Source organism: Narcine bancroftii, chromosome 1 (assembly GCF_036971445.1).
Source record: "Narcine bancroftii isolate sNarBan1 chromosome 1, sNarBan1.hap1, whole genome shotgun sequence".
In the NCBI taxonomy this organism is placed as follows: Eukaryota; Metazoa; Chordata; class Chondrichthyes; order Torpediniformes; family Narcinidae; genus Narcine; species Narcine bancroftii.
In genome coordinates this window covers 181,511,963-181,583,893 of record NC_091469.1, presented here as the reverse complement: position 1 = coordinate 181,583,893, position 71,931 = coordinate 181,511,963, and positions in this window count along the sequence as shown.

Sequence of the window (71,931 nt, the reverse complement as noted above, 5' to 3'; positions counted from 1 at the left end):
GCAGGGAATCAGATGCGGGGCATCAGAGGCGGGGAATAAGAGGCAGGGAATCACAGGCAGGAAATCAGACGTGGGGAATCAGATGCGGGGAATCAGATATGGGGAAACAGAGGTGGGGAATCAGAGGCGGGGAAACAGAGGCGGGGAATCATATGGAGAATCAGAGGTGGGGAATCAGAGGCCGGGAATCAGAGGCCGGGAATTAGAGGTGGGGAATAAGAGGCAGGGAATCAGATGTGCAGAATCAGAGTTGGGGAATCAGAGGCGGGGAATCAGATATGGGGTAACAGAGGCGGGGAATCAGAGGCAGGGAAATGGAGGCGGGGAATCAGATATGGGGAATCAGAGGAGGGGAATCAGAGGTTGGGAATCAGAGGCAGGGAATAGAGGTGGGGATTCAGAGGCAGGGAATCAGATGCGGGGAATCAGAGGCGGGGAATCAGCGGCGGGGAATCAGATATGGGGAATCAGAGGCGGGGAATCAGAGCTGGGGAATGCGAGGCAGGGAATCAGATATGGGGAAACAGAGGCGGGGAATAAGAGGTGGGGAAACAGAGGCGGGGAATCAGATATGGGGAATCAGAGGTGGGGAATCAGAGGTTGGGAATCAGAGGCAGGGAATCAAAGGCGGGGTATCAGAATTGGGGAATCAGAGATAGGGAATCGGAGATGGGGAATCAGAGGCGGGGAATCAGACGCGGGGAATCAGAGGTGGTGAATCAGAGCTGGGGAATCAGAGGCGGGGAATCAGTGTTGGGGAATCAGATGTGGGGAATCAGATATGAGGAAACAGAGGCAGGCAATCAGAGGCGGGGAAACAGAGGCGGGGAATCAGATATGGGGAATCAGAGGTGGGGAATCAGAGGTGGGGAATCAGAGGCGATGAATCAGAGATGGCGAATCAGAGGCGGGGAATAAGACATGGGGAACCTGAGGCTGGGAATCAGACGCGGGGAATCAGAGGTGGGGAATCAGAGCTGGAAAATCAGAGGCGGGGAATCAGAGTTGGGGAATCAGAGGCGGGGAATCAGATATGGGGAAACAGAGGCGGGGAATCAGAGGCAGGGAAACGGAGGCGGGGAATCAGATATGGGGAATCAGAGGAGGGGAATCAGAGGTTGGGAATCAGAGGCAGGGAATCAGAGGTGGGGATTCAGAGGCAGGGAATCAGATGCGGGGAATCTGATGCGGTGATTCAGAGCTGGGGAATCAGTGCGGGGAATCAGAGTTGGGGAATCAGAGGCGGGGAATTAGATATGGGGAAACAGAGGCGGGGAATCAGAGGCGGGGAAACAGAGGCGGGGAATCAGATATGGGGAATCAGAGGTGGGGAATCAGAGGCAGGGAATCAGATGTGCGGAATCAGAGATGGGGAATCAGGGGCAGGGAATCAGAATCAGAAGCGGGGAATCAGTGGCCGGGAATCATAGGCCGGGAATCAGATGCCGGGAATAAGAGGCCGGGAATCAGAGGTGGGGAATCAGAGTCCGGGAATCAGATATGGGGAATCAGAGGTGGGGAATCAGAGGTTGGGAATCAGAGGCAGGGAATCAGAGGCTGGGAATCAAACACGGGGAATCAGAGGAGGGGAATCAGAGCTGGGGAATCAGAGGTGGGGAATCAGAGTTGGGGAATCAGAGGCGGGGAATCAGATATGGGGAAACAGAGGCGGGGAATCAGAGGCGGGGAAACAGAGGCGGGGAATCAGATATGGGGAATCAGAGGTGGGGAATCAGAGGTTGGGAATCAGAGGCACGAAATCAGAGGCAGGGAATCAGAGGCGGGGAATCAGAGGCAGGGAATCAGATGGGCGGAATCAGAGATGGGGAATCAGAGGCGGGGAATCAGAGGCGGGGAATCAGAGGCCGGGAATCAGAGGCCGGGAATCAGAGGCCGGGAATCAGAGGCCGGGAATCAGAGGCCGGGAATCAGAGGCCGGGAATCAGAGGTGGGGAATAAGAGGCAGGGAATCAGATGTGCAGAATCAGAGATGGGGAATCAGAGGCAGGGAATCAGAGGCCGGGAATGTGTGGTCGGGAATCAGAGGCCGGGAATCAGAGGCCGGGAATCAGACGTGGGGAATAAGAGGCCGGGAATCAGAGGTGGGGAATCAGATGCGGGGAATCAGAGGTAGTGAATCAGAGCTGGGGAATCAGAGGCGGGGAATCAGTGTTTGGGAATCAGAGGCGGGGAATCAGATATGAGGAAACAGAGGCAGGGAATCAGAGGCGGGGAAACAGAGGCGGGTAATCAGATATGGGGAATCAGAGGTGGGGAATCAGAGGCGGGGAAACATAGGTGGGGAATAAGATATGGGGAATCAGAGGTGGGGAATCAGAGGCGATGAATCAGAGATGGCGAATCAGAGGCGGGGAATCAGAGGCAGGAATTCGGACATGGGGAATCAGAGGCTGGGAATCAGACGCGGGGAATCAGAGGCGGGGAATCAGAGCTGGGAATCAGAGGCGGGGAATCAGAGTTGGGGAATCAGAGGCGGGGAATCAGATATGGGGAATCAGAGGCGGGCAATCAGAGGCAGAGAAACGGAGGCGGGGAATCAGATATGGGGAATCAGAGGAGGGGAATCAGAGGTTGGGAATCAGAGGCAGGGAATCAGAGGTGGGGATTCAGAGGCAGGGAATCAGATATGGGGAAACAGAGGCGGGGAATAAGAGGCAGGGAATCACAGGCAGGGAATCAGATATGGGGAATCAGAGGTGGGGAATCAAAGGCGGTGAATCAGAGATGGGGAAGCAGAGGCGGGGAATCAGAGGCAGGTAATCAAACACGTGGAATCAGAGGTGGGGAATCAGACCTGGGGAATCAGAGGCGGGGAATCAGAGTTGGGGAATCAGAGGCGGGGAATCAGATATGGGGAAACAGAGGCCGGGAATCAGAGGCGGGGAAACAGAGGCGGGGAATCAGATATGGAGAATCAGAGGTGGGGAATCAGAGGACGGGAATCAGAGGCCGGGAATTAGAGGTGGGGAATAAGAGGCATGGAATCAGATGTGCAGAATCAGAGTTGGGGAATCAGAGGCGGGGAATCAGATATGGGGTAACAGAGGCGGGGAATCAGAGGCAGGGAAATGGAGGCGGGGAATCAGATATGGGGAATCAGAGGAGGGGAATCAGAGGTTGGGAATCAGAGGCAGGGAATCAGAGGTGGGGATTCAGAGGCAGGGAATCAGATGCGGGGAATCAGAGGCGGGGAATAAGAGGAAGGGAATCACAGGCAGGGAATCAGACGTGGGGAATCAGAGGCGGGGAATCATAGCTGGCGAATCACAGGCGGGGAATCAGAGTTGGCGAATCAGAGGCGGGGATTCAGATATGGGGAATCAGAGGCGGGGAATCAGAGATGGGGAAACAGAGGCAGTGAATCAGACATGGGGAATGAGAGGCGGGGGATCAGAGGTGGTGAATCAGAGATGGGGAATCGGAGGCGGGGAATCAGAGGCAGGGATTCAGTCGCGGGGAATAAGAGGCGGGGAATCAGAGCTGGGGAATCAGAGGCGGGCTATCAGAGTTGGGGAATCAGCGGCGGGGAATCAGATATGGGGAATCAGAGGCGGGGAATCAGAGCTGGGGAATGAGTGGCCGGGAATCAGATATGGGGAAACAGAGGCGGGGAATAAGAAGCGGAGAAACAGAGGCGGGGAATCAGATATGGGGAATCAGAGGTGGGGAATCAGAGGTTGGGAATCAGAGGCAGGGAATCAAAGGCGGGGAATCAGAATTGGGGAATCAGAGATAGGGAATCAGAGGCCGGGAATTAGAGGTGGGGAATAAGAGGCAGGGAATCAGATGTGCAGAATCAGAGTTGGGGAATCAGAGGCGGGGAATCAGATATGGGGTAACAGAGGCGGGGAATCAGAGGCAGGGAAATGGAGGCGGGGAATCAGATATGGGGAATCAGAGGAGGGGAATCAGAGGTTGGGAATCAGAGGCAGGGAATCAGAGGTGGCGATTCAGAGGCAGGGAATCAGATGCGGGGAATCAGAGGTGGGGAATAAGAGGAAGGGAATCACAGGCAGGGAATCAGACGTGGGGAATCAGAGGCGGGGAATCATAGCTGGCGAATCACAGGCGGGGAATCAGAGTTGGCGAATCAGAGGCGGGGAATCAGATATGGGGAATCAGAGGCGGGGAATCAGAGATGGGGAAACAGAGGCGGTGAATCAGACATGGGGAATGAGAGGCGGGGGATCAGAGGTGGTGAATCAGAGATGGGGAATCAGAGGCGGGGAATCAGAGGCAGGGATTCAGACGCGGGGAATAAGAGGCGGGGTATCAGAGCTGCGGTATCAGAGGCGGGCTATCAGAGTTGGGGAATCAGCGGCGGGGAATCAGATATGGGGAATCAGAGGCGGGGAATCAGAGCTGGGGAATGAGTGGAAGGGAATCAGATATGGGGAAACAGAGGCGGGGAATAAGAGGCGGGGAAACAGAGGCGGGGAATCAGATATGGAGAATCAGGGGTAGGGTATCAGAGGCCGGGAATCAGAGGCCGGGAATTAGAGGTGGGGAATAAGAGGCAGGGAATCAGATGTGCAGAAACAGAGTTGGGGAATCAGAGGCGGGGAATCAGATATTGGGTAACAGAGGCGGGGAATCAGAGGCAGGGAAATGGAGGTGGGGAATCAGATATGGGGAATCAGAGGAGGGGAATCAGAGGTTGGGAATCAGAGGCAGGGAATCAAGGTGGGGATTCAGAGGCAGGGAATCAGATGCGGGGCATCAGAGGCGGGGAATAAGAGGCAGGGAATCACAGGCAGGAAATCAGACGTGGGGAATCAGATGCGGGGAATCAGATATGGGGAAACAGAGGTGGGGAATCAGAGGCGGGGAAACAGAGGCGGGGAATCATATGGAGAATCAGAGGTGGGGAATCAGAGGCCGGGAATCAGAGGCCGGGAATTAGAGGTGGGGAATAAGAGGCAGGGAATCAGATGTGCAGAATCAGAGTTGGGGAATCAGAGGCGGGGAATCAGATATGGGGTAACAGAGGCGGGGAATCAGAGGCAGGGAAATGGAGGCGGGGAATCAGATATGGGGAATCAGAGGAGGGGAATCAGAGGTTGGGAATCAGAGGCAGGGAATAGAGGTGGGGATTCAGAGGCAGGGAATCAGATGCGGGGAATCAGAGGCGGGGAATCAGCGGCGGGGAATCAGATATGGGGAATCAGAGGCGGGGAATCAGAGCTGGGGAATGCGAGGCAGGGAATCAGATATGGGGAAACAGAGGCGGGGAATAAGAGGTGGGGAAACAGAGGCGGGGAATCAGATATGGGGAATCAGAGGTGGGGAATCAGAGGTTGGGAATCAGAGGCAGGGAATCAAAGGCGGGGTATCAGAATTGGGGAATCAGAGATAGGGAATCGGAGATGGGGAATCAGAGGCGGGGAATCAGACGCGGGGAATCAGAGGTGGTGAATCAGAGCTGGGGAATCAGAGGCGGGGAATCAGTGTTGGGGAATCAGATGTGGGGAATCAGATATGAGGAAACAGAGGCAGGCAATCAGAGGCGGGGAAACAGAGGCGGGGAATCAGATATGGGGAATCAGAGGTGGGGAATCAGAGGTGGGGAATCAGAGGCGATGAATCAGAGATGGCGAATCAGAGGCGGGGAATAAGACATGGGGAACCTGAGGCTGGGAATCAGACGCGGGGAATCAGAGGTGGGGAATCAGAGCTGGAAAATCAGAGGCGGGGAATCAGAGTTGGGGAATCAGAGGCGGGGAATCAGATATGGGGAAACAGAGGCGGGGAATCAGAGGCAGGGAAACGGAGGCGGGGAATCAGATATGGGGAATCAGAGGAGGGGAATCAGAGGTTGGGAATCAGAGGCAGGGAATCAGAGGTGGGGATTCAGAGGCAGGGAATCAGATGCGGGGAATCTGATGCGGTGATTCAGAGCTGGGGAATCAGTGCGGGGAATCAGAGTTGGGGAATCAGAGGCGGGGAATTAGATATGGGGAAACAGAGGCGGGGAATCAGAGGCGGGGAAACAGAGGCGGGGAATCAGATATGGGGAATCAGAGGTGGGGAATCAGAGGCAGGGAATCAGATGTGCGGAATCAGAGATGGGGAATCAGGGGCAGGGAATCAGAATCAGAAGCGGGGAATCAGTGGCCGGGAATCATAGGCCGGGAATCAGATGCCGGGAATAAGAGGCCGGGAATCAGAGGTGGGGAATCAGAGTCCGGGAATCAGATATGGGGAATCAGAGGTGGGGAATCAGAGGTTGGGAATCAGAGGCAGGGAATCAGAGGCTGGGTATCAAACACGGGGAATCAGAGGAGGGGAATCAGAGCTGGGGAATCAGAGGTGGGGAATCAGAGTTGGGGAATCAGAGGCGGGGAATCAGATATGGGGAAACAGAGGCGGGGAATCAGAGGCGGGGAAACAGAGGCGGGGAATCAGATATGGGGAATCAGAGGTGGGGAATCAGAGGTTGGGAATCAGAGGCACGAAATCAGAGGCAGGGAATCAGAGGCGGGGAATCAGAGGCAGGGAATCAGATGGGCGGAATCAGAGATGGGGAATCAGAGGCGGGGAATCAGAGGCGGGGAATCAGAGGCCGGGAATCAGAGGCCGGGAATCAGAGGCCGGGAATCAGAGGCCGGGAATCAGAGGCCGGGAATCAGAGGCCGGGAATCAGAGGTGGGGAATAAGAGGCAGGGAATCAGATGTGCAGAATCAGAGATGGGGAATCAGAGGCAGGGAATCAGAGGCCGGGAATGTGTGGTCGGGAATCAGAGGCCGGGAATCAGAGGCCGGGAATCAGACGTGGGGAATAAGAGGCCGGGAATCAGAGGTGGGGAATCAGATGCGGGGAATCAGAGGTAGTGAATCAGAGCTGGGGAATCAGAGGCGGGGAATCAGTGTTTGGGAATCAGAGGCGGGGAATCAGATATGAGGAATCAGAGGTGGGGAATCAGAGGCGGGGAAACATAGGTGGGGAATAAGATATGGGGAATCAGAGGTGGGGAATCAGAGGCGATGAATCAGAGATGGCGAATCAGAGGCGGGGAATCAGAGGCAGGAATTCGGACATGGGGAATCAGAGGCTGGGAATCAGACGCGGGGAATCAGAGGCGGGGAATCAGAGCTGGGAATCAGAGGCGGGGAATCAGAGTTGGGGAATCAGAGGCGGGGAATCAGATATGGGGAATCAGAGGCGGGCAATCAGAGGCAGAGAAACGGAGGCGGGGAATCAGATATGGGGAATCAGAGGAGGGGAATCAGAGGTTGGGAATCAGAGGCAGGGAATCAGAGGTGGGGATTCAGAGGCAGGGAATCAGATATGGGGAAACAGAGGCGGGGAATAAGAGGCAGGGAATCACAGGCAGGGAATCAGATATGGGGAATCAGAGGTGGGGAATCAAAGGCGGTGAATCAGAGATGGGGAAGCAGAGGCGGGGAATCAGAGGCAGGTAATCAAACACGTGGAATCAGAGGTGGGGAATCAGACCTGGGGAATCAGAGGCGGGGAATCAGAGTTGGGGAATCAGAGGCGGGGAATCAGATATGGGGAAACAGAGGCCGGGAATCAGAGGCGGGGAAACAGAGGCGGGGAATCAGATATGGAGAATCAGAGGTGGGGAATCAGAGGACGGGAATCAGAGGCCGGGAATTAGAGGTGGGGAATAAGAGGCAGGGAATCAGATGTGCAGAATCAGAGTTGGGGAATCAGAGGCGGGGAATCAGATATGGGGTAACAGAGGCGGGGAATCAGAGGCAGGGAAATGGAGGCGGGGAATCAGATATGGGGAATCAGAGGAGGGGAATCAGAGGTTGGGAATCAGAGGCAGGGAATCAGAGGTGGGGATTCAGAGGCAGGGAATCAGATGCGGGGAATCAGAGGCGGGGAATAAGAGGAAGGGAATCACAGGCAGGGAATCAGACGTGGGGAATCAGAGGCGGGGAATCATAGCTGGCGAATCACAGGCGGGGAATCAGAGTTGGCGAATCAGAGGCGGGGATTCAGATATGGGGAATCAGAGGCGGGGAATCAGAGATGGGGAAACAGAGGCAGTGAATCAGACATGGGGAATGAGAGGCGGGGGATCAGAGGTGGTGAATCAGAGATGGGGAATCGGAGGCGGGGAATCAGAGGCAGGGATTCAGACGCGGGGAATAAGAGGCGGGGAATCAGAGCTGGGGAATCAGAGGCGGGCTATCAGAGTTGGGGAATCAGCGGCGGGGAATCAGATATGGGGAATCAGAGGCGGGGAATCAGAGCTGGGGAATGAGTGGCCGGGAATCAGATATGGGGAAACAGAGGCGGGGAATAAGAAGCGGAGAAACAGAGGCGGGGAATCAGATATGGGGAATCAGAGGTGGGGAATCAGAGGTTGGGAATCAGAGGCAGGGAATCAAAGGCGGGGAATCAGAATTGGGGAATCAGAGATAGGGAATCAGAGGCCGGGAATTAGAGGTGGGGAATAAGAGGCAGGGAATCAGATGTGCAGAATCAGAGTTGGGGAATCAGAGGCGGGGAATCAGATATGGGGTAACAGAGGCGGGGAATCAGAGGCAGGGAAATGGAGGCGGGGAATCAGATATGGGGAATCAGAGGAGGGGAATCAGAGGTTGGGAATCAGAGGCAGGGAATCAGAGGTGGCGATTCAGAGGCAGGGAATCAGATGCGGGGAATCAGAGGCGGGGAATAAGAGGAAGGGAATCACAGGCAGGGAATCAGACGTGGGGAATCAGAGGCGGGGAATCATAGCTGGCGAATCACAGGCGGGGAATCAGAGTTGGCGAATCAGAGGCGGGGAATCAGATATGGGGAATCAGAGGCGGGGAATCAGAGATGGGGAAACAGAGGCGGTGAATCAGACATGGGGAATGAGAGGCGGGGGATCAGAGGTGGTGAATCAGAGATGGGGAATCAGAGGCGGGGAATCAGAGGCAGGGATTCAGACGCGGGGAATAAGAGGCGGGGTATCAGAGCTGGGGTATCAGAGGCGGGCTATCAGAGTTGGGGAATCAGCGGCGGGGAATCAGATATGGGGAATCAGAGGCGGGGAATCAGAGCTGGGGAATGAGTGGCAGGGAATCAGATATGGGGAAACAGAGGCGGGGAATAAGAGGCGGGGAAACAGAGGCGGGGAATCAGATATGGGGAATCAGAGGTGGGGAATCAGAGGTTGGGAATCAGAGGCAGGGAATCAAAGGCGGGGAATCAGAATTGGGGAATCAGAGATAGGGAATCAGAGATGGGGAATCAGAGGCGGGGAATCAGACGCGGGGAATCAGAGGTGGTGAATCAGAGCTGGGGAATCAGAGGCGGGGAATCAGTGTTGGGGAATCAGAGGCGGGGAATCAGATATGAGGAAACAGAGGCAGGGAATCAGAGGCGGGGAAACAGAGGCGGGGAATCTGATATGGGGAATCAGAGGTTGGGGAATCAGAGGTTGGGAATCAGAGGCATGGAATCAGAGGCGGGGCATCAGAGGCGGGGAAACATAGGTGGGGAATCAGATATGGGGAATCAGAGGTGGGGAATCAGAGGCGATGAATCAGAGATGGCGAATCAGAGGCGGGGAATCAGAGGCGGGAAATAAGACATGGGGAATCAGAGGCTGGGAATCAGACGCGGGGAATCAGAGGCGGGGAATCAGAGCTGGGGAATCAGAGGCGGGGAATCAGAGTTGGGGAATCAGAGGCGGGGAATCAGATATGGGGAAACAGAGGCGGGGAATCAGACGCAGGGAAACGGAGGCGGGGAATCAGATATGGGGAATCAGAGGAGGGGAATCAGAGGTTGGGAATCAGAGGCAGGGAATCAGAGGTGGGGATTCAGAGGCAGGGAATCAGATGCGGGGAATCTGAGGCGGGGATTCAGAGCTGGGGAATCAGTGCGGGGAATCAGAGTTGGGGAATCAGAGGCGGGGAATTAGATATGGGGAAACAGAGGCGGGGAATCAGAGGCGGGGAAACAGAGGCGGGGAATCAGATATGGGGAATCAGAAGTGGGGAATCAGAGGCAGGGAATCAGATGTGCGAAATCAGAGATGGGGAATCAGAGGCAGGGAATCAGAATCAGAAGCTGGGAATCAGAGGCCGGGAATCAGAGGCCGGGAATCAGATGCCGGGAATCAGATGCCGGGAAAAAGAGGCCGGGCATCAGAGGTGGGGAATCAGAGTCCGGGAATCAGATATGGGGAATCAGAGGCGGGGAATGAGATATGGGGAATCAGAGGCGGGGAATCAGATGCGGGGAAACAGAGGCGGGGAATCACATATGGGGAATCAGAGGTGGCGAATCAAAGGCGGGGAATCAGATATGGGGAAACAGAGGCGGGGAATCAGAGGCGGGGAAACAGAGGCGGGGAATCAGATATGGGGAATCAGAGGTGGGGAATCAGAGGTTGGGAATCAGAGGCAGGGAATCAGAGGCAGGGAATCAAACACGGGGAATCAGAGGCGGGGAATCAGAGCTGGGGATCAGAGGTGGGGAATCAGAGTTGGGGAATCAGAGGCGGGGAATCAGATATGGGGAAACAGAGGCGGAGAATCAGAGGCGGGGAAACAGAGGCGGGGATTCAGATATGGGGAATCAGAGGTGGGGAATCAGAGGTTGGGAATCAGAGGCAGGGAATCAGAGGCAGGGAATCAGAGGCGGGGAATCAGAGGCAGGGAATCAGATGTGCGGAATCAGAGATGGGGAATCAGAGGTAGGGAATCAGAGGCTGGGAATCAGAGCCGGGGTATCAGAGGCCGGGAATCAGAGGCCGGGAATGAGAGGTCGGGAATCAGAGGCCGGGAATCAGAGGCCGGGAATCAGAGGTGGGGAATAAGAGGCCGGGAATCAGAAGCGGGGAATCAGACGTGGGGAATCAGAGGTGGTGAATGAGAGCTGGGGAATCAGAGGCGGGGAATCAGTGTTGGGGAATCAGAGGCGGGGAATCAGATATGAGGAAACAGAGGCAGGGAATCAGAGGCGGGGAAACAGAGGCGGGGAATCAGATATGGGGAATCAGAGGTGGGGAATCAGAGGTGGGGAATCAGAGGCGGGGAATCAGAGGCAGGGAATCGGATGTGCAGAATCAGAGATAGGGAATCAGAGGTGGGGAATCAGAGTCTGGGAATCAGAGATGGGGAATCAGAGGCGGGGAATCAGAGGCGGGGAAACATAGGTGGGAATAAGATATGGGGAATCAGAGGTGGGGAATCAGAGAGGATGAATCAGAGATGGCGAATCAGAGGCGGGGAATCAGAGGCGGGGAATCAGATATGGGGAATCAGAGGTGGGGAATCAGAGGTTGGGAATCAGAGGCATGGAATCAGAGGCGGGGCATCAGAGGCGGTGAAACATAGGTGGGAATCAGATATGGGGAATCAGAGGTGGGGAATCAGAGGCGATGAATCAGAGATGGCGAATCAGAGGCGGGGAATCAGAGGCGGGGAATAAGACATGGGGAATCAGAGGCTGGGAATCAGACGCGGGGAATCAGAGGCGGGGAATCAGAGCTGGGGAATCAGAGGCGGGGAATCAGAGCTGGGGAATCAGAGGCGGGGAATCAGATATGGGGAAACAGAGGCGGGGAATCAGAGGCAGGGAAACGGAGGCGGGGAATCAGATATGGGGAATCAGAGGAGGGGAATCAGAGGTTGGGAATCAGAGGCGGGGCATCAGAGGCGGGGAATCAGAGGCAGGGAATCGGATGTGCGGAATCAGAGATAGGGAATCAGAGGTGGGGAATCAGAGTCCGGGAATCAGAGATGGGGAATCGGAGGCGGGGAATAAGAGGCGGGGAAATATAGGTGGGGAATAAGATATGGGGAATCAGAGGTGGGGAATCAGAGGCGATGAATCAGAGATGGCGAATCAGAGGCGGGGAATCAGAGGCAGGAAATCAGACATGGGGAATCAGAGGCTGGGAATCAGACGCGGGGAAACAGAGGCGGTGAATCAGAGCTGGGGAATCAGAGGCGGGGAATCAGAGTTGGGGAATCAGAGGCGCGGAATCAGATATGGGGAAACAGAGGCGGTTAATCAGAGGCAGGGAAACGGAGGCGAGGAATCAGATATGGGGAATCAGAGGAGGGGAATCAGAGGTTGGGAATCAGAGGCAGGGAATCAGAGGTGCGGATTCAGAGGCAGGGAATCAGATGCGGGGAATCATAGGCGGGGAATGAGATATGGGGAATCAGAGGCGGGGAATCAGAGGCGGGGAAACAGAGGAGGGGAATCACATATGGGGAATCAGAGGTGGCGAATCAAAGGCGGTGAATCAGATATGGGGAAACAGAGGCGGGGAATCAGAGGCGGGGAAACAGAGGCGGGGAATCAGATATGGAGAATCAGAGGTGGGGAATCAGAGTCTGGGAATCAGAGGCCGGGAATTAGAGGTGGGGAATAAGAGGCAGGGAATCAGATGTGCAGAATCAGAGTTGGGGAATCAGAGGCGGGGAATCAGATATTGGGTAACAGAGGCGGGGAATCAGAGGCAGGGAAATGGAGGTCGGGAATCAGATATGGGGAATCAGAGGAGGGGAATAAGAGGTTGGGAATCAGAGGCAGGGAATCAGAGGTGGGGATTCAGAGGCAGGGAGTCAGATGCGGGGAATCAGAGGCGGGGAATAAGAGGCAGGGAATCACAGGCAGGGAATCAGACGTGGGGAATCAGATGCGGGGAATCATAGCTGGCGAATCACAGGCGGCGAATCAGAGTTGGGGAATCAGAGGCGGGGAATCAGATATGGGGAATCAGAGGCGGGGAATCAGAGGTGGGGAAACAGAGGCGGTGAATCAGACATGGGGAATCAGAGGCGGGGGATGAGAGGTGGTGAATCAGAGATGGGGAATCAGAGGCGGGGAATCAGAGGCAGGGATTCAGACGCGGGGAATCAGAGGCGGGGAATCAGAGCTGGGGAATCAGAGGCGGGCTATCTGAGTTGGGGAATCAGCGGCGGTGAATCAGATATGGGGAATCAGAGGCGGGGAATCAGAGCTGGGGAATGAGAGGCCGGGAATCAGATATGGGGAAATAGAGGCGGGGAATAAGAGGCGGGGAAACAGAGGCGGGGAATCAGATATGGGATATCAGAGGTGGGGAATCAGAGGTTGGGAATCAGAGGCAGGGAATCAAAGGCGGGGAATCAGACGCGGGGAATCAGAGGTGGTGAATCAGACCTGGGGAATCAGAGGCGGGGAATCAGTGTTGGGGAATCAGAGGCGGGGAATCAGATATGAGGAAACAGAGGCAGGGAATCAGAGGCGGGGAAAGAGAGGCGGGGAATCAGATATGGGGAATCAGAGGTGGGGAATCAGAGGTTGGGAATCAGAGGCATGGAATCAGAGCTGGGGCATCAGAGGCGGGGAAACATAGGTGGGGAATCAGATATGGGGAATCAGAGGTGGGGAATCAGAGGCGATGAATCAGAGATGGCGAATCAGAGGCGGGGAATAAGACATGGGGAATCAGAGGCTGGGAATCAGACGCGGGGAATCAGAGGCGGGAAATCAGAGCTGGGGAATCAGAGGCGGGGAATCAGAGTTGGGGAATCAGAGGCGGGGAATCAGATATGGGGAAACAGAGGCGGGGAATCAGAGGCAGGGAAACGGAGGCGGGGAATCACAGGCGGCGAATCAGAGGAGGGGAATCAGAGTTTGGGAATCAGAGGCAGGGAATCAGAGGTGGGGATTCAGAGGCAGGGAATCAGATGCGGGGAATCTGAGGCGGGGATTCAGAGCTGGGGAATCAGTGCGGGGAATCAGATTTGGGGAATCAGATGCGAGGAATTAGATATGGGGAAACAGAGGCGGGGAATCAGAGGCGGGGAAACAGAGGCGGGGAATCAGATATGGGGAATCAGAAGTGGGGAATCAGAGGCAGGGAATCAGATGTGCGGAATCAGAGATGGGGAATCAGAGGCAGGGAATCAGAATCAGAAGCGGGGAATCAGAGGCCGGGAATCAGAGGCCGGGAATCAGATGCCGGGAATAAGAGGCCGGGAATCAGAGGTGGGGAATCAGAGTCCGGGAATCAGATATGGGGAATCAGAGGCCGGGAATTAGAGGTGGGGAATAAGAGGCAGGGAATCAGATGTGCAGAATCAGAGTTGGGGAATCAGAGGCGGGGAATCAGATATTGGGTAACAGAGGCGGGGAATCAGAGGCAGGGAAATGGAGGTGGGGAATCAGATATGGGGAATCAGAGGAGGGGAATCAGAGGTTGGGAATCAGAGGCAGGGAATCAGAGGTGGGGATTCAGAGGCAGGGAATCAGATGCGGGGAATCAGAGGCGGGGAATCAGAGGCGGGGAATAAGAGGCAGGGAATCACAGGCAGGGAATCAGACGTGGGGAATCAGATGCGGGGAATCATAGCTGGCGAATCACAGGCGGGGAATCAGAGTTGGGGAATCAGAGGCGGGGAATCAGAGGCAGGGAAATGGAGGCGGGGAATCAGATATGGGGAATCAGAGGAGGGGAATCAGAGGTTGGGAATCAGAGGCAGGGAATAGAGGTGGGGATTCAGAGGCAGGGAATCAGATGCGGGGAATCAGAGGCGGGGAATAAGAGGCAGGGAATCACAGGCAGGGAATTAGACGTGGGGAATCAGAGGCGGGGAATCATAGCTGGCGAATCACAGGCGGGGAATCAGAGTTGGGGAATCAGAGGCGGGGAATCAGATATGTGGAATCAGAGGCGGGGAATCAGAGGTGGGGAAACAGAGGCGGTGAATCTGACATGGGGAATCAGAGGCGGGGGATCAGAGGTGGTGAATCAGAGATGGGGAATCAGAGGCGGGGAATCAGAGGCAGGGATTCAGACGCGGGGAATCAGAGGCGGGGAATCAGAGCTGGGGAATCAGAGTTGGGGAATCAGCGGCGGGGAATCAGATATGGGGAATCAGAGGCGGGGAATCAGAGCTGGGGAATGAGAGGCCGGGAATCAGATATTGGGAAACAGAGGCGGGGAATAAGAGGCGGGGAAACAGAGGCGGGGAATCAGATATGGGGAATCAGAGGTGGGGAATCAGAGGTTGGGAATCAGAGGCAGGGAATCAAAGGCGGGGTATCAGAATTGGGGAATCGGAGATAGGGAATCAGAGGTGGGGAATCAGAGGCGGGGAAACAGAGGAGGGGAATCACATATGGGGAATCAGAGGTGGCGAATCAAAGGCGGTGAATCAGATATGGGGAAACAGAGGCGGGGAATCAGAGGCGGGGAAACAGAGGCGGGGAATCAGATATGGAGAATCAGAGGTGGGGAATCAGAGGCCGGGAATCAGAGGCCGGGAATTAGAGGTGGGGAATAAGAGGCAGGGAATCAGATGTGCAGAATCAGAGTTGGGGAATCAGAGGCGGGGAATCAGATATTGGGTAACAGAGGCGGGGAATCAGAGGCAGGGAAATGGAGGTGGGGAATCAGATATGGGGAATCAGAGGAGGGGAATAAGAGGTTGGGAATCAGAGGCAGGGAATCAGAGGTGGGGATTCAGAGGCAGGGAGTCAGATGCGGGGAATCAGAGGCGGGGAATAAGAGGCAGGGAATCACAGGCAGGGAATCAGACGTGGGGAATCAGATGCGGGGAATCATAGCTGGCGAATCACAGGCGGCGAATCAGAGTTGGGGAATCAGAGGCGGGGAATCAGATATGGGGAATCAGAGGCGGGGAATCAGAGGTGGGGAAACAGAGGCGGTGAATCAGACATGGGGAATCAGAGGCGGGGGATGAGAGGTGGTGAATCAGAGATGGGGAATCAGAGGCGGGGAATCAGAGGCAGGGATTCAGACGCGGGGAATCAGAGGCGGGGAATCAGAGCTGGGGAATCAGAGGCGGGCTATCTGAGTTGGGGAATCAGCGGCGGGGAATCAGATATGGGGAATCAGAGGCGGGGAATCAGAGCTGGGGAATGAGAGGCCGGGAATCAGATATGGGGAAACAGAGGCGGGGAATAAGAGGCGGGGAAACAGAGGCGGGGAATCAGATATGGGATATCAGAGGTGGGGAATCAGAGGTTGGGAATCAGAGGCAGGGAATCAAAGGCGGGGAATCAGAATTGGGGAATCAGAGATAGGGAATCAGAGATGGGGAATCAGAGGCGGGGAATCAGACGCGGGGAATCAGAGGTGGTGAATCAGACCTGGGGAATCAGAGGCGGGGAATCAGTGTTGGGGAATCAGAGGCGGGGAATCAGATATGAGGAAACAGAGGCAGGGAATCAGAGGCGGGGAAAGAGAGGCGGGGAATCAGATATGGGGAATCAGAGGTGGGGAATCAGAGGTTGGGAATCAGAGGCATGGAATCAGAGGTGGGGCATCAGAGGCGGGGAAACATAGGTGGGGAATCAGATATGGGGAATCAGAGGTGGGGAATCAGAGGCGATGAATCAGAGATGGCGAATCAGAGGCGGGGAATAAGACATGGGAAATCAGAGGCTGGGAATCAGACGCGGGGAATCAGAAGCGGGAAATCAGAGCTGGGGAATCAGAGGCGGGGAAACAGAGTTGGGGAATCAGAGGCGGGGAATCAGATATGCGGAAACAGAGGCGGGGAATCAGAGGCAGGGAAACGGAGGCGGGGAATCAGATATGGGGAATCAGAGGAGGGGAATAAGACATGGGGAATCAGAGGCTGGGAATCAGACGCGGGGAATCAGAAGCGGGAAATCAGAGCTGGGGAATCAGAGGCGGGGAATCAGAGTTGGGGAATCAGAGGCGGGGAATCAGATATGGGGAAACAGAGGCGGGGAATAAGAGGCGGGGAAACAGAGGCGGGGATTCAGATATGGGGAATCAGAGGTGGGGAATCAGAGGTTGGGAATCAGAGGCAGGGAATCAGAGGCAGGGAATCAGAGGCGGGGAATCAGAGGCAGGGAATCAGATGTGCGGAATCAGAGATGGGGAATCAGAGGTAGGGAATCAGAGGCTGGGAATCAGAGCCGGGGTATCAGAGGCCGGGAATCAGAGGCCGGGAATGAGAGGTCGGGAATCAGATGCCGGGAATAAGAGGCCGGGAATCAGAGGTGGGGAATCAGAGTCCGGGAATCAGATATGGGGAATCAGAGGCCGGGAATTAGAGGTGGGGAATAAGAGGCAGGGAATCAGATGTGCAGAATCAGAGTTGGGGAATCAGAGGCGGGGAATCAGATATTGGGTAAAAGAGGCGGGGAATCAGAGGCAGGGAAATGGAGGTGGGGAATCAGATATGGGGAATCAGAGGAGGGGAATCAGAGGTTGGGAATCAGAGGCAGGGAATCAGAGGTGGGGATTCAGAGGCAGGGAATCAGATGTGCGGAATCAGAGATGGGGAATCAGAGGTAGGGAATCAGAGGCTGGGAATCAGAGCCGGGGTATCAGAGGCCGGGAATCAGAGGCCGGGAATGAGAGGTCGGGAATCAGATGCCGGGAATAAGAGGCCGGGAATCAGAGGTGGGGATTCAGAGGCAGGGAATCAGATGCGGGGAATCTGAGGCGGGGATTCAGAGCTGGGGAATCAGTGCGGGGAATCAGATTTGGGGAATCAGATGCGAGGAATTAGATATGGGGAAACAGAGGCGGGGAATCAGAGGCGGGGAAACAGAGGCGGGGAATCAGATATGGGGAATCAGAAGTGGGGAATCAGAGGCAGGGAATCAGATGTGCGGAATCAGAGATGGGGAATCAGAGGCAGGGAATCAGAATCAGAAGCGGGGAATCAGAGGCCGGGAATCAGAGGCCGGGAATCAGATGCCGGGAATAAGAGGCCGGGAATCAGAGGTGGGGAATCAGAGTCCGGGAATCAGATATGGGGAATCAGAGGCCGGGAATTAGAGGTGGGGAATAAGAGGCAGGGAATCAGATGTGCAGAATCAGAGTTGGGGAATCAGAGGCGGGGAATCAGATATTGGGTAACAGAGGCGGGGAATCAGAGGCAGGGAAATGGAGGTGGGGAATCAGATATGGGGAATCAGAGGAGGGGAATCAGAGGTTGGGAATCAGAGGCAGGGAATCAGAGGTGGGGATTCAGAGGCAGGGAATCAGATGCGGGGAATCAGAGGCGGGGAATCAGAGGCGGGGAATAAGAGGCAGGGAATCACAGGCAGGGAATCAGACGTGGGGAATCAGATGCGGGGAATCATAGCTGGCGAATCACAGGCGGGGAATCAGAGTTGGGGAATCGGAGGCGGGGAATCAGAGGCAGGGAAATGGAGGCGGGGAATCAGATATGGGGAATCAGAGGAGGGGAATCAGAGGTTGGGAATCAGAGGCAGGGAATAGAGGTGGGGATTCAGAGGCAGGGAATCAGATGCGGGGAATCAGAGGCGGGGAATAAGAGGCAGGGAATCACAGGCAGGGAATTAGACGTGGGGAATCAGAGGCGGGGAATCATAGCTGGCGAATCACAGGCGGGGAATCAGAGTTGGGGAATCAGAGGCGGGGAATCAGATATGTGGAATCAGAGGCGGGGAATCAGAGGTGGGGAAACAGAGGCGGTGAATCTGACATGGGGAATCAGAGGCGGGGGATCAGAGGTGGTGAATCAGAGATGGGGAATCAGAGGCGGGGAATCAGAGGCAGGGATTCAGACGCGGGGAATCAGAGGCGGGGAATCAGAGCTGGGGAATCAGAGTTGGGGAATCAGCGGCGGGGAATCAGATATGGGGAATCAGAGGCGGGGAATCAGAGCTGGGGAATGAGAGGCCGGGAATCAGATATTGGGAAACAGAGGCGGGGAATAAGAGGCGGGGAAACAGAGGCGGGGAATCAGATATGGGGAATCAGAGGTGGGGAATCAGAGGTTGGGAATCAGAGGCAGGGAATCAAAGGCGGGGTATCAGAATTGGGGAATCGGAGATAGGGAATCAGAGGTGGGGAATCAGAGGCGGGGAAACAGAGGAGGGGAATCACATATGGGGAATCAGAGGTGGCGAATCAAAGGCGGTGAATCAGATATGGGGAAACAGAGGCGGGGAATCAGAGGCGGGGAAACAGAGGCGGGGAATCAGATATGGAGAATCAGAGGTGGGGAATCAGAGGCCGGGAATCAGAGGCCGGGAATTAGAGGTGGGGAATAAGAGGCAGGGAATCAGATGTGCAGAATCAGAGTTGGGGAATCAGAGGCGGGGAATCAGATATTGGGTAACAGAGGCGGGGAATCAGAGGCAGGGAAATGGAGGTGGGGAATCAGATATGGGGAATCAGAGGAGGGGAATAAGAGGTTGGGAATCAGAGGCAGGGAATCAGAGGTGGGGATTCAGAGGCAGGGAGTCAGATGCGGGGAATCAGAGGCGGGGAATAAGAGGCAGGGAATCACAGGCAGGGAATCAGACGTGGGGAATCAGATGCGGGGAATCATAGCTGGCGAATCACAGGCGGCGAATCAGAGTTGGGGAATCAGAGGCGGGGAATCAGATATGGGGAATCAGAGGCGGGGAATCAGAGGTGGGGAAACAGAGGCGGTGAATCAGACATGGGGAATCAGAGGCGGGGGATGAGAGGTGGTGAATCAGAGATGGGGAATCAGAGGCGGGGAATCAGAGGCAGGGATTCAGACGCGGGGAATCAGAGGCGGGGAATCAGAGCTGGGGAATCAGAGGCGGGCTATCTGAGTTGGGGAATCAGCGGCGGGGAATCAGATATGGGGAATCAGAGGCGGGGAATCAGAGCTGGGGAATGAGAGGCCGGGAATCAGATATGGGGAAACAGAGGCGGGGAATAAGAGGCGGGGAAACAGAGGCGGGGAATCAGATATGGGATATCAGAGGTGGGGAATCAGAGGTTGGGAATCAGAGGCAGGGAATCAAAGGCGGGGAATCAGAATTGGGGAATCAGAGATAGGGAATCAGAGATGGGGAATCAGAGGCGGGGAATCAGACGCGGGGAATCAGAGGTGGTGAATCAGACCTGGGGAATCAGAGGCGGGGAATCAGTGTTGGGGAATCAGAGGCGGGGAATCAGATATGAGGAAACAGAGGCAGGGAATCAGAGGCGGGGAAAGAGAGGCGGGGAATCAGATATGGGGAATCAGAGGTGGGGAATCAGAGGTTGGGAATCAGAGGCATGGAATCAGAGGTGGGGCATCAGAGGCGGGGAAACATAGGTGGGGAATCAGATATGGGGAATCAGAGGTGGGGAATCAGAGGCGATGAATCAGAGATGGCGAATCAGAGGCGGGGAATAAGACATGGGAAATCAGAGGCTGGGAATCAGACGCGGGGAATCAGAAGCGGGAAATCAGAGCTGGGGAATCAGAGGCGGGGAAACAGAGTTGGGGAATCAGAGGCGGGGAATCAGATATGCGGAAACAGAGGCGGGGAATCAGAGGCAGGGAAACGGAGGCGGGGAATCAGATATGGGGAATCAGAGGAGGGGAATAAGACATGGGGAATCAGAGGCTGGGAATCAGACGCGGGGAATCAGAAGCGGGAAATCAGAGCTGGGGAATCAGAGGCGGGGAATCAGAGTTGGGGAATCAGAGGCGGGGAATCAGATATGGGGAAACAGAGGCGGGGAATAAGAGGCGGGGAAACAGAGGCGGGGATTCAGATATGGGGAATCAGAGGTGGGGAATCAGAGGTTGGGAATCAGAGGCAGGGAATCAGAGGCAGGGAATCAGAGGCGGGGAATCAGAGGCAGGGAATCAGATGTGCGGAATCAGAGATGGGGAATCAGAGGTAGGGAATCAGAGGCTGGGAATCAGAGCCGGGGTATCAGAGGCCGGGAATCAGAGGCCGGGAATGAGAGGTCGGGAATCAGATGCCGGGAATAAGAGGCCGGGAATCAGAGGTGGGGAATCAGAGTCCGGGAATCAGATATGGGGAATCAGAGGCCGGGAATTAGAGGTGGGGAATAAGAGGCAGGGAATCAGATGTGCAGAATCAGAGTTGGGGAATCAGAGGCGGGGAATCAGATATTGGGTAAAAGAGGCGGGGAATCAGAGGCAGGGAAATGGAGGTGGGGAATCAGATATGGGGAATCAGAGGAGGGGAATCAGAGGTTGGGAATCAGAGGCAGGGAATCAGAGGTGGGGATTCAGAGGCAGGGAATCAGATGCGGGGAATCAGAGGCGGGGAATCAGAGGCGGGGAATAAGAGGCAGGGAATCACAGGCAGGGAATCAGACGTGGGGAATCAGATGCGGGGAATCATAGCTGGCGAATCACAGGCGGGGAATCAGAGTTGGGGAATCAGAGGCGGGGAATCAGAGGCAGGGAAATGGAGGCGGGGAATCAGATATGGGGAATCAGAGGAGGGGAATCAGAGGTTGGGAATCAGAGGCAGGGAATAGAGGTGGGGATTCAGAGGCAGGGAATCAGATGCGGGGAATCAGAGGCGGGGAATAAGAGGCAGGGAATCACAGGCAGGGAATTAGACGTGGGGAATCAGAGGCGGGGAATCATAGCTGGCGAATCACAGGCGGGGAATCAGAGTTGGGGAATCAGAGGCGGGGAATCAGATATGTGGAATCAGAGGCGGGGAATCAGAGGTGGGGAAACAGAGGCGGTGAATCTGACATGGGGAATCAGAGGCGGGGGATCAGAGGTGGTGAATCAGAGATGGGGAATCAGAGGCGGGGAATCAGAGGCAGGGATTCAGACGCGGGGAATCAGAGGCGGGGAATCAGAGCTGGGGAATCAGAGTTGGGGAATCAGCGGCGGGGAATCAGATATGGGGAATCAGAGGCGGGGAATCAGAGCTGGGGAATGAGAGGCCGGGAATCAGATATTGGGAAACAGAGGCGGGGAATAAGAGGCGGGGAAACAGAGGCGGGGAATCAGATATGGGGAATCAGAGGTGGGGAATCAGAGGTTGGGAATCAGAGGCAGGGAATCAAAGGCGGGGTATCAGAATTGGGGAATCGGAGATAGGGAATCAGAGGTGGGGAATCAGAGGCGGGGAAACAGAGGAGGGGAATCACATATGGGGAATCAGAGGTGGCGAATCAAAGGCGGTGAATCAGATATGGGGAAACAGAGGCGGGGAATCAGAGGCGGGGAAACAGAGGCGGGGAATCAGATATGGAGAATCAGAGGTGGGGAATCAGAGGCCGGGAATCAGAGGCCGGGAATTAGAGGTGGGGAATAAGAGGCAGGGAATCAGATGTGCAGAATCAGAGTTGGGGAATCAGAGGCGGGGAATCAGATATTGGGTAACAGAGGCGGGGAATCAGAGGCAGGGAAATGGAGGTGGGGAATCAGATATGGGGAATCAGAGGAGGGGAATAAGAGGTTGGGAATCAGAGGCAGGGAATCAGAGGTGGGGATTCAGAGGCAGGGAGTCAGATGCGGGGAATCAGAGGCGGGGAATAAGAGGCATGGAATCACAGGCAGGGAATCAGACGTGGGGAATCAGACGCGGGGAATCATAGCTGGCGAATCACAGGCGGCGAATCAGAGTTGGGGAATCAGAGGCGGGGAATCAGATATGGGGAATCAGAGGCGGGGAATCAGAGGTGGGGAAACAGAGGCGGTGAATCAGACATGGGGAATCAGAGGCGGGGGATGAGAGGTGGTGAATCAGAGATGGGGAATCAGAGGCGGGGAATCAGAGGCAGGGATTCAGACGCGGGGAATCAGAGGCGGGGAATCAGAGCTGGGGAATCAGAGGCGGGCTATCTGAGTTGGGGAATCAGCGGCGGGGAATCAGATATGGGGAATCAGAGGCAGGGAATCAGAGCTGGGGAATGAGAGGCCGGGAATCAGATATGGGGAAACAGAGGCGGGGAATAAGAGGCGGGGAAACAGAGGCGGGGAATCAGATATGGGATATCAGAGGTGGGGAATCAGAGGTTGGGAATCAGAGGCAGGGAATCAAAGGCGGGGAATCAGAATTGGGGAATCAGAGATAGGGAATCAGAGATGGGGAATCAGAGGCGGGGAATCAGACGCGGGGAATCAGAGGTGGTGAATCAGACCTGGGGAATCAGAGGCGGGGAATCAGTGTTGGGGAATCAGAGGCGGGGAATCAGATATGAGGAAACAGAGGCAGGGAATCAGAGGCGGGGAAAGAGAGGCGGGGAATCAGATATGGGGAATCAGAGGAGGGGAATCAGAGGCAGGGAATCAAAGGCGGGGAATCAGAATTGGGGAATCAGAGATAGGGAATCAGAGATGGGGAATCAGAGGCGGGGAATCAGACGCGGGGAATCAGAGGTGGTGAATCAGACCTGGGGAATCAGAGGCGGGGAATCAGTGTTGGGGAATCAGAGGCGGGGAATCAGATATGAGGAAACAGAGGCAGGGAATCAGAGGCGGGGAAAGAGAGGCGGGGAATCAGATATGGGGAATCAGAGGTGGGGAATCAGAGGTTGGGAATCAGAGGCATGGAATCAGAGGTGGGGCATCAGAGGCGGGGAAACATAGGTGGGGAATCAGATATGGGGAATCAGAGGAGGGGAATAAGAGGTTGGGAATCAGAGGCAGGGAATCAGAGGTGGGGATTCAGAGGCAGGGAGTCAGATGCGGGGAATCAGAGGCGGGGAATAAGAGGCAGGGAATCACAGGCAGGGAATCAGACGTGGGGAATCAGACGCGGGGAATCATAGCTGGCGAATCACAGGCGGCGAATCAGAGTTGGGGAATCAGAGGCGGGGAATCAGATATGGGGAATCAGAGGCGGGGAATCAGAGGTGGGGAAACAGAGGCGGTGAATCAGACATGGGGAATCAGAGGCGGGGGATGAGAGGTGGTGAATCAGAGATGGGGAATCAGAGGCGGGGAATCAGAGGCAGGGATTCAGACGCGGGGAATCAGAGGCGGGGAATCAGAGCTGGGGAATCAGAGGCGGGCTATCTGAGTTGGGGAATCAGCGGCGGGGAATCAGATATGGGGAATCAGAGGCAGGGAATCAGAGCTGGGGAATGAGAGGCCGGGAATCAGATATGGGGAAACAGAGGCGGGGAATAAGAGGCGGGGAAACAGAGGCGGGGAATCAGATATGGGATATCAGAGGTGGGGAATCAGAGGTTGGGAATCAGAGGCAGGGAATCAAAGGCGGGGAATCAGAATTGGGGAATCAGAGATAGGGAATCAGAGATGGGGAATCAGAGGCGGGGAATCAGACGCGGGGAATCAGAGGTGGTGAATCAGACCTGGGGAATCAGAGGCGGGGAATCAGTGTTGGGGAATCAGAGGCGGGGAATCAGATATGAGGAAACAGAGGCAGGGAATCAGAGGCGGGGAAAGAGAGGCGGGGAATCAGATATGGGGAATCAGAGGTGGGGAATCAGAGGTTGGGAATCAGAGGCATGGAATCAGAGGTGGGGCATCAGAGGCGGGGAAACATAGGTGGGGAATCAGATATGGGGAATCAGAGGTGGGGAATCAGAGGCGATGAATCAGAGATGGCGAATCAGAGGCGGGGAATAAGACATGGGGAATCAGAGGCTGGGAATCAGACGCGGGGAATCAGAAGCGGGAAATCAGAGCTGGGGAATCAGAGGCGGGGAAACAGAGTTGGGGAATCAGAGGCGGGGAATCAGATATGCGGAAACAGAGGCGGGGAATCAGAGGCAGGGAAACGGAGGCGGGGAATCAGATATGGGGAATCAGAGGAGGGGAATAAGACATGGGGAATCAGAGGCTGGGAATCAGACGCGGGGAATCAGAAGCGGGAAATCAGAGCTGGGGAATCAGAGGCGGGGAATCAGAGTTGGGGAATCAGAGGCGGGGAATCAGATATGGGGAAACAGAGGCGGGGAATAAGAGGCGGGGAAACAGAGGCGGGGATTCAGATATGGGGAATCAGAGGTGGGGAATCAGAGGTTGGGAATCAGAGGCAGGGAATCAGAGGCAGGGAATCAGAGGCGGGGAATCAGAGGCAGGGAATCAGATGTGCGGAATCAGAGATGGGGAATCAGAGGTAGGGAATCAGAGGCTGGGAATCAGAGCCGGGGTATCAGAGGCCGGGAATCAGAGGCCGGGAATGAGAGGTCGGGAATCAGAGGCCGGGAATCAGAGGCCGGGAATCAGAGGTGGGGAATAAGAGGCCGGGAATCAGAAGCGGGGAATCAGACGTGGGGAATCAGAGGTGGTGAATGAGAGCTGGGGAATCAGAGGCGGGGAATCAGTGTTGGGGAATCAGAGGCGGGGAATCAGATATGAGGAAACAGAGGCAGGGAATCAGAGGCGGGGAAACAGAGGCGGGGAATCAGATATGGGGAATCAGAGGTGGGGAATCAGAGGTGGGGAATCAGAGGCGGGGAATCAGAGGCAGGGAATCGGATGTGCAGAATCAGAGATAGGGAATCAGAGGTGGGGAATCAGAGTCTGGGAATCAGAGATGGGGAATCAGAGGCGGGGAATCAGAGGCGGGGAAACATAGGTGGGGAATAAGATATGGGGAATCAGAGGTGGGGAATCAGAGAGGATGAATCAGAGATGGCGAATCAGAGGCGGGGAATCAGAGGCAGGAAATCAGACATGGGGAATCAGAGGCTGGGAATCAGTCGCGGGGAATCAGAGGCGGGGAATCAGAGCTGGGGAATCGGAGGCGGGGAATCAGAGTTGGGGAATCAGAGGCGGGGAATCAGATATGGGGAAACAGAGGCGGGCAATCAGAGGCAGGGAAACGGAGGCGGGGAATCAGATATGGGGAATCAGAGGAGGGGAATCAGAGGTTGGGAATCAGAGGCAGGGAATCAGAGGTGGGGATTCAGAGGCAGGGAATCAGATGCGGGGAATCAGAGGCGGGGAATGAGATATGGGGAATCAGAGGCGGGGAATCAGAGGCGGGGAAACAGAGTCAGGGAATCAGAGGCGGGGAATCAGATATGGGGAATCAGAGGCGGGGAATGAGAGGTGGGGAAACAGAGGCGGTGAATCAGACATGGGGAATCAGAGGCGGGGGATCAGAGGTGGTGAATCAGAGATGGGGAATCAGAGGCTGGGAATCAGAGGCAGGGATTCAGACGCGGGGAATCAGAGGCGGGGAATCAGAGCTGGGGAATCAGAGGTGGGGAATCAGAGGTTGGGAATCACAGGCAGGGAATCAAAGGCGGGGAATCAGAATTGGGGAATCAGAGATAGGGAATCAGAGATGGGGAATCAGAGGCGGGGAATCAGACGCGGGGAATCAGAGGTGGTGAATCAGAGCTGGGGTATCAGAGGAGGGGAATCAGTGTTGGGGAATCAGAGGCGGGGAATCAGATATGAGGAAACAGAGGCAGGGAATCAGAGGCGGGGAAACAGAGGCGGGGAATCAGATATGGGGAATCAGAGGTGGGGAATCAGAGGTTGGGAATCAGAGGCATGGAATCAGAGGCGGGGCATCAGAGGCGGTGAAACATAGGTGGGAATCAGATATGGGGAATCAGAGGTGGGGAATCAGAGGCGATGAATCAGAGATGGCGAATCAGAGGCGGGGAATCAGAGGCGGGGAATAAGACATGGGGAATCAGAGGCTGGGAATCAGACGCGGGGAATCAGAGGCGGGGAATCAGAGCTGGGGAATCAGAGGCGGGGAATCAGAGTTGGGGAATCAGAGGCGGGGAATCAGATATGGGGAAACAGAGGCGGGGAATCAGAGGCAGGGAAACGGAGGCGGGGAATCAGATATGGGGAATCAGAGGAGGGGAATCAGAGGTTGGGAATCAGAGGCGGGGCATCAGAGGCGGGGAATCAGAGGCAGGGAATCGGATGTGCGGAATCAGAGATAGGGAATCAGAGGTGGGGAATCAGAGTCCGGGAATCAGAGATGGGGAATCGGAGGCGGGGAATAAGAGGCGGGGAAATATAGGTGGGGAATAAGATATGGGGAATCAGAGGTGGGGAATCAGAGGCGATGAATCAGAGATGGCGAATCAGAGGCGGGGAATCAGAGGCAGGAAATCAGACATGGGGAATCAGAGGCTGGGAATCAGACGCGGGGAAACAGAGGCGGTGAATCAGAGCTGGGGAATCAGAGGCGGGGAATCAGAGTTGGGGAATCAGAGGCGCGGAATCAGATATGGGGAAACAGAGGCGGTTAATCAGAGGCAGGGAAACGGAGGCGAGGAATCAGATATGGGGAATCAGAGGAGGGGAATCAGAGGTTGGGAATCAGAGGCAGGGAATCAGAGGTGCGGATTCAGAGGCAGGGAATCAGATGCGGGGAATCATAGGCGGGGAATGAGATATGGGGAATCAGAGGCGGGGAATCAGAGGCGGGGAAACAGAGGAGGGGAATCACATATGGGGAATCAGAGGTGGCGAATCAAAGGCGGTGAATCAGATATGGGGAAACAGAGGCGGGGAATCAGAGGCGGGGAAACAGAGGCGGGGAATCAGATATGGAGAATCAGAGGTGGGGAATCAGAGTCTGGGAATCAGAGGCCGGGAATTAGAGGTGGGGAATAAGAGGCAGGGAATCAGATGTGCAGAATCAGAGTTGGGGAATCAGAGGCGGGGAATCAGATATTGGGTAACAGAGGCGGGGAATCAGAGGCAGGGAAATGGAGGTCGGGAATCAGATATGGGGAATAGGAGGAGGGGAATAAGAGGTTGGGAATCAGAGGCAGGGAATCAGAGGTGGGGATTCAGAGGCAGGGAGTCAGATGCGGGGAATCAGAGGCGGGGAATAAGAGGCAGGGAATCACAGGCAGGGAATCAGACGTGGGGAATCAGATGCGGGGAATCATAGCTGGCGAATCACAGGCGGCGAATCAGAGTTGGGGAATCAGAGGCGGGGAATCAGATATGGGGAATCAGAGGCGGGGAATCAGAGGTGGGGAAACAGAGGCGGTGAATCAGACATGGGGAATCAGAGGCGGGGGATGAGAGGTGGTGAATCAGAGATGGGGAATCAGAGGCGGGGAATCAGAGGCAGGGATTCAGACTCGGGGAATCAGAGGCGGGGAATCAGAGCTGGGGAATCAGAGGCGGGCTATCTGAGTTGGGGAATCAGCGGCGGGGAATCAGATATGGGGAATCAGAGGCGGGGAATCAGAGCTGGGGAATGAGAGGCCGGGAATCAGATATGGGGAAACAGAGGCGGGGAATAAGAGGCGGGGAAACAGAGGCGGGGAATCAGATATGGGATATCAGAGGTGGGGAATCAGAGGTTGGGAATCAGAGGCAGGGAATCAAAGGCGGGGAATCAGAATTGGGGAATCAGAGATAGGGAATCAGAGATGGGGAATCAGAGGCGGGGAATCAGACGCGGGGAATCAGAGGTGGTGAATCAGACCTGGGGAATCAGAGGCGGGTAATCAGTGTTGGGGAATCAGAGGCGGGGAATCAGATATGAGGAAACAGAGGCAGGGAATCAGAGGCGGGGAAAGAGAGGCGGGGAATCAGATATGGGGAATCAGAGGTGGGGAATCAGAGGTTGGGAATCAGAGGCATGGAATCAGAGGTGGGGCATCAGAGGCGGGGAAACATAGGTGGGGAATCAGATATGGGGAATCAGAGGTGGGGAATCAGAGGCGATGAATCAGAGATGGCGAATCAGAGGCGGGGAATAAGACATGGGGAATCAGAGGCTGGGAATCAGACGCGGGGAATCAGAGGCGGGAAATCAGAGCTGGGGAATCAGAGGCGGGGAATCAGAGTTGGGGAATCAGAGGCGGGGAATCAGATATGGGGAAACAGAGGCGGGGAATCAGAGGCAGGGAAACGGAGGCGGGGAATCACAGGCGGCGAATCAGAGGAGGGGAATCAGAGTTTGGGAATCAGAGGCAGGGAATCAGAGGTGGGGATTCAGAGGCAGGGAATCAGATGCGGGGAATCTGAGGCGGGGATTCAGAGCTGGGGAATCAGTGCGGGGAATCAGAGTTGGGGAATCAGATGCGAGGAATTAGATATGGGGAAACAGAGGCGGGGAATCAGAGGCGGGGAAACAGAGGCGGGGAATCAGATATGGGGAATCAGAAGTGGGGAATCAGAGGCAGGGAATCAGATGTGCGGAATCAGAGATGGGGAATCAGAGGCAGGGAATCAGAATCAGAAGCGGGGAATCAGAGGCCGGGAATCAGAGGCCGGGAATCAGATGCCGGGAATAAGAGGCCGGGAATCAGAGGTGGGGAATCAGAGTCCGGGAATCAGATATGGGGAATCAGAGGCCGGGAATTAGAGGTGGGGAATAAGAGGCAGGGAATCAGATGTGCAGAATCAGAGTTGGGGAATCAGAGGCGGGGAATCAGATATTGGGTAACAGAGGCGGGGAATCAGAGGCAGGGAAATGGAGGTGGGGAATCAGATATGGGGAATCAGAGGAGGGGAATCAGAGGTTGGGAATCAGAGGCAGGGAATCAGAGGTGGGGATTCAGAGGCAGGGAATCAGATGCGGGGAATCAGAGGCGGGGAATCAGAGGCGGGGAATAAGAGGCAGGGAATCACAGGCAGGGAATCAGACGTGGGGAATCAGATGCGGGGAATCATAGCTGGCGAATCACAGGCGGGGAATCAGAGTTGGGGAATCAGAGGCGGGGAATCAGAGGCAGGGAAATGGAGGCGGGGAATCAGATATGGGGAATCAGAGGAGGGGAATCAGAGGTTGGGAATCAGAGGCAGGGAATAGAGGTGGGGATTCAGAGGCAGGGAATCAGATGCGGGGAATCAGAGGCGGGGAATAAGAGGCAGGGAATCACAGGCAGGGAATTAGACGTGGGGAATCAGAGGCGGGGAATCATAGCTGGCGAATCACAGGCGGGGAATCAGAGTTGGGGAATCAGAGGCGGGGAATCAGATATGTGGAATCAGAGGCGGGGAATCAGAGGTGGGGAAACAGAGGCGGTGAATCTGACATGGGGAATCAGAGGCGGGGGATCAGAGGTGGTGAATCAGAGATGGGGAATCAGAGGCGGGGAATCAGAGGCAGGGATTCAGACGCGGGGAATCAGAGGCGGGGAATCAGAGCTGGGGAATCAGAGTTGGGGAATCAGCGGCGGGGAATCAGATATGGGGAATCAGAGGCGGGGAATCAGAGCTGGGGAATGAGAGGCTGGGAATCAGATATTGGGAAACAGAGGCGGGGAATAAGAGGCGGGGAAACAGAGGCGGGGAATCAGATATGGGGAATCAGAGGTGGGGAATCAGAGGTTGGGAATCAGAGGCAGGGAATCAAAGGCGGGGTATCAGAATTGGGGAATCGGAGATAGGGAATCAGAGGTGGGGAATCAGAGGCGGGGAAACAGAGGAGGGGAATCACATATGGGGAATCAGAGGTGGCGAATCAAAGGCGGTGAATCAGATATGGGGAAACAGAGGCGGGGAATCAGAGGCGGGGAAACAGAGGCGGGGAATCAGATATGGAGAATCAGAGGTGGGGAATCAGAGGCCGGGAATCAGAGGCCGGGAATTAGAGGTGGGGAATAAGAGGCAGGGAATCAGATGTGCAGAATCAGAGTTGGGGAATCAGAGGCGGGGAATCAGATATTGGGTAACAGAGGCGGGGAATCAGAGGCAGGGAAATGGAGGTGGGGAATCAGATATGGGGAATCAGAGGAGGGGAATAAGAGGTTGGGAATCAGAGGCAGGGAATCAGAGGTGGGGATTCAGAGGCAGGGAGTCAGATGCGGGGAATCAGAGGCGGGGAATAAGAGGCAGGGAATCACAGGCAGGGAATCAGACGTGGGGAATCAGATGCGGGGAATCATAGCTGGCGAATCACAGGCGGCGAATCAGAGTTGGGGAATCAGAGGCGGGGTATCAGATATGGGGAATCAGAGGCGGGGAATCAGAGGTGGGGAAACAGAGGCGGTGAATCAGACATGGGGAATCAGAGGCGGGGGATGAGAGGTGGTGAATCAGAGATGGGGAATCAGAGGCGGGGAATCAGAGGCAGGGATTCAGACGCGGGGAATCAGAGGCGGGGAATCAGAGCTGGGGAATCAGAGGCGGGCTATCTGAGTTGGGGAATCAGCGGCGGGGAATCAGATATGGGGAATCAGAGGCGGGGAATCAGAGCTGGGGAATGAGAGGCCGGGAATCAGATATGGGGAAACAGAGGCGGGGAATAAGAGGCGGGGAAACAGAGGCGGGGAATCAGATATGGGATATCAGAGGTGGGGAATCAGAGGTTGGGAATCAGAGGCAGGGAATCAAAGGCGGGGAATCAGAATTGGGGAATCAGAGATAGGGAATCAGAGATGGGGAATCAGAGGCGGGGAATCAGACGCGGGGAATCAGAGGTGGTGAATCAGACCTGGGGAATCAGAGGCGGGGAATCAGTGTTGGGGAATCAGAGGCGGGGAATCAGATATGAGGAAACAGAGGCAGGGAATCAGAGGCGGGGAAAGAGAGGCGGGGAATCAGATATGGGGAATCAGAGGTGGGGAATCAGAGGTTGGGAATCAGAGGCATGGAATCAGAGGTGGGGCATCAGAGGCGGGGAAACATAGGTGGGGAATCAGATATGGGGAATCAGAGGTGGGGAATCAGAGGCGATGAATCAGAGATGGCGAATCAGAGGCGGGGAATAAGACATGGGGAATCAGAGGCTGGGAATCAGATGCGGGGAATCAGAAGCGGGAAATCAGAGCTGGGGAATCAGAGGCGGGGAATCAGAGTTGGGGAATCAGAGGCGGGGAATCAGATATGCGGAAACAGAGGCGGGGAATCAGAGGCAGGGAAACGGAGGCGGGGAATCAGATATGGGGAATCAGAGGAGGGGAATCAGAGGTTGGGAATCAGAGGCAGGGAATCAGAGGTGGGGATTCAGAGGCAGGGAATCAGATGCGGGGAATCTGAGGCGGGGATTCAGAGCTGGGGAATCAGTGCGGGGAATCAGAGTTGGGGAATCAGATGCGAGGAATTAGATATGGGGAAACAGAGGCGGTTAATCAGAGGCAGGGAAACGGAGGCGGGGAATCAGATATGGGGAATCAGAGGAGGGGAATCAGAGGTTGGGAATCAGAGGCAGGGAATCAGAGGTGGGGATTCAGAGGCAGGGAATCAGATGCGGGGAATCTGAGGCGGGGATTCAGAGCTGGGGAATCAGTGCGGGGAATCAGAGTTGGGGAATCAGATGCGAGGAATTAGATATGGGGAAACAGAGGCGGGGAATCAGAGGCGGGGAAACAGAGGCGGGGAATCAGATATGGGGAATCAGAAGTGGGGAATCAGAGGCAGGGAATCAGATTTGCGGAATCAGAGATGGGGAATCAGAGGCAGGGAATCAGAATCAGAAGCGGGGAATCAGAGGCCGGGAATCAGAGGCCGGGAATCAGATGCCGGGAATAAGAGGCCGGGAATCAGATGTGGGGAATCAGAGTCCGGGAATCAGATATCGGGAATCAGAGGTGGGGAATCAGAGGCCGGGAATCAGAGGCCGGGAATTAGAGGTGGGGAATAAGAGGCAGGGAATCAGATGTGCAGAATCAGAGTTGGGGAATCAGAGGCGGGGAATCAGATATTGGGTAACAGAGGCGGGGAATCAGAGGCAGGGAAATGGAGGTGGGGAATCAGATATGGGGAATCAGAGGAGGGGAATCAGAGGTTGGGAATCAGAGGCAGGGAATCAGAGGTGGGGATTCAGAGGCAGGGAATCAGATGCGGGGAATCAGAGGCGGGGAATCAGAGGCGGGGAATAAGAGGCAGGGAATCACAGGCAGGGAATCAGACGTGGGGAATCAGATGCGAGGAATCATAGCTGGCGAATCACAGGCGGGGAATCAGAGTTGGGGAATCAGAGGCGGGGAATCAGAGGCAGGGAAATGGAGGCGGGGAATCAGATATGGGGAATCAGAGGAGGGGAATCAGAGGTTGGGAATCAGAGGCAGGGAATAGAGGTGGGGATTCAGAGGCAGGGAATCCGATGCGGGGAATCAGAGGCGGGGAATAAGAGGCAGGGAATCACAGGCAGGGAATTAGACGTGGGGAATCAGAGGCGGGGAATCATAGCTGGCGAATCACAGGCGGGGAATCAGAGTTGGGGAATCAGAGGCGGGGAATCAGATATGTGGAATCAGAGGCGGGGAATTAGAGGTGGGGAAACAGAGGCGGTGAATCAGACATGGGGAATCAGAGGCGGGGGATCAGAGGTGGTGAATCAGAGATGGGGAATCAGAGGCGGGGAATCAGAGGCAGGGATTCAGACGCGGGGAATCAGAGGCGGGGAATCAGAGCTGGGGAATCAGAGTTGGGGAATCAGCGGCGGGGAATCAGATATGGGGAATCAGAGGCGGGGAATCAGAGCTGGGGAATGAGAGGCCGGGAATCAGATATGGGGAAACAGAGGCGGGGAATAAGAGGCGGGGAAACAGAGGCGGGGAATCAGATATGGGGAATCAGAGGTGGGGAATCAGAGGTTGGGAATCAGAGGCAGGGAATCAGAGGCGGGGAATCAGAATTGGGGAATCGGAGATAGGGAATCAGAGATGGGGAATCAGAGGCGGGGAATCAGACGCGGGGAATCAGAGGTGGTGAATCAGAGCTGGGGAATCAGAGGAGGGGAATCAGTTTTGGGGAATCAGAGGCGGGGAATCAGATATGAGGAAACAGAGGCAGGGAATCAGAGGAGGGGAAACAGAGGCGGGGAATCAGATATGGGGAATCAGAGGTGGGGAATCAGAGGTTGGGAATCAGAGGCATGGAATCAGAGGCGGGGCATCAGAGGCGGGGAAACATACGTGGGAATCAGATATGGGGAATCAGAGGTGGGGAATCAGAGGCGATGAATCAGAGATGGCGAATCAGAGGCGGGGAATAAGACATGGGGAATCAGAGGCTGGGAATCAGACGCGGGGAATCAGAGGCGGGGAATCAGAGCTGGGGAATCAAAGGCGGGGAATCAGAGTTGGGGAATCAGAGGCGGGGAATCAGATATGGGGAAACAGAGGCGGGGAATCAGAGGCAGGGAAACGGAGGCGGGGAATCAAATATGGGGAATCAGAGGATGGGAATCAGAGATTGGGAATCAGAGGCGGGGCATCAGAGGCGGGGAATCAGAGGCAGGGAATCGGATGTGTGGAATCAGAGATAGGGAATCAGAGGTTGGGAATCAGAGTCCGGGAATCAGAGATGGGGAATCAGAGGCGGGGAATCAGAGGCGGGGAATCAGAGGCGGGGAAACATAGGTGGGGAATAAGATATGGGGAATCAGAGGTGGGGAATCAGAGGCGATGAATCAGAGATGGCGAATCAGAGGCGGGGAATCACAGGCAGGAAATCAGACATGGGGAATCAGAGGCTGGGAATCAGACGCGGGGAATCAGAGGCGGGGAATCAGAGCTGGGGAATCACAGGCGGGGAATCAGAGTTGGGGAATCAGAGGCGGGGAATCAGATATGGGGAAACAGAGGCGGTTAATCAGAGGCAGGGAAACGGAGGCGGGGAATCAGATATGGGGAATCAGAGGAGGGGAATCAGAGGTTAGGAATCAGAGGCAGGGAATCAGAGGTGGGGATTCAGAGGCAGGGAATCAGATGCGGGGAATCAGAGGCGGGGAATGAGATATGGGGAATCAGAGGCGGGGAATCAGAGGCGGGGAAACAGAGGAGGGGAATCACATATGGGGAATCAGAGGTGGCGAATCAAAGGCGGTGAATCAGAGATGGGGAAGCAGAGGCGGGGAATCAGAGGCAGGTAATCAAACACGTGGAATCAGAGGCGGGGAATCAGACCTGGGGAATCAGAGGCGGGGAATCAGAGTTGGGGAATCAGAGGCGGGGAATCAGATATGGGGAAACAGAGGCGGGGAATCAGAGGCGGGGAAACAGAGGCGGGGAATCAGATATGGAGAATCAGAGGTAGGGTATCAGAGGCCGTGAATCAGAGGCCGGGAATTAGAGGTGGGGAATAAGAGGCAGTGAATCAGATGTGCAGAAACAGAGTTGGGGAATCAGAGGCGGGGAATCAGATATTGGGTAACAGAGGCGGGGAATCAGAGGCAGGGAAATGGAGGTGGGGAATCAGATATGGGGAATCAGAGGAGGGGAATCAGAGGTTGGGAATCAGAGGCAGGGAATCAAGGTGGGGATTCAGAGGCAGGGAATCAGATGCGGGGCATCAGAGGCGGGGAATAAAAGGCAGGGAATCACAGGCAGGGAATCAGACGTGGGGAATCAGATGCGGGGAATCAGATATGGGGAAACAGAGGTGGGGAATCAGAGGCGGGGAAACAGAGGCGGGGAATCAGATATGGAGAATCAGAGGTGGGGAATCAGAGGCCGGGAATCAGAGGCCGGGAATTAGAGGTGGGGAATAAGAGGCAGGGAATCAGATGTGCAGAATCAGAGTTGGGGAATCAGAGGCGGGGAATCAGATATGGGGTAACAGAGGCGGGGAATCAGAGGCAGGGAAATGGAGGCGGGGAATCAGATATGGGGAATCAGAGGAGGGGAATCAGAGGTTGGGAATCAGAGGCAGGGAATAGAGGTGGGGATTCAGAGGCAGGGAATCAGATGCGGGGAATCAGAGGCGGGGAATAAGAGGCAGGGAATCACAGGCAGGGAATTAGACGTGGGGAATCAGAGGCGGGGAATCATAGCTGGCGAATCACAGGCGGGGAATCAGAGTTGGGGAATCAGAGGCGGGGAATCAGATATGTGGAATCAGAGGCGGGGAATCAGAGGTGGGGAAACAGAGGCGGTGAATCAGACATGGGGAATCAGAGGCGGGGGCTCAAAGGTGGTGAATCAGAGATGGGGAATCAGAGGCGGGGAATCAGCGGCGGGGAATCAGATATGGGGAATCAGAGGCGGGGAATCAGAGCTGGGGAATGAGAGGCCGGGAATCAGATATGGGGAAACAGAGGCGGGGAATAAGAGGTGGGGAAACAGAGGCGGGGAATCAGATATGGGGAATCAGAGGTGGGGAATCAGAGGTTGGGAATCAGAGGCAGGGAATCAAAGGCGGGGTATCAGAATTGGGGAATCAGAGATAGGGAATCAGAGATGGGGAATCAGAGGCGGGGTATCAGACGCGGGGAATCAGAGGTGGTGAATCAGAGCTGGGGAATCAGAGGCGGGGAATCAGTGTTGGGGAATCAGATGTGGGGAATCAGATATGAGGAAACAGAGGCAGGGAATCAGAGGCGGGAAAACAGAGGCGGGGAATCAGATATGGGGAATCAGAGGTGGGGAATCAGAGGTTGGGAATCAGAGGCATGGAATCAGAGGCAGGGCATGAGAGGCGGGGAAACATAGGTGGGGAATCAGATATGGGGAATCAGAGGTGGGGAATCAGAGGCGATGAATCAGAGATGGCGAATCAGTGGCGGGGAATCAGAGGCGGGGAATAAGACATGGGGAATCAGAGGCTGGGAATCAGACGCGGGGAAGCAGAGGCGGGGAATAAGAGGCGGGGTATCAGATATGGGGAATCAGAGGCGGGGAAACAGAGGAAGGGTATCAGATATGGGGAACCAGAGGTGGGGAATCGGAGGGCGGAAATCAGAGATGGGGCATCAGAGGCAGGGAATCAGATATGGGGAATCAGAGGCGGGGAATCAGTGCCAGGGAATCAGAGGCGGGGAATCAGAGGCGGGGAATCAGAGGTGGGGAATCAGATATGAGGAAACAGAGGCGGGGAATCAGAGGCGGGGAATCAGAGGCGGGGAATCAGGGGCAGGGAATCAGATGTGGGGAATCAGAGATGGGGAATCAGAGGCAGGGAATCAGAGGCGGGGAATCAGAAGCGGGGAATCATAGGCTTGGAATCAGAGGCCGGGAATCAGAGGTGGGGAATCAGAGTCCGGGAATCAGAGATGGGGAATCAGAGGCGGGGAATCAGATATTGAGAATCAGAGGCGGGGAATCAGAGGCGGGGAAATATAGGTGGCTAATCAGATATGGGGAATCATAGGTGGGGAATCACAGGCGGTGAATCAGAGATGGGGAATCAGAGGCGGGGAATCAGAGGCAGGGAATCACACAGGGAATCAGAGGCGGGGAATCAGAGCTGGGGAATCAGAGGTGGGGAATCAGAGTTGGGAAATCAGAGGTGGGGAATCAGATATGGGAAAACAGAGGCGGTGATTCAGAGGCGGGGAAACAGAGGCGGGGAATCAGATATTGGGAATCAGAGGTGGGGAATCAGAGGCAGGGAATCAGATGTGGGGAATCAGAGCTGGGGAATTAGAGGCGGGGAAACAGAATTTGGGAATCAGAGATGGGGAATAAGAGATGGGGAATCAGTGGCGGGGAATCAGACGCGGAGAATCAGAGGTGGTTTATCACAGATGGGGAATCAGAGGCAGGGAATCAGAAGCAGGGAATCAGACGCGGGAATCAGAGGCGGGGATTCATAGCTGGGGAATCAGAGGCGGGGAATCAGAGTTGGGGAATCAGAGGCGGGGTATCAGATATGGGGAATCTGAGGCGGGAAATCAGAGGCGGGGAAACTGAGGCGGGGAATCAGGTATGGGGAATCAGAGGTGGGCAATCAGAGGCGGTGAATCAGAGATGGGGAATCAGAGGCGGCGAATTAGCGTCAGGGAATCAGACACGGGTAATCAGAGGTGGGGAATCAGAGCTGGGGAATCAGAGGCGGGGAATCAGAGTTGGGGAATCAGAGACGGAGAATCAGAGATGGGGAATCAGAGGCGGGGAATCAGAGTTGGGGAATCAAAGGCGGGGTATCAGATATGGGGAATCTGAGACGGGAAATCAGAGGCGGGGAAACTGAGGCGGGGTATCAGATATGGGGAATCAGAGGTGGGGAATCAGAGGCGGTGAATCAGAGATGGGGAATCAGAGGCGGGGAATTAGCGTCAGGGAATCAGACGCGGGTAATCAGAGGTGGGGAATCAGAGCTGGGGAATCAGAGGCGGGGAATCAGAGTTGGGGAATCAGAGGCGGAGAATCAGAGATGGGAAATCAGAGGCGGGGAATCAGAGGCCGGGAATCAGAGGCCGGGAATCAGAGGCCGGGAATCAGAGGTAGGGAATCAGAGGCGGGGAATGAGCGGTGGTGCATCAGAGATGGGGAATGAGAGGCGGGGATTCAGAGGCGCGGAATCAGACGCGGGGAATCAGAGGTGGGGAATCAGAGCTGGGGAATCAGAGGCGGGGAATAAGAAATGGGGAATCAGAGGCGGGGAATCAGATATGGGGAATCAGAGGAGGGGAATCAGAGGTGGGGCATCAGAGGCGGGAATTAGAATTGGGGAACCTGACATGGGGAATCAGAGAAGGGGAATCAGAGGCAGTGAATCAGAGATGGTGAATCAGAGGCGGGGAATCACAGGCAGCGAATCAGACTCAGGGAATCAGAGGTGGTGAATCAGAGATGGGGAATCAGAGGCGGGGATTCAGAGGCAGGGAATCAGACGCGGGGAATCAGTGGCGGGGAATCAGAGGCAGGGAATCAGATGCGGGGAATCAGTGGCGGGGAATCAGAGCTGAGGAATCAGAGGCGGGGAATCAGAGTTGGGGAATCAGGGGCGGGGAATCAGATATGGGGAATCAGAGGCGGGGAATCAGAGGCGGAGAAACAGAGGAGGGGTATCAGATATGGGGAACCAGAGGTGGGGAATCGGAGGGCGGGAATCAGAGATGGGGAATCAGAGGCAGGGAATCAGATATGGGGAATCAGAGGCGGAGAATCAGAGGCAGGAAATCAGATGTGGGGAATGAGTGATGGGGAATCAGAGGCAGGGAATCAGAGGCGGGGAATCAGAAGCGGGGAATCATAGGCCGGGAATCAGAGGCCGGGAATCAGAGGCGGGGAATCTGAGTCCGGGAATCAGAGATGGGGAATCAGAGGCGGGGAATCAGATATGGGGAATCAGAGGCGGGGATTCAGATGTGGGGAAACAGAGATGGCTTATCAGATATGGGGAATCAGAGGTGGGGAATCAGAGGCGGGGAATCAGAGATGGGGAATCAGAGGCAAGGAATCAGAGGCGGGGAAACAGAGGTGACTAATCAGATATGGGGAATCATAGGTGGGGAATCAGAGGCGGTGAATCAGAGATGGGGAATCAGAGGCGGCGAATCAGAGGCAGGGAATCAGACACGGGGAATCAGAGGCGGGGATTCAGAGCTGGGGAATCAGAGGCGGGGAATCAGACTTTGGGAATCAGAGATGGGGAATCAGAGATGGGGAATCAGAGGCGGGGAATCAGAAGCGGGGAATCAGAGGCAGGGAATCAGATGTGCGGAATCAGAGATGGGGAATCAGAGGCAGGGATTCAGAGGCCGGGAATCTGAGGCCAGTAATGAGAGGCCGTGAATCAGAGGCAGGGAATCAGAGGCCGGTATTCAGAGGTGGGGAATCAGAGGCCGGGAGTAAGAGATGTTGAATCAGAGGTGGGGAATCAGCGGTGGTGAATCAGACGTGGTGATTCAGAAGTTGTAAATCAGAGATGGGGAATCAGAGGCGGGGAATCATAGGCGGGGAATCAGACGCGGGGAATCAGAGGCGGGGAATAAGAGGCGGGGTATCAGATATGGGGAATCAGAGGCGGGGAAACAGAGGAGGGGTATCAGATATGGGAAACAGATGTGGGGAATCGGAGGGCGGAAATCAGAGATGGGGCATCAGAGGCAGGGAATCAGATATGGGGAATCAGAGGCGGGGAATCAGTGCCAGGGAATCAGAGGCGGGGAATCAGAGGCGGGGAATCAGAGGCAGGGAATCAGATGTGGGGAATCAGAGTTGGGGAATCAGAGGCAGGGAATCAGAGGCGGGGAATCAGAAGCGGGGAATCATAGGCCGGGAATCAGAGGCCGGGAATCAGAGGTGGGGAATCAGAGTCCGGGAATCAGAGATGGGGAATCAGAGGCGGGGAATCAGATATGGGGAATCAGAGGCGGGGAATCAGAGGCGGGGAAACAGAGGTGGCTAATCAGATATGGGGAATCAGAGGTGGGGAATCAGAGGCGGGGAATCAGAGGCAGGGAATCAGACACGGGGAATCAGAGATGGGGAATCAGAGGCAGGGATTCGGAGGCCGGGAATCTTAGGCCAGTAATGAGAGGCCGTGAATCAGAGGCAGGGAATCAGAGGCCGGGATTCAGAGGTGGGGAATCAGAGGCCGGGAATAAGAGATGGGGAATCAGAGGTGGGGAGTCAGCGGTGGTGAATCAGACATGGTGATTCAGAAGTTGTAAATCAGAGATGGGGAATCAGAGGCGGGGAATCATAGGCGGGGAATCAGACGCGGGGAATCAGAGGCGGGGAATAAGAGGCGGGGTATCAGATATGGGGAATCAGAGGCGGGGAAACAGAGGAGGGGTATCAGATATGGGGAAACAGAGGTGGGGAATCGGAGGGCGGAAATCAGAGATGGGGCATCAGAGGCAGGGAATCAGATATGGGGAATCAGAGGCGGGGAATCAGTGCCAGGGAATCAGAGGCGGGGAATCAGAGGCGGGGAATCAGAGGCAGGGAATCAGATGTGGGGAATCAGAGATGGGGAATCAGAGGCAGGGAATCAGAGGCGGGGAATCAGAAGCGGGGAATCATAGGCCGGGAATCAGAGGCCGGGAATCAGAGGTGGTGAATCAGAGTCCGGGAATCAGAGATGGGGAATCAGAGGCGGGGAATCAGATATGGGGAATCAGAGGCGGGGAATCAGAGGCGGGGAAACAGAGGTGGCTAATCAGATATGGGGAATCAGAGGTGGGGAATCAGAGGCGGTGAATCAGAGATGGGGAATCAGAGGCGGGGAATCAGAGGCAGGGAATCAGACACGGGGAATCAGAGGCGGGGAATCAGAGGTGGGGAATCAGAGGTGGGGAATCAGAGTTGGGGAATCAGAGGTGGGGAATCAGATATGGGGAAACAGAGGCGGGGAATCAGAGGCGGGGAATCAGAGGCGGGGAATCAGGGGCAGGGAATCAGATGTGGGGAATCAGAGATGGGGAGTCAGAGGCAGGGAATCAGAGGCGGGGAATCAGAAGTGGGGAATCATAGGCCGGGAATCAGAGGCCGGGAATCAGAGGTGGGGAATCAGAGTCCGGGAATCAGAGATGGGGAATCAGAGGCGGGGAATCAGATATGGAGAATCAGAGGCGGGGAATCAGAGGCGGGGAAATATAGGTGGATAATCAGATATGGGGAATCATAGGTGGGGAATCACAGGCGGTGAATCAGAGATGGGGAATCAGAGGCGGGGAATCAGAGGCAGGGAATCACACAGGGAATCAGAGGCGGGGAATCAGAGCTGGGGAATCAGAGGTGGGGAATCAGAGGTGGGGAATCAGATATGGGGAAACATAGGCGGGGAATCAGAGGCGGGGAAACAGAGGCGGGGAATCAGATATTGGGAATCAGAGGTGGGGAATCAGAGGCAGGGAATCAGATGTGGGGTATCAGAGCTGGGGAATTAGAGGCGGGGAATCAGAATTTGGGAATCAGAGATGGGGAATCAGAGATGGGGAAACAGTGGCGGGGAATCAGACGCGGAGAATCAGAGGTGGTTAATCACAGATGGGGAATCAGAGGCAGGGAATCAGACGCGGGGAATCAGTGGCGGGGAATCAGAGCTGAGGAATCAGAGGCGGGGATTCAGAGCTGGGGAATCAGAGGCGGGGAATCAGATATGGGGAATCAGAGGAGGGGAATCAGAGGCAGAGAAACAGAGGAGGGGTATCAGATATGGGGAACCAGAGGTGGGGAATCGGAGGGCGGGAATCAGAGATGGGGAATCAGAGGCAGGGAATCAGATATGGGGAATCAGAGGCGGAGAATCAGAGGCAGGGAATCAGATGTGGGGAATGAGTGATGGGGAATCAGAGGCGGAGAATCAGAGATGGGAAATCAGAGGCGGGGAATCAGAGGCCGGGAATCAGAGGCCGGGAATCAGAGGCCGGGAATCAGAGGTAGGGAATCAGAGGCGGGGAATGAGCGGTGGTGCATCAGAGATGGGGAATGAGAGGCGGGGATTCAGAGGCGCGGAATCAGACGCGGGGAATCAGAGGTGGGGAATCAGAGCTGGGGAATCAGAGGCGGGGAATAAGAAATGGGGAATCAGAGGCAGGGAATCAGATATGGGGAATCAGAGGAGGGGAATCAGAGGTGGGGCATCAGAGGCGGGAATCAGAATTGGGGAACCTGACATGGGGAATCAGAGAAGGGGAATCAGAGGCAGTGAATCAGAGATGGTGAATCAGAGGCGGGGAATCACAGGCAGCGAATCAGACTCAGGGAATCAGAGGTGGTGAATCAGAGATGGGGAATCAGAGGCGGGGATTCAGAGGCAGGGAATCAGACGCGGGGAATCAGTGGCGGGGAATCAGAGGCAGGGAATCAGATGCGGGGAATCAGTGGCGGGGAATCAGAGCTGAGGAATCAGAGGCGGGGAATCAGAGTTGGGGAATCAGGGGCGGGGAATCAGATATGGGGAATCAGAGGCGGGGAATCAGAGGCGGAGAAACAGAGGAGGGGTATCAGATATGGGGAACCAGAGGTGGGGAATCGGAGGGCGGGAATCAGAGATGGGGAATCAGAGGCAGGGAATCAGATATGGGGAATCAGAGGCGGAGAATCAGAGGCAGGGAATCAGATGTGGGGAATGAGTGATGGGGAATCAGAGGCAGGGAATCAGAGGCGGGGAATCAGAAGCGGGGAATCATAGGCCGGGAATCAGAGGCCGGGAATCAGAGGCGGGGAATCTGAGTCCGGGAATCAGAGATGGGGAATCAGAGGCGGGGAATCAGATATGGGGAATCAGAGGCGGGGATTCAGAGGTGGGGAAACAGAGATGGCTTATCAGATTTGGGGAATCAGAGGTGGGGAATCAGAGGCGGGGAATCAGAGATGGGGAATCAGAGGCAAGGAATCAGAGGCGGGGAAACAGAGGTGACTAATCAGATATGGGGAATCATAGGTGGGGAATCAGAGGCGGTGAATCAGAGATGGGGAATCAGAGGCGGCGAATCAGAGGCAGGGAATCAGACACGGGGAATCAGAGGCGGGGATTCAGAGCTGGGGAATCAGAGGCGGGGAATCAGACTTTGGGAATCAGAGATGGGGAATCAGAGATGGGGAATCAGAGGCGGGGAATCAGAAGCGGGGAATCAGAGGCAGGGAATCAGATGTGCGGAATCAGAGATGGGGAATCAGAGGCAGGGGATCAGAGGCTGGGAATCTGAGGCCAGTAATGAGAGGCCGTGAATCAGAGGCAGGGAATCAGAGGCCGGTATTCAGAGGTGGGGAATCAGAGGCCGGGAGTAAGAGATGTTGAATCAGAGGAGGGGAATCAGCGGTGGTGAATCAGACGTGGTGATTCAGAAGTTGTAAATCAGAGATGGGGAATCAGAGGCGGGGAATCATAGGCGGGGAATCAGACGCGGGGAATCAGAGGCGGGGAATAAGAGGCGGGGTATCAGATATGGGGAATCAGAGGCGGGGAAACAGAGGAGGGGTATCAGATATGGGAAACAGATGTGGGGAATCGGAGGGCGGAAATCAGAGATGGGGCATCAGAGGCAGGGAATCAGATATGGGGAATCAGAGGCGGGGAATCAGTGCCAGGGAATCAGAGGCGGGGAATCAGAGGCGGGGAATCAGAGGCAGGGAATCAGATGTGGGGAATCAGAGTTGGGGAATCAGAGGCAGGGAATCAGAGGCGGGGAATCAGAAGCGGGGAATCATAGGCCGGGAATCAGAGGCCGGGAATCAGAGGTGGGGAATCAGAGTCCGGGAATCAGAGATGGGGAATCAGAGGCGGGGAATCAGATATGGGGAATCAGAGGCGGGGAATCAGAGGCGGGGAAACAGAGGTGGCTAATCAGATATGGGGAATCAGAGGTGGGGAATCAGAGGCGGGGAATCAGAGGCAGGGAATCAGACACGGGGAATCAGAGATGGGGAATCAGAGGCAGGGATTCGGAGGCCGGGAATCTGAGGCCAGTAATGAGAGGCCGTGAATCAGAGGCAGGGAATCAGAGGCCGGGATTCAGAGGTGGGGAATCAGAGGCCGGGAATAAGAGATGGGGAATCAGAGGTGGGGAGTCAGCGGTGGTGAATCAGACGTGGTGATTCAGAAGTTGTAAATCAGAGATGGGGAATCAGAGGCGGGGAATCATAGGCGGGGAATCAGACGCGGGGAATCAGAGGCGGGGAATAAGAGGCGGGGTATCAGATATGGGGAATCAGAGGCGGGGAAACAGAGGAGGGGTATCAGATATGGGGAAACAGAGGTGGGGAATCGGAGGGCGGAAATCAGAGATGGGGCATCAGAGGCAGGGAATCAGATATGGGGAATCAGAGGCGGGGAATCAGTGCCAGGGAATCAGAGGCGGGGAATCAGAGGCGGGGAATCAGAGGCAGGGAATCAGATGTGGGGAATCAGAGATGGGGAATCAGAGGCAGGGAATCAGAGGCGGGGAATCAGAAGCGGGGAATCATAGGCCGGGAATCAGAGGCCGGGAATCAGAGGTGGGGAATCAGAGTCCGGGAATCAGAGATGGGGAATCAGAGGCGGGGAATCAGATATGGGGAATCAGAGGCGGGGAATCAGAGGCGGGGAAACAGAGGTGGCTAATCAGATATGGGGAATCAGAGGTGGGGAATCAGAGGCGGTGAATCAGAGATGGGGAATCAGAGGCGGGGAATCAGAGGCAGGGAATCAGACACGGGGAATCAGAGGCGGGGAATCAGAGGTGGGGAATCAGAGGTGGGGAATCAGAGTTGGGGAATCAGAGGTGGGGAATCAGATATGGGGAAGCAGAGGCGGGGAATCAGAGGCGGGGAATCAGAGGCGGGGAATCAGGGGCAGGGAATCAGATGTGGGGAATCAGAGATGGGGAGTCAGAGGCAGGGAATCAGAGGCGGGGAATCAGAAGCGGGGAATCATAGGCCGGGAATCAGAGGCCGGGAATCAGAGGTGGGGAATCAGAGTCCGGGAATCAGAGATGGGGAATCAGAGGCGGGGAATCAGATATGGAGAATCAGAGGCGGGGAATCAGAGGCGGGGAAATATAGGTGGATAATCAGATATGGGGAATCATAGGTGGGGAATCACAGGCGGTGAATCAGAGATGGGGAATCAGAGGCGGGGAATCAGAGGCAGGGAATCACACAGGGAATCAGAGGCGGGGAATCAGAGCTGGGGAATCAGAGGTGGGGAATCAGAGGTGGGGAATCAGATATGGGGAAACATAGGCGGGGAATCAGAGGCGGGGAAACAGAGGCGGGGAATCAGATATTGGGAATCAGAGGTGGGGAATCAGAGGCAGGGAATCAGATGTGGGGTATCAGAGCTGGGGAATTAGAGGCGGGGAATCAGAATTTGGGAATCAGAGATGGGGAATCAGAGATGGGGAAACAGTGGCGGGGAATCAGACGCGGAGAATCAGAGGTGGTTAATCACAGATGGGGAATCAGAGGCAGGGAATCAGACGCGGGGAATCAGTGGCGGGGAATCAGAGCTGAGGAATCAGAGGCGGGGATTCAGAGCTGGGGAATCAGAGGCGGGGAATCAGATATGGGGAATCAGAGGAGGGGAATCAGAGGCAGAGAAACAGAGGAGGGGTATCAGATATGGGGAACCAGAGGTGGGGAATCGGAGGGCGGGAATCAGAGATGGGGAATCAGAGGCAGGGAATCAGATATGGGGAATCAGAGGCGGAGAATCAGAGGCAGGGAATCAGATGTGGGGAATGAGTGATGGGGAATCAGAGGCAGGGAATCAGAGGCGGGGAATCAGAAGCGGGGAATCATAGGCCGGGAATTAGAGGCTTGGAATCTGAGGCAGGGAATCTGAGTCCGGGAATCAGAGATGGGGAATCAGAGGCGGGGAATCAGATATGGGGAATCAGAGGCGGTGAATCAGAGGCGGGGAAACAGAGATGGCTTATCAGATATGGGGAATCAGAGGTGGGGAATCAGAGGCGGGGAATCAGATATCGGGAATCAGAGGGGGGGAGTTTGAGGCGGGGAAACAGAGGTGGCTAATCAGATATGGGGAATCAGAGGTGGGGAATCAGAGGCGGTGAATCAGAGATGGGGAATCAGGGGCGGGGAATCAGAGGCAGGGAATCAGACACAAGGAATCAGAGGCGGGGAATCAGAGCTGGGGAATCAGAGGCGGGGAATCAGAGTTGGGGAATCAGAGGTGGGGAATCAGATATGGGGAAACATAGGCGGGGAATCAGAGGTGGGAAAACAGAGGCGGGGAATCAGATATTGGGAATCAAAGGTGGGGAATCAGAGCTGGGGAATCAGAGGCGGGGAATCAGAATTTGGGTATCAGAGATGGGAAATCAGAGGCGGGGAATCAGAGGTGGGGAAACAGAGGTGGCTAATCAGATGTGGGGAATCAGAGCTGGGGAATCAGAGGCGGGGAATCAGAGTCGGGGAATCAGAGGCGGGGAATCAGAGATGGTGAATCAGAGGCGGGGAATCAGAGGCCGGGAATCAGAGGCCGGGAATCAGTTGTGGGGAATCAGAGGCAGGGAATAAGCGGTGGTGAATCAGAGATGGGGAATCAGAGGCGGGGATTCAGAGGCGGGGAATCAGACTCGGGGAATCAGAGGCGGGGAATCAGAGCTGGGGAATCAGAGGTGGGGAATCTGAGTTTGAGTATCAGAGGCGGTGAATAAGATATGGGGAATCAGAGGCGGGGAATCAGATATGGGGAATCAGAGGAGGGGAATCAGAGGTGGGGCATCAGAGGCGGGAATCAGAATTGGGGAATCAGACATGGGGAATCAGAGAAGGGGTATCAGAGGCAGTGAATCAGAGATGGTGAATCAGAGGCGGGGAATCACAGGCAGGGAATCAGACGCATGGAATCAGTGGTGGTGAATCAGAGATGAGGAATCAGAGGCGGGGAATCAGAGGCAGGGAATCAGACGCGGGGAATCAGAGGCGGGGAATCAGAGCTGAGGAATCAGAGGCGGGGAATCAGAGTTGGGGAATCAGAGGCGGGGAATTAGATATGGGGAATCAGAGGCGGGGAATCTGAGGCGGGGAAACAGAGGAGGGGTATCAGATATGGGGAACCAGAGGTGGGGAATCGGAGGGTGGAAATCAGAGATGGGGAATCAGAGGCAGGGAATCAGATATGGGGAATCAGAGGCGGTGAATCAGAGGCAGGGAATCAGATGTGGGGAATCAGAGATGGGGAATCAGAGGCAGGGAATCAGAGGCGGGGAAGCAGAAGCGGGGAATCATATTCCGGGAATCAGAGGCTTGGAATCCGAGGTGGGGAATCTGAGTCCGGGAATCAGAGATGGGGAATCAGAGGCGGGGAATCAGATATGGGGATTCAGAGGCGGGGAATCAGAGGCGGGGAAACAGAGATGGCTTATCAGATATGGGGAATAAGAGGTGGTGAATCAGAGGCAGTGAATCAGAGATGGGGAATCAGGGGCGGGGAATCAGAGGCAGGGAATCAGACGGGGAATCAGAGGCGGGGAATCAGAGCTGGGGAATCAGAGGCGGGGAATCAGAGTTGGGGAATCAGAGGTGGGGAATCAGATATGAGGAAACAGAGGCGGGGAATCAGAGGTGGGGAAACAGAGGCAGGGAATCAGATATTGGGAATCAGAGGTGGGGAATCAGAGGCAGGGAATCAGATGTGGGGAATCAGAGCTGGGGATTCAGAGGCGGGGAATCTGAGTTTGGGAATCAGAGGCGGGGAATAGGATATGGGGAATCAGAGGCGGGGAATCAGATATGGGCAATCAGAGGAGGGGAATCAGAGGCGGAGAATCAGAGATGGGGAATCAGAGGCGGGGAATCCGAGTTGGGGAATCAGAGGCGGGGTATCAGATATGGGGAATCTGAGGCGGGAAATCAGAGGCGGGGAAACTGAGGCGGGGAATCAGATATGGGGAATCAGAGGTGGGGAATCAGAGGTGGTGAATCAGAGATGGGGAATCAGAGGTGGGGAATTAGCGTCAGGGAATCAGAAGCGGGTAATCAGAGGTGGGGAATCAGAGCTGGGGAATCAGAGGCGGGGAATCAGAGTTGGGGAATCAGAGGCGGAGAATCAGCGATGGGGAATCAGAGGCGGGGAATTAGAGGCCGGGAATCAGAGGCCGGGAATCAGAGGTAGGGAATGAGAGGCGGGTTTGAGCGGTGGTGCATCAGAGATGGGGAATGAGAGGCGGGGATTCAGAGGCGCGGAATCAGACGCGGGGAATCGGAGGTGGGGAATCAGAGCTGGGGAATCAGAGGCGGGGAATAAGAAATGGGGAATCAGAGGCGGGGAATCAGATATGGGGAATCAGAGGAGGGGAATCAGAGGTGGGGCATCAGAGGCGGGAATCAGAATTGGGGAACCTGACATGGGGAATCAGAGAAGGGGAATCAGAGGCAGTGAATCAGAGATGGTGAATCAGAGGCGGGGAATCACAGGCAGGGAATCAGACGCAGGGAATCAGTGGTGGTGAATCAGAGATGGGGAATCAGAGGCGGGGAATCGGAGGGCGGGAATCAGAGAAGGGGAATCAGAGGCAGGGAATCAGATATGGGGAATCAGAGGCGGAGAATAAGAGGCAGGGAATCAGATGTGGGGAATGAGTGATGGGGAATTAGAGGCAGGGAATCAGAGGCGGGGAATCAGAAGCGGGGAATCATAGGCCGGGAATTTGAGGCCGGGAATCAGAGGCGGGGAATCTGTGTCCGGGAATCAGAGATGGGGAATCAGAGGCGGGGAATCAGATATGGGGAATCAGAGGCGGGGAATCAGAGGCGGGGAAACAGAGATGGCTTATCAGATATGGGGAATCAGAGGTGGGGAATCAGAGGCGGGGAATCAGATATGGGGAATCAGAGGCGGGGAGTCAGAGGCGGGGAAACAGAGGTGGCTAATCAGATATGGGGAATCAGAGGTGGGGAATCAGAGGCGGTGAATCAGAGATGGGGAATCAGAGGCGGGGAATCAGAGGCAGGGAATCAGACACAGGGAATCAGAGGCGGGGAATCAGAGCTGGGGAATCAGAGGCGGGGAATCAGAGTTGGGGAATCAGAGGTGGGGAATCAGATATGGGGAAACAGAGGCGGGGAATCAGAGGCGGGAAAACAGAGGCGGGGAATCAGATATTGGGAATCAGAGGTGGGGAATCAGAGGCAGGGAATCAGATGTGGGGAATCTGAGCTGGGGAATCAGAGGCGGGAAAACAGAGGTGGCTAATCAGATGTGGGGAATCAGAGCTGGGGAATCAGAGGCGGGGAATCAGAGTCGGGGAATCAGAGGCGGGGAATCAGAGATGGGGAATCAGAGGCGGGGAATCAGAGGCCAGGAATCAGAGGCCGGGAATCAGTTGTGGGGAATCAGAGGCAGGGAATTAGCGGTGGTGAATCAGAGATGGGGAATCAGAGGCGGGGATTCAGAGGCGGGGAATCAGACTCGGGGAATCAGAGGCGGGGATTCAGAGCTGGGGAATCAGAGGCGGGGAATCTGAGTTTGGGTATCAGAGGCGGGGAATAAGATATGGGGAATCAGAGGCGGGGAATCAGATATGGGGAATCAGAGGAGGGGAATCAGAGGTGGGGCATCAGAGGCGGGAATCAGAATTGGGGAATCAGACATGGGGAATCAGAGAAGGGGTATCAGAGGCAGTGAATCAGAGATGGTGCATCAGAGGCGGGGAATCACAGGCAGGGAATCAGACGCATGGAATCAGTGGTGGTGAATCAGAGATGAGGAATCAGAGGCGGGGTATCAGAGGCAGGGAATCAGACGCGGGGAATCAGAGTTGGGGAATCAGAGGCGGGGAATCAGATATGGGGAATCAGAGGCGGGGAATCAGAGGCGGGGAAACAGAGGAGGGGTATCAGATATGGGGAACCAGAAGTGGGGAATCAAAGGCGGTGAATCAGAGATGGGGAAGCAGAGGCGGGGAATCAGAGGCAGGTAATCAAACACGTGGAATCAGAGGCGGGGAATCAGACCTTGGGAATCAGAGGCGGGGAATCAGAGTTGGGGAATCAGAGGCGGGGAATCAGATATGGGGAAACAGAGGTGGGGAATCAGAGGCGGGGAAACAGAGGCGGGGAATCAGATATGGAGAATCAGAGGTGGGGAATCAGAGGCCGGGAATCAGAGGCCGGGAATTAGAGGTGGGGAATAAGAGGCAGGGAATCAGATGTGCAGAATCAGAGTTGGGGAATCAGAGGCGGGGAATCAGATATGGGGTAACAGAGGCGGGGAATCAGAGGCAGGGAATTGGAGGCGGGGAATCAGATATGGGGAATCAGAGGAGGGGAATCAGAGGTTGGGAATCAGAGGCAGGGAATAGAGGTGGGGATTCAGAGGCAGGGAATCAGATGCGGGGAATCAGAGGCGGGGAATAAGAGGCAGGGAATCACAGGCAGGGAATTAGACGTGGGGAATCAGAGGCGGGGAATCATAGCTGGCGAATCACAGGCGGGGAATCAGAGTTGGGGAATCAGAGGCGGGGAATCAGATATGTGGAATCAGAGGCGGGGAATCAGAGGTGGGGAAACAGAGGCGGTGAATCAGACATGGGGAATCAGAGGCGGGGGATCAGAGGTGGTGAATCAGAGATGGGGAATCAGAGGCGGGGAATCAGAGGCAGGGATTCAGACGCGGGGAATCAGAGGCGGAGAATCAGAGCTGGGGAATCAGAGTTGGGGAATCAGCGGCGGGGAATCAGATATGGGGAATCAGAGGCGGGGAATCAGAGCTGGGGAATGAGAGGCCGGGAATCAGATATGGGGAAACAGAGGCAGGGAATAAGAGGCGGGGAAACAGAGGCGGGGAATCAGATATGGGGAATCAGAGGTGGGGAATCAGAGGTTGGGAATCAGAGGCAGGGAATCAAAGGCGGGGAATCAGAATTGGGGAATCAGAGATAGGGAATCAGAGATGGGGAATCAGAGGCGGGGAATCAGACGCGGGGAATCAGAGGTGGTGAATCAGAGCTGGGGAATCAGAGGAGGGGAATCAGTTTTGGGGAATCAGAGGCGGGGAATCAGATATGAGGAAACAGAGGCAGGGAATCAGAGGAGGGGAAACAGAGGCAGGGAATCAGATATGGGGAATCAGAGGTGGGGAATCAGAGGTTGGGAATCAGAGGCATGGAATCAGAGGCGGGGCATCAGAGGCGGGGAAACATAGGTGGGAATCAGATATGGGGAATCAGAGGTGGGGAATCAGAGGCGATGAATCAGAGATGGCGAATCAGAGGCGGGGAATAAGACATGGGGAATCAGAGGCTGGGAATCAGACGCGGGGAATCAGAGGCGGGGAATCAGAGCTGGGGAATCAGAGGCGGGGAATCAGAGTTGGGGAATCAGAGGCGGGGAATCAGATATGGGGAAACAGAGGCGGGGAATCAGAGGCAGGGAAACGGAGGCGGGGAATCAGATATGGGGAATCAGAGGAGGGGAATCAGAGATTGGGAATCAGAGGCGGGGCATCAGAGGCGGGGAATCAGAGGCGGGGAAACATAGGTGGGGAATAAGACATGGGGAATCAGAGGCCGGGAATCAGAGGCCGGGAATTAGAGGTGGGGAATAAGAGGCAGGGAATCAGATGTGCAGAAACAGAGTTGGGGAATCAGAGGCGGGGAATCAGATATTGGGTAACAGAGGCGGGGAATCAGAGGCAGGGAAATGGAGGTGGGGAATCAGATATGGGGAATCAGAGGAGGGGAATCAGAGGTTGGGAATCAGAGGCAGGGAATCAAGGTGGGGATTCAGAGGCAGGGAATCAGATGCGGGGCATCAGAGGCGGGGAATAAGAGGCAGGGAATCACAGGCAGGGAATCAGACGTGGGGAATCAGATGCGGGGAATCAGATATGGGGAAACAGAGGTGGGGAATCAGAGGCGGGGAAACAGAGGCGGGGAATCAGATATGGAGAATCAGAGGTGGGGAATCAGAGGCCGGGAATCAGAGGCCGGGAATTAGAGGTGGGGAATAAGAGGCAGGGAATCAGATGTGCAGAATCAGAGTTGGGGAATCAGAGGCGGGGAATCAGATATGGGGTAACAGAGGAGGGGAATCAGAGGCAGGGAAATGGAGGCGGGGAATCAGATATGGGGAACCAGAGGAGGGGAATCAGAGGTTAGGAATCAGAGGCAGGGAATAGAGGTGGGGATTCAGAGGCAGGGAATCAGATGCGGGGAATCAGAGGCGGGGAATCAGCGGCGGGGAATCAGATATGGGGAATCAGAGGCGGGGAATCAGAGCTGGGGAATGAGAGGCAGGGAATCAGATATGGGGAAACAGAGGCGGGGAATAAGAGGTGGGGAAACAGAGGCGGGGAATCAGATATGGGGAATCAGAGGTGGGGAATCAGAGGTTGGGAATCAGAGGCAGGGAATCAAAGGCGGGGTATCAGAATTGGGGAAACAGAGATAGGGAATCAGAGATGGGGAATCAGAGGCGGGGAATCAGACGCGGGGAATCAGAGGTGGTGAATCAGAGCTGGGGAATCAGAGGCGGGGAATCAGTGTTGGGGAATCAGATGTGGGGAATCAGATATGAGGAAACAGAGGCAGGGAATCAGAGGCGGGGAAACAGAGGCGGGGAATCAGATATGGGGAATCAGAGGTGGGGAATCAGAGGTTGGGAATCAGAGGCATGGAATCAGAGTCAGGGCATCAGAGGCGGGGAAACATAGGTGGGGAATCAGATATGGGGAATCAGAGGTGGGGAATCAGAGGCGATGAATCAGAGATGGCGAATCAGAGGCGGGGAATCAGAGGCGGGGAATAAGACATGGGGAATCAGAGGCTGGGAATCAGACGCGGGGAATCAGAGGTGGGGAATCAGAGCTGGAAAATCAGAGGCGGGGAATCAGAGTTGGGGAATCAGAGGCGGGGAATCAGATATGGGGAAACAGAGGCGGGGAATCAGAGGCAGGGAAACGGAGGCGGGGAATCAGATATGGGGAATCAGAGGAGGGGAATCAGAGGTTGGGAATCAGAGGCAGGGAATCAGAGGTGGGGATTCAGAGGCAGGGAATCAGATGCGGGGAATCTGAGGCGGGGATTCAGAGCTGGGGAATCAGTGCGGGGAATCAGAGTTGGGGAATCAGAGGCGGGGAATTAGATATGGGGAAACAGAGGCGGGGAATCAGAGGCGGGGAAACAGAGGCGGGGAATCAGATATGGGGAATCAGAGGTGGGGAATCAGAGGCAGGGAATCAGATGTGCGGAATCAGAGATGGGGAATCAGGGGCAGGGAATCAGAATCAGAAGCGGGGAATCAGAGGCCGGGAATCAGAGGCCGGGAATCAGATGCCGGGAATAAGAGGCCGGGAATCAGAGGTGGGGAATCAGAGTCCGGGAATCAGATATGGGGAATCAGAGGCGGGGAATGAGATATGGGGAATCAGAGGCGGGGAATCAGAGGCGGGGAAACAGAAGCGGGGAATCACATATGGGGAATCAGAGGTGGCGAATCAAAGGCGGGGAATCAGATATGGGGAAACAGAGGCGGGGAATCAGAGGCGGGGAAACAGAGGCGGGGAATCAGATATGGGGAATCAGAGGTGGGGAATCAGAGGTTGGGAATCAGAGGCAGGGAATCAGAGGCTGGGAATCAAACACGGGGAATCAGAGGCGGGGAATCAGATATGGGGAAACAGAGGCGGGGAATCAGAGGCGGGGAATCAGAGGCGGGGAATCAGATATGGGGAATCAGAGGTTGGGAATCAGAGGTTGGGAATCAGAGGCACGAAATCAGAGGCAGGGAATCAGAGGCGGGGAATCAGAGGCAGGGAATCAGATGGGCGGAATCAGAGATGGGGAATCAGAGGCAGGGAATCAGAGGCGGGGAATCAGAGGCGGGGAATCAGAGGCCGGGAATCAGAGGCCGGGAATGAGAGGCCGGGAATGAGAGGCCGGGAATGAGAGGCCGGGAATCAGAGGCCGGGAATCAGAGGTGGGGAATAAGAGGCAGGGAATCAGATGTGCAGAATCAGAGATGGGGAATCAGAGGCAGGGAATCAGAGGCCGGGAATGTGTGGTCGGGAATCAGAGGCCGGGAATCAGAGGCCGGGAATCAGACGTGGGGAATAAGAGGCCGGGAATCAGAGGTGGGGAATCAGATGCGGGGAATCAGAGGTGGTGAATCAGAGCTGGGGAATCAGAGGCGGGGAATCAGTGTTTGGGAATCAGAGGCGGGGAATCAGATATGAGGAAACAGAGGCAGGGAATCAGAGGCGGGGAAACAGAGGCGGGTAATCAGATATGGGGAATCAGAGGTGGGGAATCAGAGGTTGGGAATCAGAGGCATGCAATCAGAGGCGGGGCATCAGAGGCGGGGAATCAGAGGCAGGGAATCGGATGTGCGGAATCAGAGATAGGGAATCAGAGGTGGGGAATCAGAGTCCGGGAATCAGAGATGGGGAATCAGAGGCGGTGAATAAGAGGCGGGGAAACATAGGTGGGGAATAAGATATGGGGAATCAGAGGTGGGGAATCAGAGGCGATGAATCAGAGATGGCGAATCAGAGGCCGGGAATCAGAGGCAGGAATTCGGACATGGGGAATCAGAGGCTGGGAATCAGACGCGGGAAATCAGAGGCGGGGAATCAGAGCTGGGAATCAGAGGCGGGGAATCAGAGTTGGGGAATCAGAGGCGGGGAATCAGATATGGGGAATCAGAGGCGGGCAATCAGAGGCAGGGAAACGGAGGCGGGGAATCAGATATGGGGAATCAGAGGAGGGGAATCAGAGGTTGGGAATCAGAGGCAGGGAATCAGAGGTGGGGATTCAGAGGCAGGGAATCAGATATGGGGAAACAGAGGCGGGGAATAAGAGGCAGGGAATCACAGGCAGGGAATCAGATATGGGGAATCAGAGGTGGGGAAACAAAGGCGGTGAATCAGAGATGGGGAAGCAGAGGCGGGGAATCAGAGGCAGGTAATCAAACACGTGGAATCAGAGGTGGGGAATCAGACCTGGGGAATCAGAGGCGGGGAATCAGAGTTGGGGAATCAGAGGCGGGGAATCAGATATGGGGAAACAGAGGCGGGGAATCAGAGGCGGGGAAACAGAGGCGGGGAATCAGATATGGAGAATCAGAGGTGGGGAATCAGAGGACGGGAATCAGAGGCCGGGAATTAGAGGTGGGGAATAAGAGGCAGGGAATCAGATGTGCAGAATCAGAGTTGGGGAATCAGAGGCGGGGAATCAGATATGGGGTAACAGAGGCGGGGAATCAGAGGCAGGGAAATGGAGGCGGGGAATCAGATATGGGGAATCAGAGGAGGGGAATCAGAGGTTGGGAATCAGAGGCAGGGAATCAGAGGTGGGGATTCAGAGGCAGGGAATCAGATGCGGGGAATCAGAGGCGGGGAATAAGAGGCAGGGAATCACAGGCAGGGAATCAGACGTGGGGAATCAGAGGCGGGGAATCATAGCTGGCGAATCACAGGCGGGGAATCAGAGTTGGCGAATCAGAGGCGGGGAATCAGATATGGGGAATCAGAGGCGGGGAATCAGAGATGGGGAAACAGAGGCGGTGAATCAGACATGGGGAATGAGAGGCGGGGGATCAGAGGTGGTGAATCGGAGATGGGGAATCAGAGGCGGGGAATCAGAGGCAGGGATTCAGACGCGGGGAATAAGAGGCGGGGAATCAGAGCTGGGGAATCAGAGGCGGGCTATCAGAGTTGGGGAATCAGCGGCGGGAAATCAGATATGGGGAATTAGAGGCGGGGAATCAGAGCTGGGGAATGAGTGGCCGGGAATCAGATATGGGGAAACAGAGGCGGGGAATAAGAGGCGGGGAAACAGAGGCGGGGAATCAGATATGGGGAATCAGAGGTGGGGAATCAGATATGGGGAAACAGAGGCGGGGAATCAGAGGTGGGGAAACAGAGGCAGGGAATCAGATATTGGGAATCAGAGGTGGGGAATCAGAGGCAGGGAATCAGATGTGGGGAATCAGAGGTGGGGAATCAGAGGTGGTGAATCAGAGATGGGGAATCAGAGGTGGGGAATTAGCGTCAGGGAATCAGAAGCGGGTAATCAGAGGTGGGGAATCAGAGCTGGGGAATCAGAGGCGGGGAATCAGAGTTGGGGAATCAGAGGCGGAGAATCAGCGATGGGGAATCAGAGGCGGGGAATTAGAGGCCGGGAATCAGAGGCCGGGAATCAGAGGTAGGGAATCAGAGGCGGGGAATGAGCGGTGGTGCATCAGAGATGGGGAATGAGAGGCGGGGATTCAGAGGCGCGGAATCAGACGCGGGGAATCGGAGGTGGGGAATCAGAGCTGGGGAATCAGAGGCGGGGAATAAGAAATGGGGAATCAGAGGCGGGGAATCAGATATGGGGAATCAGAGGAGGGGAATCAGAGGTGGGGCATCAGAGGCGGGAATCAGAATTGGGGAACCTGACATGGGGAATCAGAGAAGGGGAATCAGAGGCAGTGAATCAGAGATGGTGAATCAGAGGCGGGGAATCACAGGCAGGGAATCAGACGCAGGGAATCAGTGGTGGTGAATCAGAGATGGGGAATCAGAGGCGGGGAATCAGAGGCATGGAATCAGACGCGGGGAATCAGTGGCGGGGAATCAGAGGCAGGGAATCAGACGCGGGGAATCAGTGGCGGGGAATCAGAGCTGAGGAATCAGAGGCGGGGAATCAGAGGCGGAGAAACAGAGGAGGGGTATCAGATATGGGGAACCAGAGGTGGGGAATCGGAGGGCGGGAATCAGAGATGGGGAATCAGAGGCAGGGAATCAGATATGGGGAATCAGAGGCGGAGAATAAGAGGCAGGGAATCAGATGTGGGGAATGAGTGATGGGGAATTAGAGGCAGGGAATCAGAGGCGGGGAATCAGAAGCGGGGAATCATAGGCCGGGAATTTGAGGCCGGGAATCAGAGGCGGGGAATCTGTGTCCGGGAATCAGAGATGGGGAATCAGAGGCGGGGAATCAGATATGGGGAATCAGAGGCGGGGAATCAGAGGCGGGGAAACAGAGATGGCTTATCAGATATGGGGAATCAGAGGTGGGGAATCAGAGGCGGGGAATCAGATATGGGGAATCAGAGGCGGGGAGTCAGAGGCGGGGAAACAGAGGTGGCTAATCAGATATGGGGAATCAGAGGTGGGGAATCAGAGGCGGTGAATCAGAGATGGGGAATCAGTGGCGGGGAATCAGAGGCAGGGAATCAGACACAGGGAATCAGAGGCGGGGAATCAGAGCTGGGGAATCAGAGGCGGGGAATCAGAGTTGGGGAATCAGAGGTGGGGAATCAGATATGGGGAAACAGAGGCGGGGAATCAGAGGCGGGAAAACAGAGGCGGGGAATCAGATATTGGGAATCAGAGGTGGGGAATCAGAGGCAGGGAATCAGATGTGGGGAATCTGAGCTGGGGAATCAGAGGCGGGAAAACAGAGGTGGCTAATCAGATGTGGGGAATCAGAGCTGGGGAATCAGAGGCGGGGAATCAGAGTCGGGGAATCAGAGGCGGGGAATCAGAGATGGGGAATCAGAGGCGGGGAATCAGAGGCCAGGAATCAGAGGCCGGGAATCAGTTGTGGGGAATCAGAGGCAGGGAATTAGCGGTGGTGAATCAGAGATGGGGAATCAGAGGCGGGGATTCAGAGGCGGGGAATCAGACTCGGGGAATCAGAGGCGGGGAATCAGAGCTGGGGAATCAGAGGCGGGGAATCTGAGTTTGGGTATCAGAGGCGGGGAATAAGATATGGGGAATCAGAGGCGGGGAATCAGATATGGGGAATCAGAGGAGGGGAATCAGAGGTGGGGCATCAGAGGCGGGAATCAGAATTGGGGAATCAGACATGGGGAATCAGAGAAGGGGTATCAGAGGCAGTGAATCAGAGATGGTGCATCAGAGGCGGGGAATCACAGGCAGGGAATCAGACGCATGGAATCAGTGGTGGTGAATCAGAGATGAGGAATCAGAGGCGGGGTATCAGAGGCAGGGAATCAGACACGGGGAATCAGAGTTGGGGAATCAGAGGCGGGGAATCAGATATGGGGAATCAGAGGCGGGGAATAAGAGGCAGGGAATCACAGGCAGGGAATTAGACGTGGGGAATCAGAGGCGGGGAATCATAGCTGGCGAATCACAGGCGGGGTATCAGATATGGGGAACCAGAAGTGGGGAATCAAAGGCGGTGAATCAGAGATGGGGAAGCAGAGGCGGGGAATCAGAGGCAGGTAATCAAACACGTGGAATCAGAGGCGGGGAATCAGACCTTGGGAATCAGAGGCGGGGAATCAGAGTTGGGGAATCAGAGGCGGGGAATCAGATATGGGGAAACAGAGGTGGGGAATCAGAGGCGGGGAAACAGAGGCGGGGAATCAGATATGGAGAATCAGAGGTGGGGAATCAGAGGCCGCGAATCAGAGGCCGGGAATTAGAGGTGGGGAATAAGAGGCAGGGAATCAGATGTGCAGAATCAGAGTTGGGGAATCAGAGGAGGGGAATCAGATATGGGGTAACAGAGGCGGGGAATCAGTGCCAGGGAATCAGAGGCGGGGAATCAGAGGCGGGGAATCAGAGGCAGGGAATCAGATGTGGGGAATCAGAGATGGGGAATCAGAGGCAGGGAATCAGAGGCGGGGAATCAGAAGCGGGGAATCATAGGCCGGGAATCAGAGGCCGGGAATCAGAGGTGGGGAATCAGAGTCCGGGAATCAGAGATGGGGAATCAGAGGCGGGGAATCAGATATGGGGAATCAGAGGCGGGGAATCAGAGGCGGGGAAACAGAGGTGGCTAATCAGATATGGGGAATCAGAGGTGGGGAATCAGAGGCGGTGAATCAGAGATGGGGAATCAGAGGCGGGGAATCAGAGGCAGGGAATCAGACACGGGGAATCAGAGGCGGGGAATCAGAGGTGGGGAATCAGAGGTGGGGAATCAGAGTTGGGGAATCAGAGGTGGGGAATCAGATATGGGGAAACAGAGGCGGGGAATCAGAGGCGGGGAATCAGAGGCGGGGAATCAGGGGCAGGGAATCAGATGTGGGGAATCAGAGATGGGGAGTCAGAGGCAGGGAATCAGAGGCGGGGAATCAGAAGCGGGGAATCATAGGCCGGGAATCAGAGGCCGGGAATCAGAGGTGGGGAATCAGAGTCCGGGAATCAGAGATGGGGAATCAGAGGCGGGGAATCAGATATGGAGAATCAGAGGCGGGGAATCAGAGGCGGGGAAATATAGGTGGATAATCAGATATGGGGAATCATAGGTGGGGAATCACAGGCGGTGAATCAGAGATGGGGAATCAGAGGCGGGGAATCAGAGGCAGGGAATCACACAGGGAATCAGAGGCGGGGAATCAGAGCTGGGGAATCTGAGGTGGGGAATCAGAGGTGGGGAATCAGATATGGGGAAACATAGGCGGGGAATCAGAGGCGGGGAAACAGAGGCGGGGAATCAGATATTGGGAATCAGAGGTGGGGAATCAGAGGCAGGGAATCAGATGTGGGGTATCAGAGCTGGGGAATTAGAGGCGGGGAATCAGAATTTGGGAATCAGAGATGGGGAATCAGAGATGGGGAAACAGTGGCGGGGAATCAGATGCGGAGAATCAGAGGTGGTTAATCACAGATGGGGAATCAGAGGCAGGGAATCAGACGCGGGGAATCAGTGGCGGGGAATCAGAGCTGAGGAATCAGAGGCGGGGATTCAGAGCTGGGGAATCAGAGGCGGGGAATCAGATATGGGGAATCAGAGGAGGGGAATCAGAGGCAGAGAAACAGAGGAGGGGTTTCAGATATGGGGAACCAGAGGTGGGGAATCGGAGGGCGGGAATCAGAGATGGGGAATCAGAGGCAGGGAATCAGATATGGGGAATCAGAGGCGGAGAATCAGAGGCAGGGAATCAGATGTGGGGAATGAGTGATGGGGAATCAGAGGCGGAGAATCAGAGATGGGAAATCAGAGGCGGGGAATCAGAGGCCGGGAATCAGAGGCCGGGAATCAGAGGCCGGGAATCAGAGGTAGGGAATCAGAGGCGGGGAATGAGCGGTGGTGCAACAGAGATGGGGAATGAGAGGCGGGGATTCAGAGGCGCGGAATCAGACGCGGGGAATCAGAGGTGGGGAATCAGAGCTGGGGAATCAGAGGCGGGGAATAAGAAATGGGGAATCAGAGGCGGGGAATCAGATATGGGGAATCAGAGGAGGGGAATCAGAGGTGGGGCATCAGAGGCGGGAATCAGAATTGGGGAACCTGACATGGGGAATCAGAGAAGGGGAATCAGAGGCAGTGAATCAGAGATGGTGAATCAGAGGCGGGGAATCACAGGCAGCGAATCAGACTCAGGGAATCAGAGGTGGTGAATCAGAGATGGGGAATCAGAGGCGGGGATTCAGAGGCAGGGAATCAGACGCGGGGAATCAGTGGCGGGGAATCAGAGGCAGGGAATCAGATGCGGGGAATCAGTGGCGGGGAATCAGAGCTGAGGAATCAGAGGCGGGGAATCAGAGTTGGGGAATCAGGGGCGGGGAATCAGATATGGGGAATCAGAGGCGGGGAATCAGAGGCGGAGAAACAGAGGAGGGGTATCAGATATGGGGAACCAGAGGTGGGGAATCGGAGGGCGGGAATCAGAGATGGGGAATCAGAGGCAGGGAATCAGATATGGGGAATCAGAGGCGGAGAATCAGAGGCAGGGAATCAGATGTGGGGAATGAGTGATGGGGAATCAGAGGCAGGGAATCAGAGGCGGGGAATCAGAAGCGGGGAATCATAGGCCGGGAATCAGAGGCCGGGAATCAGAGGCGGGGAATCTGAGTCCGGGAATCAGAGATGGGGAATCAGAGGCGGGGAATCAGATATGGGGAATCAGAGGCGGGGATTCAGAGGTGGGGAAACAGAGATGGCTTATCAGATATGGGGAATCAGAGGTGGGGAATCAGAGGCGGGGAATCAGAGATGGGGAATCAGAGGCAAGGAATCAGAGGCGGGGAAACAGAGGTGACTAATCAGATATGGGGAATCATAGGTGGGGAATCAGAGGCGGTGAATCAGAGATGGGGAATCAGAGGCGGCGAATCAGAGGCAGGGAATCAGACACGGGGAATCAGAGGCGGGGATTCAGAGCTGGGGAATCAGAGGCGGGGAATCAGACTTTGGGAATCAGAGATGGGGAATCAGAGATGGGGAATCAGAGGCGGGGAATCAGAAGCGGGGAATCAGAGGCAGGGAATCAGATGTGCGGAATCAGAGATGGGGAATCAGAGGCAGGGATTCAGAGGCCGGGAATCTGAGGCCAGTAATGAGAGGCCGTGAATCAGAGGCAGGGAATCAGAGGCCGGTATTCAGAGGTGGGGAATCAGAGGCCGGGAGTAAGAGATGTTGAATCAGAGGTGGGGAATCAGCGGTGGTGAATCAGACGTGGTGATTCAGAAGTTGTAAATCAGAGATGGGGAATCAGAGGCGGGGAATCATAGGCGGGGAATCAGACGCGGGGAATCAGAGGCGGGGAATAAGAGGCGGGGTATCAGATATGGGGAATCAGAGGCGGGGAAACAGAGGAGGGGTATCAGATATGGGAAACCGATGTGGGGAATCGGAGGGCGGAAATCAGAGATGGGGCATCAGAGGCAGGGAATCAGATATGGGGAATCAGAGGCGGGGAATCAGTGCCAGGGAATCAGAGGCGGGGAATCAGAGGCGGGGAATCAGAGGCAGGGAATCAGATGTGGGGAATCAGAGTTGGGGAATCAGAGGCAGGGAATCAGAGGCGGGGAATCAGAAGCGGGGAATCATAGGCCGGGAATCAGAGGCCGGGAATCAGAGGTGGGGAATCAGAGTCCGGGAATCAGAGATGGGGAATCAGAGGCGGGGAATCAGATATGGGGAATCAGAGGCGGGGAATCAGAGGCGGGGAAACAGAGGTGGCTAATCAGATATGGGGAATCAGAGGTGGGGAATCAGAGGCGGGGAATCAGAGGCAGGGAATCAGACACGGGGAATCAGAGATGGGGAATCAGAGGCAGGGATTCGGAGGCCGGGAATCTGAGGCCAGTAATGAGAGGCCGTGAATCAGAGGCAGGGAATCAGAGGCCGGGATTCAGAGGTGGGGAATCAGAGGCCGGGAATAAGAGATGGGGAATCAGAGGTGGGGAGTCAGCGGTGGTGAATCAGACGTGGTGATTCAGAAGTTGTAAATCAGAGATGGGGAATCAGAGGCGGGGAATCATAGGCGGGGAATCAGACGCGGGGAATCAGAGGCGGGGAATAAGAGGCGGGGTATCAGATATGGGGAATCAGAGGCGGGGAAACAGAGGAGGGGTATCAGATATGGGGAAACAGAGGTGGGGAATCGGAGGGCGGAAATCAGAGATGGGGCATCAGAGGCAGGGAATCAGATATGGGGAATCAGAGGCGGGGAATCAGTGCCAGGGAATCAGAGGCGGGGAATCAGAGGCGGGGAATCAGAGGCAGGGAATCAGATGTGGGGAATCAGAGATGGGGAATCAGAGGCAGGGAATCAGAGGCGGGGAATCAGAAGCGGGGAATCATAGGCCGGGAATCAGAGGCCGGGAATCAGAGGTGGGGAATCAGAGTCCGGGAATCAGAGATGGGGAATCAGAGGCGGGGAATCAGATATGGGGAATCAGAGGCGGGGAATCAGAGGCGGGGAAACAGAGGTGGCTAATCAGATATGGGGAATCAGAGGTGGGGAATCAGAGGCGGTGAATCAGAGATGGGGAATCAGAGGCGGGGAATCAGAGGCAGGGAATCAGACACGGGGAATCAGAGGCGGGGAATCAGAGGTGGGGAATCAGAGGTGGGGAATCAGAGTTGGGGAATCAGAGGTGGGGAATCAGATATGGGGAAACAGAGGCGGGGAATCAGAGGCGGGGAATCAGAGGCGGGGAATCAGGGGCAGGGAATCAGATGTGGGGAATCAGAGATGGGGAGTCAGAGGCAGGGAATCAGAGGCGGGGAATCAGAAGCGGGGAATCATAGGCCGGGAATCAGAGGCCGGGAATCAGAGGTGGGGAATCAGAGTCCGGGAATCAGAGATGGGGAATCAGAGGCGGGGAATCAGATATGGAGAATCAGAGGCGGGGAATCAGAGGCGGGGAAATATAGGTGGATAATCAGATATGGGGAATCATAGGTGGGGAATCACAGGCGGTGAATCAGAGATGGGGAATCAGAGGCGGGGAATCAGAGGCAGGGAATCACACAGGGAATCAGAGGCGGGGAATCAGAGCTGGGGAATCAGAGGTGGGGAATCAGAGGTGGGGAATCAGATATGGGGAAACATAGGCGGGGAATCAGAGGCGGGGAAACAGAGGCGGGGAATCAGATATTGGGAATCAGAGGTGGGGAATCAGAGGCAGGGAATCAGATGTGGGGTATCAGAGCTGGGGAATTAGAGGCGGGGAATCAGAATTTGGGAATCAGAGATGGGGAATCAGAGATGGGGAAACAGTGGCGGGGAATCAGACGCGGAGAATCAGAGGTGGTTAATCACAGATGGGGAATCAGAGGCAGGGAATCAGACGCGGGGAATCAGTGGCGGGGAATCAGAGCTGAGGAATCAGAGGCGGGGATTCAGAGCTGGGGAATCAGAGGCGGGGAATCAGATATGGGGAATCAGAGGAGGGGAATCAGAGGCAGAGAAACAGAGGAGGGGTATCAGATATGGGGAACCAGAGGTGGGGAATCGGAGGGCGGGAATCAGAGATGGGGAATCAGAGGCAGGGAATCAGATATGGGGAATCAGAGGCGGAGAATCAGAGGCAGGGAATCAGATGTGGGGAATGAGTGATGGGGAATCAGAGGCAGGGAATCAGAGGCGGGGAATCAGAAGCGGGGAATCATAGGCCGGGAATTAGAGGCTTGGAATCTGAGGCAGGGAATCTGAGTCCGGGAATCAGAGATGGGGAATCAGAGGCGGGGAATCAGATATGGGGAATCAGAGGCGGTGAATCAGAGGCGGGGAAACAGAGATGGCTTATCAGATATGGGGAATCAGAGGTGGGGAATCAGAGGCGGGGAATCAGATATCGGGAATCAGAGGGGGGGAGTTTGAGGCGGGGAAACAGAGGTGGCTAATCAGATATGGGGAATCAGAGGTGGGGAATCAGAGGCGGTGAATCAGAGATGGGGAATCAGGGGCGGGGAATCAGAGGCAGGGAATCAGACACAAGGAATCAGAGGCGGGGAATCAGAGCTGGGGAATCAGAGGCGGGGAATCAGAGTTGGGGAATCAGAGGTGGGAAATCAGATATGGGGAAACAGAGGCGGGGAATCAGAGGTGGGAAAACAGAGGCGGGGAATCAGATATTGGGAATCAAAGGTGGGGAATCAGAGCTGGGGAATCAGAGGCGGGGAATCAGAATTTGGGTATCAGAGATGGGAAATCAGAGGCGGGGAATCAGAGGTGGGGAAACAGAGGTGGCTAATCAGATGTGGGGAATCAGAGCTGGGGAATCAGAGGCGGGGAATCAGAGTCGGGGAATCAGAGGCGGGGAATCAGAGATGGTGAATCAGAGGCGGGGAATCAGAGGCCGGGAATCAGAGGCCGGGAATCAGTTGTGGGGAATCAGAGGCAGGGAATAAGCGGTGGTGAATCAGAGATGGGGAATCAGAGGCGGGGATTCAGAGGCGGGGAATCAGACTCGGGGAATCAGAGGCGGGGAATCAGAGCTGGGGAATCAGAGGCGGGGAATCTGAGTTTGAGTATCAGAGGCGGTGAATAAGATATGGGGAATCAGAGGCGGGGAATCAGATATGGGGAATCAGAGGAGGGGAATCAGATGTGGGGCATCAGAGGCGGGAATCAGAATTGGGGAATCAGACATGGGGAATCAGAGAAGGGGTTTCAGAGGCAGTGAATCAGAGATGGTGAATCAGAGGCGGGGAATCACAGGCAGGGAATCAGACGCATGGAATCAGTGGTGGTGAATCAGAGATGAGGAATCAGAGGCGGGGAATCAGAGGCAGGGAATCAGACGCGGGGAATCAGAGGCGGGGAATCAGAGCTGAGGAATCAGAGGCGGGGAATCAGAGTTGGGGAATCAGAGGCGGGGAATCAGATATGGGGAATCAGAGGCGGGGAATCTGAGGCGGGGAAACAGAGGAGGGGTATCAGATATGGGGAACCAGAGGTGGGGAATCGGAGGGTGGAAATCAGAGATGGGGAATCAGAGGCAGGGAATCAGATATGGGGGATCAGAGGCGGTGAATCAGAGGCAGGGAATCAGATGTGGGGAATCAGAGATGGGGAATCAGAGGCAGGGAATCAGAGGCGGGGAAGCAGAAGCGGGGAATCATATTCCGGGAATCAGAGGCTTGGAATCCGAGGTGGGGAATCTGAGTCCGGGAATCAGAGATGGGGAATCAGAGGCGGGGAATCAGATATGGGGATTCAGAGGCGGGGAATCAGAGGCGGGGAAACAGAGATGGCTTATCAGATATGGGGAATAAGAGGTGGTGAATCAGAGGCAGTGAATCAGAGATGGGGAATCAGGGGCGGGGAATCAGAGGCAGGGAATCAGACGGGGAATCAGAGGCGGGGAATCAGAGCTGGGGAATCAGAGGCGGGGAATCAGAGTTGGGGAATCAGAGGTGGGGAATCAGATATGAGGAAACAGAGGCGGGGAATCAGAGGTGGGGAAACAGAGGCAGGGAATCAGATATTGGGAATCAGAGGTGGGGAATCAGAGGCAGGGAATCAGATGTGGGGAATCAGAGCTGGGGATTCAGAGGCGGGGAATCTGAGTTTGGGAATCAGAGGCGGGGAATAGGATATGGGGAATCAGAGGCGGGGAATCAGATATGGGCAATCAGAGGAGGGGAATCAGAGGCGGAGAATCAGAGATGGGGAATCAGAGGCGGGGAATCCGAGTTGGGGAATCAGAGGCGGGGTATCAGATATGGGGAATCTGAGGCGGGAAATCAGAGGCGGGGAAACTGAGGCGGGGAATCAGATATGGGGAATCAGAGGTGGGGAATCAGAGGTGGTGAATCAGAGATGGGGAATCAGAGGTGGGGAATTAGCGTCAGGGAATCAGAAGCGGGTAATCAGAGGTGGGGAATCAGAGCTGGGGAATCAGAGGCGGGGAATCAGAGTTGGGGAATCAGAGGCGGAGAATCAGCGATGGGGAATCAGAGGCGGGGAATTAGAGGCCGGGAATCAGAGGCCGGGAATCAGAGGTAGGGAATCAGAGGCGGGGAATGAGCGGTGGTGCATCAGAGATGGGGAATGAGAGGCGGGGATTCAGAGGCGCGGAATCAGACGCGGGGAATCGGAGGTGGGGAATCAGAGCTGGGGAATCAGAGGCGGGGAATAAGAAATGGGGAATCAGAGGCGGGGAATCAGATATGGGGAATCAGAGGAGGGGAATCAGAGGTGGGGCATCAGAGGCGGGAATCAGAATTGGGGAACCTGACATGGGGAATCAGAGAAGGGGAATCAGAGGCAGTGAATCAGAGATGGTGAATCAGAGGCGGGGAATCACAGGCAGGGAATCAGACGCAGGGAATCAGTGGTGGTGAATCAGAGATGGGGAATCAGAGGCGGGGAATCAGAGGCATGGAATCAGACGCGGGGAATCAGTGGCGGGGAATCAGAGGCAGGGAATCAGACGCGGGGAATCAGTGGCGGGGAATCAGAGCTGAGGAATCAGAGGCGGGGAATCAGAGGCGGAGAAACAGAGGAGGAGTATCAGATATGGGGAACCAGAGGTGGGGAATCGGAGGGCGGGAATCAGAGATGGGGAATCAGAGGCAGGGAATCAGATATGGGGAATCAGAGGCGGAGAATAAGAGGCAGGGAATCAGATGTGGGGAATGAGTGATGGGGAATTAGAGGCAGGGAATCAGAGGCGGGGAATCAGAAGCGGGGAATCATAGGCCGGGAATTTGAGGCCGGGAATCAGAGGCGGGGAATCTGTGTCCGGGAATCAGAGATGGGGAATCAGAGGCGGGGAATCAGATATGGGGAATCAGAGGCGGGGAATCAGAGGCGGGGAAACAGAGATGGCTTATCAGATATGGGGAATCAGAGGTGGGGAATCAGAGGCGGGGAATCAGATATGGGGAATCAGAGGCGGGGAGTCAGAGGCGGGGAAACAGAGGTGGCTAATCAGATATGGGGAATCAGAGGTGGGGAATCAGAGGCGGTGAATCAGAGATGGGGAATCAGAGGCGGGGAATCAGAGGCAGGGAATCAGACACAGGGAATCAGAGGCGGGGAATCAGAGCTGGGGAATCAGAGGCGGGGAATCAGAGTTGGGGAATCAGAGGTGGGGAATCAGATATGGGGAAACAGAGGCGGGGAATCAGAGGCGGGAAAACAGAGGCGGGGAATCAGATATTGGGAATCAGAGGTGGGGAATCAGAGGCAGGGAATCAGATGTGGGGAATCTGAGCTGGGGAATCAGAGGCGGGAAAACAGAGGTGGCTAATCAGATGTGGGGAATCAGAGCTGGGGAATCAGAGGCGGGGAATCAGAGTCGGGGAATCAGAGGCGGGGAATCAGAGATGGGGAATCAGAGGCGGGGAATCAGAGGCCAGGAATCAGAGGCCGGGAATCAGTTGTGGGGAATCAGAGGCAGGGAATTAGCGGTGGTGAATCAGAGATGGGGAATCAGAGGCGGGGATTCAGAGGCGGGGAATCAGACTCGGGGAATCAGAGGCGGGGAATCAGAGCTGGGGAATCAGAGGCGGGGAATCTGAGTTTGGGTATCAGAGGCGGGGAATAAGATATGGGGAATCAGAGGCGGGGAATCAGATATGGGGAATCAGAGGAGGGGAATCAGAGGTGGGGCATCAGAGGCGGGAATCAGAATTGGGGAATCAGACATGGGGAATCAGAGAAGGGGTATCAGAGGCAGTGAATCAGAGATGGTGCATCAGAGGCGGGGAATCACAGGCAGGGAATCAGACGCATGGAATCAGTGGTGGTGAATCAGAGATGAGGAATCAGAGGCGGGGTATCAGAGGCAGGGAATCAGACGCGGGGAATCAGAGTTGGGGAATCAGAGGCGGGGAATCAGATATGGGGAATCAGAGGCGGGGAATCAGAGGCGGGGAAACAGAGGAGGGGTATCAGATATGGGGAACCAGAAGTGGGGAATCAAAGGCGGTGAATCAGAGATGGGGAAGCAGAGGCGGGGAATCAGAGGCAGGTAATCAAACACGTGGAATCAGAGGCGGGGAATCAGACCTTGGGAATCAGAGGCGGGGAATCAGAGTTGGGGAATCAGAGGCGGGGAATCAGATATGGGGAAACAGAGGTGGGGAATCAGAGGCGGGGAAACAGAGGCGGTGAATCAGACATGGGGAATCAGAGGCGGGGGATCAGAGGTGGTGAATCAGAGATGGGGAATCAGAGGCGGGGAATCAGAGGCAGGGATTCAGACGCGGGGAATCAGAGGCGGAGAATCAGAGCTGGGGAATCAGAGTTGGGGAATCAGCGGCGGGGAATCAGATATGGGGAATCAGAGGCGGGGAATCAGAGCTGGGGAATGAGAGGCCGGGAATCAGATATGGGGAAACAGAGGCAGGGAATAAGAGGCGGGGAAACAGAGGCGGGGAATCAGATATGGGGAATCAGAGGTGGGGAATCAGAGGTTGGGAATCAGAGGTAGGGAATCAAAGGCGGGGAATCAGAATTGGGGAATCAGAGATAGGGAATCAGAGATGGGGAATCAGAGGCGGGGAATCAGACGCGGGGAATCAGAGGTGGTGAATCAGAGCTGGGGAATCAGAGGAGGGGAATCAGTTTTGGGGAATCAGAGGCGGGGAATCAGATATGAGGAAACAGAGGCAGGGAATCAGAGGAGGGGAAACAGAGGCAGGGAATCAGATATGGGGAATCAGAGGTGGGGAATCAGAGGTTGGGAATCAGAGGCATGGAATCAGAGGCGGGGCATCAGAGGCGGGGAAACATAGGTGGGAATCAGATATGGGGAATCAGAGGTGGGGAATCAGAGGCGATGAATCAGAGATGGCGAATCAGAGGCGGGGAATAAGACATGGGGAATCAGAGGCTGGGAATCAGACGCGGGGAATCAGAGGCGGGGAATCAGAGCTGGGGAATCAGAGGCGGGGAATCAGAGTTGGGGAATCAGAGGCGGGGAATCAGATATGGGGAAACAGAGGCGGGGAATCAGAGGCAGGGAAACGGAGGCGGGGAATCAGATATGGGGAATCAGAGGAGGGGAATCAGAGATTGGGAATCAGAGGTGGGGCATCAGAGGCGGGGGATCAGAGGCGGGGAAACATAGGTGGGGAATAAGATATGGGGAATCAGAGGTGGGGAATCAGAGGCGATGAATCAGAGATGGCGAATCAGAGGCGGGGAATCAGAGGCAGGAAATCAGACATGGGGAATCAGAGGCTGGGAATCAGACGCGGGGACTCAGAGGCGGGGAATCAGACCTGGGGAATCACAGGCGGGGAATCAGAGTTGGGGAATCAGAGGCGGGGAATCAAGGTGGGGATTCAGAGGCAGGGAATCAGATGCGGGGCATCAGAGGCGGGGAATAAGAGGCAGGGAATCACAGGCAGGGAATCAGACGTGGGGAATCAGATGCGGGGAATCAGATATGGGGAAACAGAGGTGGGGAATCAGAGGCGGGGAAACAGAGGCGGGGAATCAGATATGGAGAATCAGAGGTGGGGAATCAGAGGCCGGGAATCAGAGGCCGGGAATTAGAGGTGGGGAATAAGAGGCAAAGAATCAGATGTGCAGAATCAGAGTTGGGGAATCAGAGGCGGGGAATCAGATATGGGGTAACAGAGGAGGGGAATAAGAGGCAGGGAAATGGAGGCGGGGAATCAGATATGGGGAACCAGAGGAGGGGAATCAGAGGTTAGGAATCAGAGGCAGGGAATAGAGGTGGGGATTCAGAGGCAGGGAATCAGATGCGGGGAATCAGAGGCGGGGAATCAGCGGCGGGGAATCAGATATGGGGAATCAGAGGCGGGGAATCAGAGCTGGGGAATGAGAGGCAGGGAATCAGATATGGGGAAACAGAGGCGGGGAATAAGAGGTGGGGAAACAGAGGCGGGGAATCAGATATGGGGAATCAGAGGTGGGGAATCAGAGGTTGGGAATCAGAGGCAGGGAATCAAAGGCGGGGTATCAGAATTGGGGAATCAGAGATAGGGAATCAGAAATGGGGAATCAGAGGCGGGGAATCAGACGCGGGGAATCAGAGGTGGTGAATCAGAGCTGGGGAATCAGAGGCGGGGAATCAGTGTTGGGGAATCAGATGTGGGGAATCAGATATGAGGAAACAGAGGCAGGGAATCAGAGGCGGGGAAACAGAGGCGGGGAATCAGATATGGGGAATCAGAGGTGGGGAATCAGAGGTTGGGAATCAGAGGCATGGAATCAGAGTCAGGGCATCAGAGGCGGGGAAACATAGGTGGGGAATCAGATATGGGGAATCAGAGGTGGGGAATCAGAGGCGATGAATCAGAGATGGCGAATCAGAGGCGGGGAATCAGAGGTGGGGAATAAGACATGGGGAATCAGAGGCTGGGAATCAGACGCGGGGAATCAGAGGTGGGGAATCAGAGCTGGAAAATCAGAGGCGGGGAATCAGAGTTGGGGAATCAGAGGCGGGGAATCAGATATGGGGAAACAGAGGCGGGGAATCAGAGGCAGGGAAACGGAGGCGGGGAATCAGATATGGGGAATCAGAGGAGGGGAATCAGAGGTTGGGAATCAGAGGCAGGGAATCAGAGGTGGGGATTCAGAGGCAGGGAATCAGATGCGGGGAATCTGAGGCGGGGATTCAGAGCTGGGGAATCAGTGCGGGGAATCAGAGTTGGGGAATCAGAGGCGGGGAATTAGATATGGGGAAACAGAGGCGGGGAATCAGAGGCGGGGAAACAGAGGCGGGGAATCAGATATGGGGAATCAGAGGTGGGGAATCAGAGGCAGGGAATCAGATGTGCGGAATCAGAGATGGGGAATCAGGGGCAGGGAATCAGAATCAGAAGCGGGGAATCAGAGGCCGGGAATCAGAGGCCGGGAATCAGATGCCGGGAATAAGAGGCCGGGAATCAGAGGTGGGGAATCAGAGTCCGGGAATCAGATATGGGGAATCAGAGGCGGGGAATGAGATATGGGGAATCAGAGGCGGGGAATCAGAGGCGGGGAAACAGAAGCGGGGAATCACATATGGGGAATCAGAGGTGGCGAATCAAAGGCGGGGAATCAGATATGGGGAAACAGAGGCGGGGAATCAGAGGCGGGGAAACAGAGGCGGGGAATCAGATATGGGGAATCAGAGGTGGGGAATCAGAGGTTGGGAATCAGAGGCAGGGAATCAGAGGCTGGGAATCAAACACGGGGAATCAGAGGCGGGGAATCAGATATGGGGAAACAGAGGCGGGGAATCAGAGGCGGGGAATCAGATGCGGGGAATCAGATATGGGGAATCAGAGGTTGGGAATCAGAGGTTGGGAATCAGAGGCACGAAATCAGAGGTAGGGAATCAGAGGCGGGGAATCAGAGGCAGGGAATCAGATGGGCGGAATCAGAGATGGGGAATCAGAGGCAGGGAATCAGAGGCGGGGAATCAGAGGCGGGGAATCAGAGGCCGGGAATCAGAGGCCGGGAATGAGAGGCCGGGAATGAGAGGCCGGGAATGAGAGGCCGGGAATCAGAGGCCGGGAATCAGAGGTGGGGAATAAGAGGCAGGGAATCAGATGTGCAGAATCAGAGATGGGGAATCAGAGGCAGGGAATCAGAGGCCGGGAATGTGTGGTCGGGAATCAGAGGCCGGGAATCAGAGGCCGGGAATCAGACGTGGGGAATAAGAGGCCGGGAATCAGAGGTGGGGAATCAGATGCGGGGAATCAGAGGTGGTGAATCAGAGCTGGGGAATCAGAGGCGGGGAATCAGTGTTTGGGAATCAGAGGCGGGGAATCAGATATGAGGAAACAGAGGCAGGGAATCAGAGGCGGGGAAACAGAGGCGGGTAATCAGATATGGGGAATCAGAGGTGGGGAATCAGAGGTTGGGAATCAGAGGCATGCAATCAGAGGCGGGGCATCAGAGGCGGGGAATCAGAAGCAGGGAATCGGATGTGCGGAATCAGAGATAGGGAATCAGAGGTGGGGAATCAGAGTCCGGGAATCAGAGATGGGGAATCAGAGGCGGTGAATCAGAGGCGGGGAAACATAGGTGGGGAATAAGATATGGGGAATCAGAGGTGGGGAATCAGAGGCGATGAATCAGAGATGGCGAATCAGAGGCCGGGAATCAGAGGCAGGAATTCGGA